Genomic DNA, 72089 nt, shown 5'->3' with positions numbered 1-72089 from the left:
TTGCATCAGCAGATTTTTCTTGGCTACTAAGTGCTTTTCCCATTGAAATAAATACCAATGCCCTTATCTCACTTTCTTTATCTGTTTGCTGAACAACATCCCTCAAACTATTAATAGCCTCCTCGTACTTCCCTAATGCAATCTGCATATTAGCAGCATCAATCTCAGCACGAAGCAAATCGGAACTAAGTCCCCAGTTCTTCAATACTTTTTGTGATAGTTTATTTTGCTCCAACGCCTTCTCATGCTCCTCTAAGCCAGTGTAGATCACCCCAAGAAGCCTCCTGTCATGAGCAACCTCAACAGAATTCTGTCCCAACTCTTTCCTATGTATCTCCAATGCCTTCATACAAAATGGCAATGCTTCCTTAAAACTCAAAACCGAAACATATGCTTCCGCCAGATCCCGGTTTGATTTACCCAATTCCAGACTGTCTTGCCCCAAAGTCGTCTCCTTAATTTTCAAACAATTCATAAGATCTGCAAGAGCCTCCTCTCTCCTTCCCATAGCTGTCTTTACATTTGCCGTTGCTAGAAGGACTGCATGAAGGACTGGTCCAATATCCTCAAAGCCGAAACCCTCTTCCTTTAACTTACCTAGTATCCTATTGGCCCTACTAAGGTATCCTAAACTATCATTAAACCTCTTTAAGCCATAATAAATCGAACCCAATAATTGTAAAGCCATGGCAACTGGCAAAGAAGGTCGACCATCCTTATCCAAAGCATTGAGGGCTCTTTCAGCAAAAGACAAAGCCTTTTCAGGGTCATCACCTTCTTGGTCAAGTTTAAGGCCGATTTTCAAAGAAGCCAACCCAAGCTCTGTTTCACTATAAGCAGACTCCATGTTCTTAAATGCATATAGCATTTCCTCTGGGGTCTTTGCAGACTCAAAAGCTTCTTCAAGGTCAGTCTTTTCCTTGGCTTTTTTCTGTCTTGAGGACATTTGAGGTGATTTCTCAACCGTTGTGTCTATATTCCGAGATGGATTTACTTGAAATTGCTTGTTTTTATAGAATAAGCCGCGACTTTTAGAGCACGGCTTGAAATGATTGGGAGAGACCAGCGAAGATGGAGATGTACAAGAAGCATCAGAAATGTAATCTCTTGACAAAATACCAGTAAGGGATTTGATTCTGTGGCGAGTTAAGTGTGGGAAAAAGGAGAGTGAAGCTTTCCTCATGGTGAATTTAGGGTTCACTCTAACCTGTTTGCTTCCTTGTCAATTAGGATACACTCACAAGATCTAAGCTCACAAGATTTTTTGTTTTTTACAAAGCAATATAAATCACATTAAGAAATACATCACCAAGATATCAGCAATCGGAGCATGGACCTCTTCAAACCAAGATAGTTCAGTTCATTGTCTAGACTAAGAGCATGCTTCGCCAAACCATCGACAGCAGTATAATTGTTGCGACCCAAATGTGACAAAGCTGTCCACGAAAATTAAGAGAATAGAGCTACAATATCAGAATTCATAACACCCAACTCAATAGCATATAAATTTTTATGACAATCATATGAGAATATAATTTAAAAATATAGAAAGTCAACTAAATAAAGAAAATTGTTCTGAAATATAATTAAAACCTTTGTAATTCTTTTGTACACAAAACTTCCACATATAAAATTAAAGATCATATTATATTCTATCATATGGATTAAATACCACATATTATGGCACAAAACATGTCTCAAAAGGCACAAGACAGACCACAATATATGACACAAAACAAGCTACAAAAACTAGCAGCAAAACTAGCTAGAGAAAACATAAGATAAGCTACAAAACACGACACAAAATCAGCCAAAACCGCCAAATACAAAGCCAATGTATATCAAAACCAGACACGACTTAAACATAAATCAGACCTTCAACCAACCTACACAAAGGATATGCCGAAAAAAAAAACAGTACATTCCAACAATGATACAAAAATATTAAATATATCCAGACCCTTATTTATCTATCACTATTTATCATTTTTTTTTTTTTGTTTGTTTGAATAAATGAAATGAGTTGACAAGTTCATATTTATAAACACAGATTTTCAAAATATTAAGTATAATGGATTGCCCCAGTCTGCACTTTCTCCTTCAAATTAGTCCCAAAACTGAAAGCATTAACTCATAAGGTTAAATCATCATTAAAATACAGAAACACAAGCAGATCCTCAGACACACTAAAATGGCTATGACAAATAAACAAAGAAAGAGAAAAACAGATTTTATTTCTGGAACTGTAAAAGAAAAGCCTAATAGACCAAACAAGAGCATCAAACCGCCTTACAATGACCATGACAAACATTCAGCTGTATGACCATGAATATTGGGCAGAACCAATGAATATTAAATAAATTTGATAGACTTTTACCTTGATTAACCATTTGTATAGAAGCAAGAAACTAACATACTACCACTCAACTACAACCTAATAGAGGAAAATACAAGAAAAAAGAGAGCACAAAATTGTAAAAGCAAAATTGAGTAAGAAACTTAAACACACACCAACAAAAAGAAGGTTAGATACACATTGCTATTAAGAAATAAAAATACAACCTTTAAGCCCTAACAAAAAACGAAAGGAAATTGACAGAGTTCATTTGAGATCCCATGGCATGCCCTTCTGGTAAGATCAATCACAAACTCCTCCCATATCATTATTTGTTACCAAAAGCTCTTCTTTTTTTAAATTTCACTTCTCCAATCCAATGGGAAATTCAGTAAAGCTTTTATCTTTCTCCCATAAGAAAATGAATACTCATATAAAAAACAACAACAACAGAAGAGAGAGGCAGAGGTCACTAGATTTGTACAATATCTTCAAATATAAATAAATTAAGGGGTTACATAAGATACCTGATAGCCGAGTAGAGATGGAGCCGCAGCAGGGAGAGATAAAGGGTTCAAGGGTTTTGGAGAATTAAAGGGTTTAAGGGTGTTTGAGTGAGTTTGAGAAACACAGAATAGCTGAGAAAGTGAAGACAATGGCGGCACTTGGCCTTTGGGTGGTTCTCATATGGTGAAAGGCTTAACTAATTAAATAGATTTTTTTTTTATTAAAATTGATGTATAAATAATAAAAAAAAAAATATTGATAAGACTTTTTTTATTATTATTATTGTTAACAAAATGGAGTCATTGGGTGGTTTTAATGGGTTTTGGGTTTTCGAATTTTTATTTTGGAATCTTGGAATCGAACTCGCCTGTATGAAAATCAAGTTTTTTGAATTTCGGATCCGGTTGGTCGAGTTCGGGTGGGATGGGTCGGGTTTCGGGTTAGGCTATACTTTTTTTAAAAAAAAAAATTCATTTTTTAACAAAAAAAAAAATTACAAAATAATATAATTATACAATATCTATTCTATATAAAGTGTGTCTATATAACTGAATTCTTGCGTTTATGAGAAATTCATGGATAATTTTTTTTTAAAATAATTTTTTATTCAAAAATAATATATTTTTTTTTATTAAGATGTATTTTAATATTAATTTTTAAATAAATTAATATTACTTTTAAATTTTAATCGGGTTTATGAGAAATTTATGGGTAACTTTTTTTTAAAATAATTTTCTATTCAAAAATAATAATTTTTTTTTTATGAAGATGTATTTTAATATTAATTTTTAAATACATTAATATTACTTTTAAATTTTAATCGTATAAACCTAACCGGAAACACAATCTCTGAAAATTCTCAATAAAATAACTAACCCCAAAAGGATGAGCAACCAATCGTGATTATTTAGGATAATCATTTATAATTTCTTTTTCTAAATCTCAAACCCTCAAACCCTATATTGCTATTGAATTATTGCCTCATCTTCTATGCTGTGATTCATGGCCTCTCTGCTGCGATTCCTCACTTTTTGTTTATTTGGGTGTAATATTCAGTGTTCTATTAGCGAGTTATCCTTTGTTGCTCAAGTAATTATTAATTTGAGTAAGTCTTCTATTCCCTTGCTATATTGTTTTACTTTTAAACAGCTTTGGGATATGCGAAATATAATGTCATCCGTTAGAGAGTTTGTTGGGCACACCAAAAGTAACAAGATATCCTTTTCAATTTATAATCCTTGAATTTTTGATGATGCTCATTTTGAAAGGCTAGGTGTAATTGTAATGTCGGAGTAGCTAGATTTTTTTCAGAAGATAAAACTCACATCAGCACCGCCATTGCTGGCACCCATTCTAACGAATACTATTCTTCTAAGCTCATATCTAACACACAATCCTATGGGAACAACATAAAATTGGGTTGAACCAAGATGAGATAAACATTTTTAAGTGTATTACCTTTAAATATAATAAAAAATACCTAGCATAAAATTTATTGTACGTGCCTCGCACGTAACTTTTTACTAGTACTATTATATATACATATTACATAAATTAACACATTAATAATTTAACACATACTCACAAATTCACAATTAAAAATACATATGGAACATTTTTTTGGTATTATTTATTTATGGATACTAAATAAATTTAACTATAAATATTAATTTTAAAACTATAAACTATTAAATTTTAGTCCGATAGCAAATAATAATGATAATAAAAAAATTCTATCTTTTTTGTTCTATCTTTTCTATACTTTCTTTCTCCACTATTTTCTCTCTATATATTAAACATATGGGTGTATTTGGTTTGGAATAGAGATGGAAATTTATACCGCGGGGACCCGCCCCTAATGGGGTGGGGATTCCCCGTCTTGGTGGTTAATGGGGGGCGGTGGTGGGGGACAATTTCAATACCCGAAGCGGGGATGGGGCGGGGCGGGGATAATACTATCTGCACCATATCCGACCCCGATATAGATATATATAATTTCTTTTTTATTCTTAACATATATATAGTATATATATGATTGATAATCAAAATTATTTTGATTATCATCCATAATCAAAATTATATATCATATGCTTAAATTATGAAGATCTAATGACGATAATGAACTGATGATCATTGTGGATTACATGTGTAAAGATATTTTCTTCTCGATTCTTAATTTCATCTTCGTTTACTTTTTAATTTGTTGGGAGGCTTGAGAGGTATGAGACTACGATCTTATACTTGTTGGAAATTATTTTACCGGGATCTTAGATCTACTCACAAGTATGTTGATTAACACCCTAAATATGAACTTCTAAAACGATTATGAAATAAACACATATAAAGTATTAGAAATCTTACATTGGGTGCAACGGAATAATATGACTCCTTCCGTTCAGATCTCTAACTCTTGTATCCTTTCTGTCGCAGAGTATTATCAAGATCTGAACCTGGATCTCTTTCTCTCCTTCTTTAGTGCTGAAACTCCTTCTTGTTGAATGTCTTTCTTCACGATCTTCCTCACTATGATTGAGGTATCACTTGTTGTGTGTGGGCACTACTCTAATCACTAAGTGTTTCGAAATCTTAAGGAAAAAGAGAGAGAGAGAAGTGGCGGCTAGGGTATAGAAAGAGAAGGCTCAGGTTTTTCTCTGAATAAAAAGTGTAATTTTCCTGAAGCCTTCACTATCTATTTATAGAATTCCACTAGGGTTAGGTTTGAATTATTTGGCATTAAAATAATAAAAATATCAGATGAAAAAACCTATAAAAGTGGCCGGCCCTAGGCAATATGGATTTGGGCCTCACTTTTTGTAATTTTGCTGTTTTATCATTTCTGCATCTCATTTTCTCAAAAACGTCAATTTTCAAATTTAACCATTTAAATGTCAATTCTAACTATTTAATAACTATAAATAATTATTAAATAATATTATCATTTATCATATTTATTAATTGAACCATACAAAGTATCATAATTAACAAATATGCCCCTAAAACTCTTTCTTTACGATTTCGCCCTTACTTAGTGAAAAATTCACAAATAGACATAGTCTAATTTGAGAATTATAATTGATTAATCAAAACCAATTATATGAGTCTTACAAGCAATATTATCTCAACTAGTGGGGGGACCATGGGTCTATATAACCGAGCTTCCAATAAGCAGATCAAGAATTTATGACCTAAATTCACTGACTTATTAATTCTTCGTTGAATCCACGCATAGAACTTAGAATTGCACTCTCAGTATATAGAATGCTCTATATGTTCTACCATATAGACACATCATTAGTTATCCATTGTTATAATCCTAATTTGATCAATGACCCTCTATATGAATGATCTACACTGTAAAGGGATTAGATTACCGTTACACCCTACTATGTATTTTATCCTTAAAACACTTAACCCCGTATAAATGATATTTCAGCTTATGTGAAATGAGTACTCCACCATTTATTTTTGTTTGGTCAAGCTCGAAGGAGATCATCCTTTACTTACTATTCGCCAGATAGAAGCTATAGATTCCATGTTTATGTTAGCACTCCCACTCAATTGCACTACCGTGTTTCCAAAATGTACGTATCACCCTGACCCAAAAGTAGGCTTAACTAACAAATCAAAGAACACGAGTAGCCTCTTGAGATTGAGCCTAATCATAACAGAATTAAGATCATTTGATCTAGGATCAACTAGGCGATATTGACTTGAATAGATATTACGGTAAGTTTAATAAATCTAAGTCAAAGTTCAATATCGGTCCCTTCCGATGCATACTCCATGCATCCAACCTGAGCTTTACTTTAACCAATGCTCTGGAAATAACATAGCATTTCTCCAAATGCAAGTAAACTCTGTTGTAGATTATCATATCAGTAAAACCCTGTGTCTGATAAATCTAGGAAACTTTATTCACATAGTCATGTTTACTTTCCAAAGTGTTGACAACACAATAAACAGGATCAAGTATGTGAAAAGGGTTTCAGATGAATTCATACATTATGTACACATAATCATGAAATAAATCATGTGAACCATGCAACATTAAATGTTATTTCTGATCTATATTAATAAGTAAATCTGATTATATTGAAATGAGTTTTATTTAGGGCATAAAACCCAACAAACTCCCACTTGCACTAATATAAAACAAAAAGTGCATTTCAAATAATCTCAACACCTTGATATACAAATCAAGTGTAGTAGTAGTAAACTCCTCGTAATAGGATCTGAAAGGTTGAATTAAACACAACCTTTTCTCCACCATTACTCTTCCTTAATCACAAAATCATTGATAATGTGAAATTCCTCTCTATATGTTTACTCTTTTTGGGATACTGGATTCTATACATTTGGCAACTACTTTTGGTTAATCAGGAAATAACTCTAGTAGTTAAGGTACTTTGGAATGGTGCAAAAAATGTATAGAACTTTCCTTAGACTGAATAAGTACCTTTCCTGCAACTTTAACATTCAGTCCCTTTCTGGTAGACCTAGAGACTTCAGATAGGTTTTTACACTTCTCCAAAATCACTATTCCACCCCCAGAGTAATCACCATCTTATCAGAAAGATTTTCTAGCACAAAGGCAAATCTCGAAATCTGATGTGGTGTAGTCTAAGAGTTTTAAATACACCCTTATTGACTAACATATAGTTCCTCTTCTTAATCTTAAGATTTACTTGATTGTCTTCCAATGTTCTTCTCCTGGATTAATCTGATACCTACTCATTACTCCCACTCAACAGCAGGTGTCTGGTCTAAGGCATACAAAAGCATATCTCAGACCTCTCACTGTTGATTTAAGAAATTCTTTTATGGCTTTATCTTTTCTGGAATAGTTGAGACTTTTCCTTAGATAAATAAAATCTATGCCTAGAAGTCGAGAAGCTTCTATAGATTGCCATTAGAAAGAAAATGCTTCAGAATCTTACTAAAGTAAGTTGCTTGCATTAGAGTAAGTAATTACCAGGTATACCACAAGCCATAGGTTTAGATAAACTCAAACCTATAATACTAGGAGCAGGAAGTTTTGTTAAGTCCATTGAATAGACTTATTAACGAATATTTCCTTTTATGTCCTTGTAATAGAAAACTTTAGGTTACTCCATGTGAATGGATTAAACCATAGTTCTATTGGCTTTTCTTCTTAGTTTCTTATCTTGACAATCCATTACTTGTTTAAACTCACAATGGATTTTAATCACTAGTGTCTTCCAAGTCATAAGAAGGTGAGTTCCTAGAAACTCTCCCACTACAACAAGGTACCGTGAATTATGTCTAAGAAAACTAAATGGTATTAACTTCTTTGGTTGTGACAAGACAACAGAAGCAGTGGGATCATCATATGTCAAATAAGATGATAGAACACTTTTGGAATCAAGAAATAAATATCTCCTTTATTTGCTACTTTGTTTTCAGACTTAGTCATTTTCTTAGAAAAGTAGTATTTGTTTAAACAAACACTTTCTAATCTATTGACTATGGGATGGTCCACCCCTAATCACTTAAAATAGCTAACAAACCATGGTTAACAGTTCTAGCTTTTCTTAAGATTTTGATTAGGTCATCAATGAATCTAGTAATGATTTACATTAAGTATACAACCATTACATCATTCTGAAAATGTATTACCATAGAAGGATTTAGGCAACGACTAGTAACTAATCATCAATATGCAAATCGAAATTTCTGGGGAGGTAAGTTTGGATATAATTCAAAAATCAAATTAATGATCTTTGAACTGCATATCTACTAACTATTTCTCCACCCCTATCAGTTCCCAAGATCTTTAACCGCTTACCTTAATGGTTTTAACCATTGCTAGAAATTTATGAAATTTTTTCAAACATTTCAAATTTCTTTGCATAAGGTATAATCTAGAGTGATCGTTTTAAGAATACAACGAAAAACTCATATCCACCCCTGAATGTACATCCATCTACGAATGAGATGAACAACTTTCAGTGGATATAGGCATATTAACTCTTTGTAGAGATTGATCTCGTTAAAACCACTATGAATAAGATACAAATGTCATAGATTAATAAAAAAATGGTTGTGTCTTTTTGATGATTAGATTTAGTATATCAAAGGGGTCTTAGGATATTGCAAGTGGATCCTGGTCACAGAATACTAAACTCATATTCCATACAGTTTGAAACCAATGATAGAAGATGGATATTAAACACTTGTGAAAGTGTAACTGTATTATATTCTGGAATTAGAAATTTAAGAAAATTTCTGTTTGGAATCTAAAATTAAAGTCAAAGACTTAAATTTATACCAAATATAATGAGTAATTCTATCTTGGACCACCACTACTAATTTAAACTCTAAGTCAGATTTGCCCATACAAGTAGGAGATATCTAAGATCGAGGATGTATATCATTTTGGAATAGAATTTCGGGATTATAATCATATGCGTCATTTAATTTCTGAAGAGAAAATAGAATGACATTAAATGATTTATAGAACATTCATCCAATGATATGTTATGGAGCTAATTCGAAATGAATAAGCTAAGAGGAATTAGGATAATTTCGTTGTTTAAATAAGAATCAAACGATGCTCTGATTAGCGAGAGTCAAAGTAATCTTATTTATACAATCTTCTTGTTTCATATTGTAAAAATACTAGTCTAAGGTATCATCAATTGATGAACAGCTAGATGTTGCATATACAATATTTATCTTTCGAGATCTAACGCTATTATGTATGTCTAATGGTGAAAATCCATTAGGGATTTATCTTATTAGATAAACAAACCAAGTTAGACCAACAATGAAGATTCGAAATTAAACTACAACTTAATAACAGAAAATAACATGGTTCAATGTAAATTCATACACAATTCAAAAATTATTAAACATATAGCAAGTAGGAATGACAAGTGAAAATAGTAAAACATACAATCCTAAATAATTTCCAAGGTTTTCAACAAACTGATATCAGTGTCCCGTTTAGGCGAGAGTCAAAGCTACCATCCATTGAATAGAGTTGTCAGCTCATCTAAAATGTTAAACATTCTAGCAACCTTTTATTCGATCAAGATTGGAATCCAGCGTTGTCCCGTTTAGGCGAGAGTCAAGGCTATTCTATCTTATGAGCTTCTACCATTGTTTCATATTTTGCAAGTCAAATATGGTCACTACCATTAGGGTGATCCACACCATATAAAACACTTACAAACTACTTATCTTTCGAGATTAAACGGTGCGAAATTGCTAATGAACGTTCCTCTATTAGGGAGGATTACTCACTAAAACAAACGCTATGTAAAACCAACAATGGAGATCAAATATCTTAATAATAAAGCTCATTCTTTTAAATGTATTTTCATTATTATTTATAATAAAATATATTCATTAAATATCGAATTTAGAATGAAAATTCTAAATTAGAATTTAATTTAATATTTATAAAATTATACTTAGATGGTTATTGAAATAAATTGAATTATTTCCATCTCAGTAGTAATTTTGATATATATAAATATTAAGAAAATTATTTAAGTTGTATTAATTTAAATTAATTTGCAACTCAAAATAAATTTTCATGAGAATATATTTATTGTATTTTGAAAAAGAAAGTATAAAACTTTTATATTTTCGAAATACTTAAATAATAATTACTTAGAAAAATACTTCAAGCAAAAATATCACCTATCTAGATTTTCCTTTGACTAATTAATTCAATTTCTAATAATATACTTTAACTCATTTATTTTAAATTAATCAATAAATGAAAAAAAAATCATTGATTTAAGTTGGTCCAAGAATTAATTAAAATAAATAATTAATTTACAACTTAATCTAATTTTCAAGATAAATTCCAAATCATCTTGCATTATGAAATGCAATTTCGAAAATTGATTAATAAAATAAAGAAAAAATATATTTTGAAAATTATTTAAATTTAAGTTGAAAATAAATTTCAACTAAAAATAATTTTCTATTTAATTAAGTATCATGAAAAAGAAATATTTAAGTATCATGATGAAAATTAACTTAGATATTTAATTTTCAATTTAATTAAATGTATTAAATTCAAGAAATAAATAATTAAGTGTAGAGAAGGCTTAATTATTAATCTCTAGTTTAATACTAGGAAAAAATATACTTAAAATAAATTGTACCAAAATTAATTATTTAAATAATTAATTTCACAATGTATAATATTTTCCTATTTAGTATTAGAAATAATAAGTAGTCTAGAAATAACTATCTAGAAAATATCTTATTTGACTAAGTATCTTTTCCACAAAATTTGAAAAAAAAAACATATCTAATTTAAGTTGTATTAGGAAAAATCTAGAACTTAAATATTTTTCAAATTTAAATTTAATTAAATATCAAAAATTAAGTTGTAACCACTTAATTTGAAAATATTCCATTTTAAGTTAATATTTGAAAAAATATCAACTTAAAAAATATCTAAAGAATCTTAATAACCAATTCATAAAATTCCTCAACTTAATTTTGAAATTTGAAATTCAAAAGATATTCAGATTTAAGTTGATTAGTTAGTGATAACTAATTTTCAACTTAAATAGGAATATTTAATGAAAAATTCAAATTAAGCTTCAGAAAGAATCTAGTTGGTTATAATTCTATATTTAATTAAATACAAGAAAATACATATAGTTTAGCTTAGAATAAAAAATTCTTTAAACTATGGTTTTCTTAAATTAATTTCAAAATAAATGAAATTAATTATGTTGCTAATCAATTTTATTAGGTTAAACTAATTTAATTAACGTAGTACAGTTATTCAAATCAGGCAAATGGGCCTTCACAATTGGGGTGGTTCATGTGAGGAGGTGCTGGGTTCAGTATGTCGTACCCACTTCTATGGCTCCCAACTCTCACACAAGGCCCAAAAGAGAGGAATTTAACCTTAAAATGAACAATTGTTATTAATTGAATAGGCCCAAAACTAAATGGGCCTAAATAAAATCTATCAAGAACTATGATATTTTATTTAGCAACAACAACCTATATGCATCTATAATAAAATTAAACACATAGGCTCACACAGGCACACAATTTGGATGGATCCTATCATGTTGCTAGGTCATACACAGATGAAAGAAGATTGTAAATATACCAGTTACAAATTATTTACTTGACCAAGGGAGCCATGAGTTAAAATCAGATCATTGGATCTGTCAACAAGTTAACCATAGCTATTTGCAATCAAGCAATAACAGGTTTTAAAAAACTTACAAATAAGCTAAAAACACATACTCCTGCAACAAGGTTAGCTGGATAGTTGGATGTAGGATTTATTTAATTTTAAATAAATAATTTCGAAAAATTAATTAAATAAAAAAAAATTATTTTCGAAAAAATAATAAAATAAAATTTAAATATTTTCGAAATTAATAGAATAATATTTAAAATTAAACCAACAATTTTGAAAAATGAGGTTTCAACTAACCTAAATATCATTTCAAAATTTGCTAACTACTTTTAAAATTTAATGTTATTTTATAAATAAAAATTAAATAAAAAAATTAAAAAAGATAAATAAATATCTTTTTCAGATTTTATGATTTAATTTAAATAAATAAAATAATAAAATTTAAAAGTTAGCAAAATATCTTACATCTATTTAAAATTACATGATTATAGTTATCTTATTTTAAATTTAAATAAGGTCAAATTATTTAAAAAAAAAATTAATTTTAAAAAATTTAATATCTGACCTTAAATTTAAAAATAAGATAAGATATAATCAAATTTAAAAATAAGATAGATAATTAAGCAAAAAGATAAATATTTACTATTTTCAAATTCAAATTACACTAATATCATGAATTAAATAAAAAAAAATATTAATTAATTTAATTATGATATTTAGAATTGAAATAGGAATAATAAATGTCTAAATAAAAAACTACACAAAAAAATCGGAAGTTAAATCCATGAAATAGCATGAAAAATCGAAGAAAAACGAAAAATTTGCGAGCTGTATGGACCAAATGCCAAGCATACTGCCCGCGCGCGCATTAGGGAGTGCATGGGCGAGGGACGCCGGCGCAGGAGGCTGCATGCAGCCTATCCCGCGCGCTGACAACCCTCGTGCGCGCGCTTGTGTGTAGTTACACGACTCCGATATTTTTCGAAAGTTCAAAAAATCATAACTAATTCAAATTAAATCGAAATTGAGTTCTGTAAAAAAGTAAATTGCTTAATTTTTTCCATACTATCCAATAAAAATAATTCCAGAAACAGATATTCAATTATTTTTCACGAAAATTCACAAACATCCATCAATCATCAAACAACACTCAAAACAACATGATACCATCCAAAACATCAAACAATCGTTTTAAGTCCAAATTTCTTGCAAGCAAATCAATTACCATGGCTTCGAGGCCAGTTGTTGGAAATTATTTTACCAGGATCTTAGATCTACTCACAAGTATGTTGATTAACACCCTAAATATGAACTTCTAAAACGATTATGAAATAAACACATATAAAGTATTAGAAACCTTACATTGGGTGCAGCGGAATAATATGACTCCTTCCGTTCAGATCTCTAACTCTTGTATCCTTTCTGTCGCAGAGTATTATCAAGATCTGAACCTGGATCTCTTTCTCTCCTTCTTTAGTGCTAAAACTCCTTCTTGTTGAATGTCTTTCTTCACGATCTTCCTCACTATGATTGAGGTATCACTTGCTGTGTGTGGGCACTACTCTAATCACTAAGTGTTTTAAAATCTTAAGGAAAAAGAGAGAGAGAGAAGTGGCGGCTAGGGTATAGAAAGAGAAGGCTCAGGTTTTTCTCTTAATAAAAAGTGTAATTTTCCTGAAGCCTTCACTATCTATTTATAGCATTCCACTAGGGTTAGGTTTGAATTATTTGGCATTAAAATAATAAAAATATCAGATGAAAAAACCTATGAAAGTGGCCGGCCCTAGGCAATATGGATTTGGGCCTCACTTTTTGTAATTTTGCTGTTTTATCATTTCTGCATCTCATTTTCTCAAAAACGTCAATTTTCAAATTTAACCATTTAAATGTCAATTCTAACTATTTAATAACTATAAATAATTATTAAATAATATTGTCATTTATGATATTTATTAATTGAACCATACAAAGTATCATAATTAACAAATATGCCCCTAAAACTCTTTCTTTACGATTTCGCCCTTACTTAGTGAAAAATTCACAAATAGACATAGTCTAATTTGAGAATTATAATTGATTAATCAAAACCAATTATATGATTCTTACAAGCAATATTATCTCAACTAGTGGGGGGACCATGGGTCTATATAACCGAGCTTCCAATAAGCAGATCAAGAATTTATGACCTAAATTCACTGACTTATTAAATCTTCGTTGAATCCACGCATAGAACTTAGAATTGCACTCTCAGTATATAGAATGCTCTATATGTTCCACCATATAGACACATCATTAGTTATCCATTGTTATAATCCTAATTTGATCAATGATCCTCTATATGAATGATCTACACTATAAAGGGATTAGATTACCGTTACACCCTACTATGTATTTTATCCTTAAAACACTTAGCCCCGTATAAATGATATTTCAGCTTATGTGAAATGAGTACTCCACCATTTATTTTCGTTTGGTCAAGCTCGAAGGAGATCATCCTTTACTTACTATTCGCCAGATAGAAGCTATAGATTCCATGTTTATGTTAGCGCTCCCACTCAATTGCACTACCGTGTTTCCAAAATGTACGTATCACCCTGACCGAAAAGTAGGCTTAACTAACAAATCAAAGAACACGAATAGCCTCTTGAGATTGAGCCTAATCATAACAGGATTAAGATCATTTGATCTAGGATCAACTAGGCGATATTGACTTGAATAGATATTACGGTAAGTTTAATAAATCTAAGTCAAAGTTTAATATCGGTCCCTTCCGATGCATACTCCATGCATCCAACCTGAGCTTTACTTTAACCAATGCTCTGGAAAGAACATAGCGTTTCTCCAAATGCAAGTAAACTCTGTTGTAGATTATCATATCAGTAAAACCCTGTGTCTGATAAATCTAGGAAACTTTATTCACATAGTCATGTCTACTTTCCAAAGTGTTGACAACACAATAAACATGATCAAGTATGTGAAAAGGATTTCAGATGAATTCATACATTATGTACACATAATCATGAAATAAATCATGTGAACCATGCAACATTAAATGTTATTTCTGATCTATATTAATAAGTAAATCTGATTATATTGAAATGAGTTTTATTTAGGGCATAAAACCCAACAATACTTGGGTTATGATTATTTTTGTTTTTTTTTTTCAAACTTTCAGACATATTTAGTTTTTATTTTCTACTAGATTATGCTTTTTTTAGGTAGATTTATCATTTATCTTCTATGAATTATGAATGCATAATAAATATTTGTGAGAATATTAGTTTAACTTATTTTTTGAATTATTTTAAATTAATTTTTATTTTCATTTTACCTTAATGGATACCCGATGGGTTCCCCATAACCGATGGGTATTCCCCTACCCCGAATCCGTTGGTTATTAGATGGGGATGGGGCGGGGATGGGGGTATAAATAGGTAGCGGGGATGGGAGCGGGGATTGCATTCCCCGTACATTAACCGCTCAATTTCCATCTCTAGCTTGGAACTACTATTTTGTAATTACTAGTGTAACTATCCTACTTTTATTTAACAAAATAGTTAGTAATTGCATTAAAATAAAATATAGCCTAATTAGTAATTTTTCCACCGAACTTTGACATGTATTAAATCGTGCCCCCTGACCTTTTTTGGCCGTTAAAAATTCCCCTGAACTATTGAGATTGTTAAATTTAAGGACTTTTGTTTAATTTTAGTAAAAAAATTCTAACATGGATAAAAGTTCAAGGGGCATGATTTAATACATATCAAAGTTTGAGGGGCGTGATTTGATAGATATCAAAGTCCGGAGAGCATGGTTTAGTACATAAACAATCACTGAAACAGTAAAATTGAATGAAATTAGACAAAAGTCCTTAAATTTAACAATCTCAATAGTTCGGGAAGAATTTCTAACGGCCAAAAAAGTTTAGGGGGCACGATTTAATACATGTCAAAGTTCGGGGAGAAAAATTACTAATTAACCTAAAATATATTTTACAAATGATATTTTAAATAAAGAAAAATAGTAATTACACTCTCATTTTTCATTACCACAATTCTTATGACCAGGAGAATAAATTGAAACCTCTTACACAAATATTTTTTTTTCGAAAAATAAAATTATATTCTGTAATTATATAGTTAGATAAATATATTAGATTATGCAATTTCCTTCCATTACATTCAAATTTAATTACATAAATATTTATTATTTTTAATTTACATAAGATATTATGTAATTTATACTTATTTTTTTTCTTCATTTGCAAATTTTTTTTTTAAAAAAAATGCTAATGATATTTGCACTCACAAATTACATGTAAATTTTACACACAGTACACAGTATTAGCTTTCTCTAAATCAATCACATTTATATAAACTAGAACTCATTACTGTAATATGAGTACCAATTACTTAGAAATTAAATACATGCATAATCATTTAATTAATTACATATCTTTACTTATTTTAACATTATTTAGTAACTGGTTTCTTTTTTTTTACTGTAATATAGGTAACTACCTAATTAAAAACATAAGTTTATCTCATAAGGTTAGTATAAAAATGCATTTTCATAACAAATCTAGCAGAATTTCTAACCTGTTTTTCTTGTCAGTCAGAAACATATTGTAAACATTATATACACCATTTCAAATGTTTCTTTTCTCACATAGTTACATTACATGTTTGGCCCCCACAAAATTACAAATTTACAAATTTTCCTTTTCATACTGCCTAAAAAAGATTGACAAGAGAAAATGCAGTCAAAACTAGATCAATCTCTTTCCAACCATGCTTCCATAATTTTGTCACTAATAAAAAGGGGAGCCTAAACCTTTTTGTTAGTCATAGCCTACTTTCTAGTGTATCATAAAAGCTTGAACCGAGTAAGAACTGTGTCGGAAGATGATCTTCCGGTCAGTTTCCTGGTAACACTTTCAATAGTGATGGATCTTTCCAAGGGGCTACAATGTCATCGGCCACATTCTGAAAACATTTACACCAACAATAATAATCAGAAAATTGAAAAATATTGAACTACATTAATCAGGAATCACAGGGGTATGATATTATAAGTAACATGTATTCAACATTTTGTTCAAGAAAAACAAAACAATGATTTTTATCTTGAAAGCCAAACTTTTCCAAACAGTTTGACTGGTATAGTCAATACAGATTCGGCACCTTGTACTAAAATTTGATCAATAATATCTTATAATTATGAACAAACTGCAGTTAGTTATGTGAGTGTCAAATTCAAATTAAATTACTAAATTACATATCAGTGAAGACAAATTAGTCTTAGGAATCGAGTACCAAATATGTATAATTTCACAATACAGAGTGCAAAAGAGCATCATTGAAAACATAGTGTATCACAATTTCAATAAAACACGAGTATTTGCACTTTAGAAAATTATTCTAATTTGAAGCATAAATCATTATGATCTCACAGAAATTTCAATCTTCAATGTGAGAATTCTGTAAATGGTACCAAGTTAAACAGCATAAAATCATGCTGACATGCCCAGTATCCTTTCAATAGTTGGTTTTTCGTAGTCAAATCGTAATAAATAAAGAACATAGCCTTTCATAAGACTAATACAAGACATGAAATGGAAAACTCACCTTCAACCAGTGAAAGAATCCTCTTAATAGATTTAGACTTTTAAGATCATCATCTTTGGCTAGCTTCATCTGCTCTGCAAAATCTGCAAACATATAAGACTAGTTCGTGAGCTTTCTTTTCTCTAATTTTTTTTAACAAAAGATGATCAAGATATGCCAACAAGAAATGTCACAAGAAAGCAACTTATGACATATTGTATGAAACCTTAAGCATGAGCAAACATAGGAATTTAGATGAAGCAAATGCGGAAATTCTAACAATGGATCAACTCCAACGGACCTTTATGTATTTCAAGATACGATTTTCCAAAGCTGTCTTCCAAAGGACATGATTTTGTTTTGCCCCGCAAATTTATGTTTTTACTTTTGGGCCTGTGACAAGATACTTCTTCCTTAAGCTCTGTATGTTGTTGTTGGTCATAAGGACTTTTCAATATATCCAAGAGCTCCTTCCTAAACCGGGATTGGGATTGACTTCTGATGCCATCTTTAGCTAAACTAGAGTTGTCTACATCTATCTAATAATTTGTAAAATATCATTAGAATAAAAAAAATCAGAGGCCATCTACACAGATATTTATGCATAAAAACTAATCAAATTAAGCACAACTGTATAAAAGAATAATTAAAAGAAAACTAATGAAATCAAGTTGAGGTACGAGAACGTACGACAACACAAGGGTTCTTATCTGTTGTAAGTATTTGCAAATCATCATCCTCATCCTCATCCTCCTCAAGTCTCTTTGTACTACCATTGACGTCAAACATAGTTTCTTCACCTTCTTTTTCCAGGAAATCCAAATAAGCATGATAGTCTTCGCATATACCATCACCTTCATCTTCCTGGTTGGATTCACCCCCTTGAATCTCCTCAACTTTGTCAGATTTTTTTGGCATTGTATTCTCATAATCATCAATAGTATCCAGATATTTGAGATACTCAATTTCTTCATCTTCCTGTTCAGAATCAGCATCTAAACCATGTTTCAAATTAGAATTACCACTTGTTCCACCATGTTCTAGATTAGAATGTACACTTGGTTCACAAGGTTTCCACTTAATGCAATAATCTGTTTTATCTTCTTTGTCCCTTGAAACAGGTGTTATATAAGAATCCTCATTATTTGAAGAAGTTAAAAGGTATTCTTCATCAACATCTTTTGAATCATCTTCATCAACAGCTTCTAAATGATCTTCATCAACATCTTCTAAATGATCTTCATCAACATCTTCACCAAAAGCCATAAGTTGATTTTCAGAGCCAAATCTCATACTAGGACGCATGTCCTCTTCTACGTCATAGTCGATCAGCTTAGTCACACCATTCTCATCAACAAACTCAGCTGAATATGAGTTTCCATTTCGCCTCAAACTTTCCAAGAACTTGATATGCACAGGATCATACACGTCCTCTTCATCAGACGGAGCAGCAACATCATTATCATTATCAATATGATCATAATCACCATGCTTACTTCTAATGTTTGAAAAACTAGGAGGTTTCAAAAGCTCTGATTTTTCTCCAGCTATGTTATTTTTGATTGCCTTTGAAGCTTTGCTGCGAGATTTTGGGTTGTAACATTGGTTACTCATTCTTTCTCTCCTCAAACGCCTCTCCGACCTCAAGTCAGAGTCATTATCACCAGATCCTAAGCTCCCTAACCGGGCACTTGTTGCGTTGCTGTTAGAGTTTTGGTTGAAACTTTGGTGATCAGTGCATCTTCTCTTTAGTCGCCTCTGCAGCCTAACATCAGTGTTTTCATGACTACACTCCTGACTAGTTGTACTCCCAATTTGGACACTCCTTCCCTTGGCTGCCTTTCCATTCCCTGCCTTTCTCTTCGCTGCCTTTCCATTCCCTGCCTTTCTCTTTGCTGCCATTCCATTCCCTGCCTTTCTCTTCGCTGAAGTATGACCCATTCAGCTCAAACAATCTAATAACCGTTTCTGAAATTTTTCCAATCAAAACAAAGAGAAACTGTAAGAGAAAACCAAAACAGGAACACAAGATCAGTTGAAAACCCATAAGAAAAGGTCTAAACATGCAGAATGATCTAAACAAAGCTCTAAGCTCACTAGATTTTCTTTTTTTTACAAAGCATAATACACCAAACAAGAACATCAAACCGTCTTACAACAATGACCATGCCAAACACGCTTATTGGGCAAAGCCAATGAATAATTTGATAGACTTTTACCTTGATTAACCATTTGTATAGAAGAAAGACACTGACATACTACCACTCAACATCTTATTTACAGCCTAATAGAGGAAATTACAAGAAAAAGGAGAGCACAAAATTGAGAATGAAACTTAAACACACAACAACACAAAGAAGCTTGAATACACATTGCTATTCAGAAATAAAAAAGACAACCTTGTAGCCCTAACAATAAACCAAAGGAAATTAACAGAGTTCAGTTGAAATTTCTTGTAAAAGCATACCAAAATGAGATAGCCTCTAGGTAAGATCAATCACAAACACCTCCCATATCATTATTTGGTACCAAAAGCTCTTAATTTTTAAAATTTCACTTCTCAGATGGGAAATTCAGTAAAGCTTTTATCTTTCTCCCATAAGAAAATGAATATTCACATAAAAAACAACAACAACAACAACAACAACAGAAGAAAGAGGCAGAACCGCAGAGGTCATTAGATTTGTACAATATCTTCAAATATAAATAAACTAACGGGTTACATAAGATACCTGATAGCCGTGTAGAGATGGAGCCGCAGCAGAGAGAGAGAGAAAGAGGGGTTTAAGGGTTTTTGAGTGAGTTTGAGAAAGAAAGAAGAGAAATTGCAGCAGAAAGTGAAAAGACAAAACAGTGTATAAAATTGCCTTTGCCTCTCGAAGTCTGAGGGAGTGATAGTTTGAACAAGTGACTGGAAAGAAAGACAATGTCAAGACTTGGCTTTGACTGCTCTTATATAATGAAGGCCTTAATTAATTAAATAATAATTTTTATTAAGGGCGCCTCATTCGGTCTGAAATTAAAAGGGAAATTTGAATTTCCATGCTTAAATAATCTAAAAATTTGTCTCCTAAATGCAAAGTTATTAAAATTGGTAATATATGACCATTTTATCAATTTTCCTAAACTACCCCTCTCATTTGTAATCAGCTCTCTTCCTCTCTCTTCGTCTCTCTTCCCCACCAGCCGATCCCTTTCCCATTCCAACACCAAACCCACACTTCCCACACCAAACCCACACTTCCCACACCAAACCCACACAGTCGGACCCTCTCTCTTCCTCTCTCTTCGCTGCTCGCCGGACCCGTGACACCCTTCGACGAACTGCCAACATCGACAATGTCAAAGGTATGTTTTTTTTTTGTTTTTTTAGAAAGGATTTAAAGATTACTTATGTTTGAGATTGTTTGTGAGATATTATTGGTTAGATTTAGGTTTTTTTGTGAAAATGGGATTCGGATTCCGACTGTGAAGATGGGGTTCGGATTCCGGCTGAAAAATGGGCTTCGGATCTGGGGAAGAAGACCGGCCCGATGGTGTGACATCGGTCCGATGGTCCGATTGGGGTGGGTCCGATGGTCCGATTGGGGTGTGGGTCCGATGGTCCGATTGGGGTGTGGGTCGGGTCCGATTGGGGTGTCCGTGTATGGGTCCGATGTCGGGCCTGGATCGTTATGCTGTATGGGCAGGGAGATTGGACCGATGGGTCCGATGGGTACCCAATCGGGCCAATCGGACCAATCGGACCCGATATTAATTTTTTTTTTTTTTTAATATTAATGATTTAGTAATTGTTTTAGGTATTAATTTATTATTATATTATTTAGTGATTGTTTTAGGTATTAATTTATTTTTAATGACTTAATAAGTATTTTTTAATTAATTATTGGTAAGTAATAATTTTTAATTTATTATTAATTATTAATTATTGTTTTAATTTTTATTGTTTTATTAATTATTGTTTTAGTATTAATTAGTAATTATTGTTTTAGTATTATTTATTAATTATTGTTTTATTATTAATTATTAATTTTTGTATTATTTTTTATTGTTTTATTAATTATTGTATTTTTATTAATTATTAATTAATGTTTTAGTATTAATTATTGTATTTTTTATTTATTATTTTTTACTAATTATTAGTTATTAATTATTAATTTTTATTAATTATTAATTAACATTTTATTATTAATTATTAATTATTGTTTTAATTGGTATTGTGTTATTATTTATTAATATTTTACTAATTATTAATTATTAATTATGAATTTGTATTATTTATTAATTATTGTTTTATTATTAATTATTAACTTTTGTATTAATTTTTATTGTCTTATAAATTTGTATTATTTATTAATTATTGTTTTATTATTAATTATTAACTTTTGTATTAATTTTTATTGTCTTATTAATTTTATTATTTATTGATTATTGTTTTATTATTAATGATTAATTATTGTATTAATTTTTATTGTTTTATTAATTTTTAATTATTGTTTTATTTTTTATTGTTTTCGTAATAATTACATATTGTTTTATTAATTATTAATTATTGTTTTATCTTTTATTATTTTATTACTTATGTATTATTTTTTTAGTATAAATTATTGATTATTTTTTTTAATTTTTATTGTTTTATTGATTATTGTTTAATTATTAATTATGAATTATTGTTTTATTTTTTATTGTTTTATTCATTATTGGTTATGTTTTATTATTAATTATTTATCGTTGTTGGTTATTAATTATGTAAGTATATTACCAATTGTATTTTTGTATTATTAATTATTAATTATCGTTGTTGGTTTTTTTTTTCAGGGAAGTGCACATCTTATAATTCCAGTGTCGGACCATTACACTGGCCGTGTCACATGGCGCGGGGGTAGTTACTACTACTCGAAGATTAAGGATAAATTTGAAGAATTTAACCTATTGGACAGGGTGAGGGAATCCCCTTTCAAGCAGTTTTTCGAGAGAGCGCCCATACAATTTTCTCGGAGCATTTTTTCATCGCTGATGCTTCACAAAATAAAATCGACAAGCCGACGAGGTCCATTTCTATGTGGGAAGGAAGAGATGTAGATTTGGGAGGGTGGAGTTCGGCTTGGTCACCGGGTTAAACTTATTGCCCGGCCCTACTGAGGAAGACATCAAACAAAATGGAAGCTCTGACCGGTTGATTCAAGAATATTTCAACGGTAGTGCTTCGATCACCTTCGGCCAACTGCGCAGAGTTTTTGAGAGCTGCACAGAAGCTGATGATGTTTACAAGTTGGGGATGGCCTTGTTTGTTATGGGCGTCCTCACTGGTAAGGAGGAGAAGACTGCCGTTCCTCCTTTTGTGATAAGAATGGTTGATAACCTTCCATTCTTCTACAAGTATCCCTGGGGAAAGATTTCTTACACCAAGCTGATGGAAAGTTGTAACAAGGATTACTTGGATGTGAAGAATAAGATGTTGAAAAAGATTGAGAAGGGAGTCACTCAGAAGGAGGCAAAATACTCAGCCTACGGCTATGCCGCGTTGCGGATTGGGCATACGAGGCCATATTACAGCTGGGCAACGAGTATGCGGTGAGGAGGTCGCATGGCTTTCCGAGAATGGTCAACTGGGAAAGTAAGCCGAAAACTACACTCGGAAAGGATGAAGTCACCAGATTATTTGCTAAAAATGTAAGTTTGTTACGCTTTATTTTGAATTCATGTTAATTTGCATATATTATATTAATATATTTGTTATATTTTTCAGTTGACAGTGTACTCCGTGTTATGTCCTCGGCCGAACGAGATTGAGTTTGTGAGTTACATAACCGGGGTCACTTCCGTTATTTGTTGACTTGGAGGAACTTGTGTTGGGTGAGGATGGGCAACCAACACAGGATGCTTTGCGAAGCCAGGCCGAAAAGCTTGCCTCCACATTGGAAGAGCGAGCGGAGGCAGCCCGAATATTTAAAGACTCTACACCACCTCCACCGTCTCCTCCACGTGCACCGCCCGCAGCCTGCATGGGTCCGGTGTTGACCCATCTCCGGCCTTCTGATGGGTCCGGTGTTGACCCATCCGCGCCTTCGGCCCGATGGGTCCGGTGTTGACCCACTTGCGCGTCACGGTCCTCCCCGTTCCCCGTCGGCTTCCATTCCTAGACACCTGAGGCTCGCGATCCGGTATACCCTGCCATTTTGGCAAGGTTGGAGACTGTGGAGAGGGGGCAGGCCGCTCTGCTAAGAGGACAAACAGCGATTATGGATCAGTTGAAGACCATAATGACGCTCCTGCAAGATCCTGGAAGGCCGGCAGCGGATTCACAGCCACAGCCACAGCCACAGCCACAACCGGAAGAGGAGGCTCGGACACCGGAAGATGACTTCATTCTCCCAAATGATTACCAACCGGATGATGATGACATGTTCTGTACACCTGAGAAGACGAATATCACCAGCATCGGGGATACTCAGGATTCTGAGGTGCAGGTGTTAGAGACAGCTCCAGAAGTCATGGAGAACCGGAGGAAGAGAAGGCGGCCTAGGTGGTTCGCTGAGTACACTGAAATGAAGAAGAAGGATAGGGCTACTTCGACACTCGTGAATGCGGACCCACTTAGAGTGGTTGATCGGAAGCTGCTCAAGACTTTTCACAATTGGGTACTCGGCCAGATTGGGAACAATTACCCGAGAGAGTGCTTCACCGTCAACTATAGCAAAAGCTATCGGAAAGATATGACTCCCTGCATCCAAAGCCACTGCACACAACATTTGCCCACCATACCTAGTCTTCAAGAAAGACCCATCAACGCATATAACAGGTCGACAAAACTTAAAACCCCGAATAGAAGGACCCAGAGAGAAGAAACAATACTTGAAGCGACCATCTTCTACCACAAAATCCGTGATGGTACCTGGATTCCGCAACTGTAGCATGTGCAAGTAACTAGGTAATAAAGAGTACGAATCTTCAGGTGTACCTCGAGTCAGGTGTATTGCCTTCTCTCTGCACCTCCATGCCTTTTCGTAACTCATTTGGATCCCGTAATCCTTGTGCATACTTTTTCTTATATCAGAGGGCAACTGATCCGAGCCGTCAGTTGTGAACTTATCCTTAATTAGATGGGCAACTATTACAGGTGATGCTTGACGGTTATCTTTTCCTCGAAGATCAAGGGAACATGTATGTACATTATGAAATGTACTCACCTCAAACATGTTAGAAAGTACGTTCTTCTTCGCTCTTAATCTCCACCCACAATTTGTATCCTTACATGTGACGTACCAAATATCAGTACCGGACTTCCTAACGTAGTAGTCAAACCCTTTCTTCATTGCATACAGGCCAACAACCATCTTTAAATGCTCTTTGTCTCTAAAAAACTTTCCCACATGTAACTCGCCGCCTGGTGTGCCACCCGTAGATATATAATGACTATGATCCTCGATGTCTTCTCTTGTATACATTTTCTCCTTGAATTTACCGTAACTTGTCGAAGAAGAAAATGGATCGCTCCATCCAAATACATTTGTACCTCGAGCATCGTTAGGACCACTAATATCATTGGTCTCTCTACCATTATTAGGACTCCGTACCGTCGCAGTTCCTCTAGCATGACCGGTTTCGCCCGGACGACTACTACTAGTACCGTGTGTTTGACAATTTTCTCTACAGGGCATTCTTTTCCGTGTCGGTGGCCTCGGTGGTATTTGGTACGATAGTGGAGTCAAGTTCAAAGGTACAGGAGCAGGGGCCTCTGCACCTTGGTCGTCTCTTACGCCATCATTGCCCTCAACATAACATTCAGGGTCTGGACCATTAAAAAAACCATCGATGAACGGCATTTGTGCTACAATATCGGCACTCGCATCATATTGTTTAATTCAGGTAATACATCTGCAACCAACACCTCTGGATTTGTTTCTGGACCAACAAAACTCCCAACCTCGCTACGATTATCCTTAACAAAACTTGGTGTGGGACTAGGATCGACGCAAACATTCTTCTTTAACAAAGTCACAAACAAAGGAATAAATTCATCTGGCTTCTTCGCAAGTGTAGATAAAAAGTACCTTGCACGCTTATCATTTCGAATAACTTCAGGAGGATACTCATAGCCTTTCCTGTACTTGTAATTTACTTCCAATTTCAAGTCATACTCCGCTTTGTCAACATCCAGCTTCGTACAAAACATCAACCAAACTCGAGTAGCTTAGGTTCGATCAATGTCAATTGTCAAAGCGCACTCCCTTTATAAATCCAATCTCTACCATCAAGCTCTCAAACACCATTATACATAACATACGCATTAACGCTGAATCATCACAAACATTTAAAAAAACACGCTATAATTTACAACAAAAATCTCACCGAAAAAAATCTTAATTAATCATTAATAACAAAACAAGAATACTTAATTGATAATAAAATAATAATTCATAATAATTCATAATTCATAATAAAACAATAATTAATAATTCATAATAAAAAAAATTTAATAATTAAAAAATAATTATTAATTGATAATAAAATATAATTAATAATTATTACTCAAACCATAAAAAATAAACAATAATTAACAATAATTCATAATTTATAGTTAATAAAATAACTAAAAAAAAAATAATTCTTAAATTATTAACTAAAATAATAATTAATAACTAATAATGATTAATAAAAAAAATAACTAATAACACAAATAATAAATCAATATAAAATAAATTAATAATAATAAATAAAAAATAATAATAAATTACAAAAATAAACAATAATTAATAATAATTCATAATATATTAAAAAAATAATAATTAATAATAATAAATAATAATAAATAAAAAATAATAATAGATTAAAAAAATAAACAATAATTAATAATAATTCATAATTTATAGTTAATAAAATAACTAAAAAAAATAATTCTTAAAACATTAACTAAAATAATAATTAATAACTAATAATGATTAATAAAATAATAACTAATAACACAAATAATAAATCAATATAAAATAAATTAATAATAATAAATAAAAAATAATAATAGATTACAAAAATAAAAAAAATCCCGATTGGTCCGATTGGTCCGACCATCGGACCCCACAAGGATCGGACCTTGTTTTATTCAAAAATTAAAAAAAAATAATAATAAATTGGGCCGATGGGTCCGATGGTCCGACCATCGGACCCACAAGGATGGATCGGACCTTATATTAAAAAATTAAAAAAAAATAAAAAATTTTAAAAAAAAAATATTTGGGCCGATGGGTCCGATGGTCCGACCATCGGACCCTTGTTCCACAAAATAAAAAAAAAATAAGAAAAACACATCGGACCCGAGGAGGGTCCGACTATCGGACCCAGTGGTGGACCATCGGACCCATCGGGTCTTCGCCCCTGTCAACAAATTTTCTCCCACGTCGGGCCACCCATCGGCCAAGACGGCCCCATCGGGCCCGACGAAAAAAATGCAAAAACAAAGAAAATCCCAGTTTTCACATGCAGCAAAAATTATAACAGAAAAAATAACAAAATAACAGCAACAATCCACAGATCAATCATCAAACACAACATTCTTAATTAAATATGACAACAACAAACAAGATTTAGAAAAAAAAAAAAAAATTAATTACTTACCCATTGATGGAGCTTGTATGTGTTCTTGCTTCTAATGTGGTGGATTAGTGTGATAGCTTGTAGTGTGGAAGGTTGTAGCTTTTAGTGATGAGTGAAGAGAAGAAAAATTTTTTGGTGGTTGTGGAAGCTTTCGGGTGAAATGTTTGTTGAATTGATGAGAAAAAGGTTGGAGTGGGTAGATGTAGGTGGGGAGGGTATTATGGGAAAAATACAAAAAGTGTCGTATAAAATTAATTATATATAGTTTTAGTTTAGGGGAATAATATATGGGTTATTTAAGCATGGAAATTCAAATTTTCCAATTAAAATTGGGTGTAATTTTGAATGATTATGAGATTGGCATAAAATAGAGTGTTTTTTTTTTTTTTTGTAGGGGCATAAAATAGAGTTTAATTACTCATATATGCGTAATTATTATTCTAATAATAATTACACAACTGCTTTTAAAGGCACTTTAAAATTAATGTAGAACAATAAAATATCACTTTTTAGCAAGGACATTTTAATTTTCCTTTCATATATAACTTTAGCAAATTTAAATTGTTCATTACCAACATAAACTATATCTTTATATATTAAAAGTGCCTATTTAACAGAATTTCTTGGTTTAACATTCTTGGTTTAACAGAATATACTTAAAAATAAAAGAATATTCTGTTAAATTTAACGATTAGGTTTGATCTCCCGTTAAAAAATAAACCAATAATTAAACCCAAAAAATTAAACAATCTTTTAAATAAACAATTTAGAAAAGATAATATAAAAGAAGATTGATTGTGTTGGCTTAGAGATTTTTGGGCTTGGGCTTAAAAAAATAATAATAATAAAAAAATATAAAATGGGTTGTAATTAGTATTTACCTTATATGTTTGTGCTTATTTTTAGTTTTATTTTTAATTTTACCACCAAGAGGAGAAGGTTGAAAAATATTAGAATATGAAAATATTATTGGTGCTTATTAGTAATTTGCAAAATGTGAAAGTCTATAAATATATAGTTGTGTAGCTATTATTAGATATGAAATGAGATAATAGAACTTTTTTCAATTAGAAGATTAATGTACATTTCACTATTAATAACATACATTATTATAACACAACTATATTTTACTTACTAAATATACTGACACATATTTTATTTTTATAAAACAAATCGTTCAAATAATTATACTATTTTAATTATTAATTCAAATAAAAAACTAAAATATTAAATAAAACTAACACTACGTGCCTTGGCACGTAACAATCACCTAGTATATATATATATATGTATTCTTATGCCTTTATATTATGTGTATTATATTAATACACATAATAATATCATTTCAAAATTAATTTAAAAAATAAACAAAATTTAATGTTATAAAATTATTAAAATAAAAAAATATTTTTCCCTTTTTTTCATTCTCCATAATAATAAATAAAATTTTAAAAATCATAAATTAGAAAAAAATAATCTTTTATTATTATTATTTTTCTTCTTTCTCACTCTCTTGAGCCTCTCTCTTTCTTCGACGACATTGTCCAGCTCTAATGAAATAATTCTGGCTGCCGATGGTCTAAACTAATCTCGTCGCCCCTAAAATACTAAAATCCCCGGAGACTGAGAGGTGAGTCAAGGGTTTATTATTTTAATTTTTTAATAAATTATTGTTGTAATCATACAACACAAACTCATATCAGACTAATGGTTAGATAATCAACAATAATTAAATGACAAAACCAAGATTATAAACAATATAATTTGAACAAGAAAAACAGAGAGAAAACACAAGCAATTATCCTGGTTCGGATCTCAAATCTTGAGTCCTACTCCAGCTCTCCCCCAAGGAGATTTCTCCACTATAAACTTGCAATTACAAACACCAATTTCAGTACAAGATCATCATGAACACTCTTAGTCTTTCTAGGCTCTTGAACACTCAAAACCAGAGCAATTTAGCCAAACTAGACTTAAGTTTCATCTGCACAATCTCTCTGATCTCTCTCTCTCTGTATCTTGTCTTCTCTACCTCTTTTCTGCTGCCTTTCATCAAATGAATTGAGCCTATATATAACCTGTTAGATGCTGACATGTCCAGCTCTTAACAGTTCAACCGAAGTTAGTTAATAACTAACACAATAACTAACAACTAACTGATACAAGATGAAAGAGTTAAAACTGAAAGTAACTAACTTTCAAATAATAGTGGAGGTAAAAACTGGTTTAGTTTTGAGTGGATTATTTACCACAATTATTAAGAACATTAAATGATATATTATATTTTGTGTCAAAATCTATAATTATGCAATAGAGCACACTAATAAAAATTGGGTTAAGTAGTGGCATAAGTAACAAAGTTTTGAGTTTGTAAGCGGCATAAACCCAATGATTTTTTTTAGTGGCATAATTGCCCAATATTTGTAAAATTGTAATTTTTCTCTATTTTCGTCAGTACAGGCTCCGTTTTAAATTTATTAAAAAAAGATTTGAAAGTAATTGATACTACATATTTTTCGTCTAGACCAAATAATCTAAAATTTTGGTCTTATATGTGTCATGTTTAAGACAATAACAAAGTCTGTACTGATAAAACTAAAAGAAAATTATAGTTTTATAAACATTGGGTACTTATGCCACTAAAAAAAATCATTAAATTTATGTTGCTTACAAACCTAAAACTTTGGTACTTATGCCACTATTTACCCTAAAAATTGATATAAAATGTCACAAAACTTTAGTGTCAAATGTAGCTCACTCAACTATTAAGATGAGGAAATTACACTCTATACCCTTTTCATATTGTCCTCTTTCATTTTTACCCTCTTTTTTAAAGTCTATCATTTTTACCTCTTTTTTTAAACATTGTACCAATTTTGCCCTTGTCACTTCAAGATACTCTCCATGTGACTCTCTTATGTCAGGGTATTTTGGGTACAATACATATAAAAAGAGGTATGTTTCAAATAAATATAAAATTAGAGGCAAATTTAGTTAATTGATTAATAAAAGAGGCATTTTTCAACTTACCCCTATTAAGATGGTCTAAGTGTAGTAGATTAGATTTGGGCCTCTCTTTCTTACTTGGCCACCTCTGTCTGTGAGACTTGAAAATGGTTGGTTCCAGCCCACTTCACAAGTAGGCCCAATTTGATAGCCCAAACCCACTCACTGAAAAGATTCGGGACTCAGTTGTCTGAAAATCCAACAAACAACTCTTTTTTCCGATTTGACGATCGACTGAACATTTCATTTCTTCATTCTATTTGGTTCTTTACATCCCATTCGAGGTAATCTTCTCATCATCCCTAAAGCATTTTGTTGTTGAAATTGTGTCTATTTCTTTGTGGAGAAGTTGCAGAGATCCAAAACACACTCTCTCTCTCATCTCAATGATAATTTTGAATTGAAGTTCCGAAATTATCACTTTGTAGAGCTTGTAAACAATACATTTGGAGATTCTTGATCTATTTTTACAGAATTTATCTTGGCATTCCAATTTCCAATTGAAGATTCTTAGCTCCAAAAATGGCTTTAGTTGATGTCACCAAAACTTGCGTCGACTCCATTCGTCAGGTATTTATATATATACTTTTAGTTCATTTATATGTGAATGTTTGGAGTGAATTAAATTTTCGTTGTTTTTAGTAGGATAATTTTGTCATCATCATCATCATCGTTATCATCTGCTTTTCAATGTATGATGATGTTTGTGAATGGATAAGATTGTTGTTTATTGGTAGAAGCCTTTGAATACAGTTAACACAGTTACTATACAAACAATGATTGTCGGATTTTCAAATTCAAATGCAATTTAGGGTAAAATTAAACTGAAAACCATAAAAGTAGGTGACATCCTGTGTCCTCTGCATTTTTTTTAATGAGAAATGCTAAGTGCACTCTTTCTAGTTTCTTACACTCATTTAAACTCTTCTACTTCAGTGTTTGACATGTAGACGTTACTAATAATTATATGTACTTTTAAAATATATATTTAGTTAACATTCACATATTGTGCACTATCACAGTAAAGTGCGAAAAAAGAGATTGCAAAAGTGAGTTTCCTAAGCATTTCTCATTCAAATTTTATCGTCCCATTAAAGGTTTATGGTCCTAGTGTGATTCTCTTTTGTTTTCTTTGCATTATTTTTTATCTTTACAATTGAATACCACATAATAGTTCGAGCACAACTGCTTCGTTGGTTAACATCTCTACTTCTGGGAACCAATAGAGATTATGTCTCACATAAATTCATATAAAAAAAAATGCTAGGCTATTTATACTCCTTTGTTTTTTCAAATATAGATAGCAGAGCACGTAGATGGTTCGATTGTTTATTTAGATGCTGGCTCTACAGAGAGTTTTCAATTAATGGGAGCATTTCCAGTGTTACTGGACCTTGGAGCACGTGCTGTGTGTAGTCTGGAAAACATGTGTTCTTCTGACCAAGTAAGTAATCTTTTCCTTAAGTACACCATAGTTTCTGTTTTTCCGTTTTAGATTTTTTTTTTTTAACTATTGACAAGCATATTCAAACTTTGAACACTGTGCAATTAGGAATTTAGGTTGTCGATTCTTTCATTATAAATCAATACTGTAAATCAATACTCCTAATTTGAACTCACTTGCCTTTAATTTAGTCCTGTTAATGCAAAGTCATATAGTAGCAGAGTAATATTGATTTAATTTTAAGGTTCCTTGTTCCTCTACGTTGCATAACTACTATTACATCATGAACTTTAACTTTTTCATTAATGTCTGAACCCTATGCTTATTTTTATCTTATATCTTTTCTTTTATAGGTGGTTGATTGGAACTCCAGTTCTGATCCTGCAAGAAAAGTTGTGGTTATCACATCTCGTCTACTAAGTGATGCACATCGATACATTTTGCGTTGTCTAAGCACACATCAAGGTGTTTGTTGTTGTACTATATTCACATCAATCTCCGAGGTGCATCCTTGCTCTATATAGTTTTCCATTCACGAAAGTATCTTTTGATCGCATATTTCAACCATCATTTTTGTATTTTGACTTCAACAAAAGTAGTGGAGGAATTCATACAATACTTCCGAAAAAAAAGTCGAGTTAGGTGTGAAATAGGGAAATAAAGCTGCTATTTTTTAGTTCACAAATTTTAAGACTCATTAAGACTGACTTCCCCGGCACATGTACTCCTCTATTTCCCAAAGTACTGTAGTGTGCTTTTCCCCCTTAAATGATTGGGCAAGAAAGTACTGTTGGTTATTAACTTTTATGATTGTCAAGCATGCATCCAATGTTTAGATTGATTCTTACATATTCAAATCTGGAATTATAATACCCCTTTATAATCAGGATTACATTAATTCAGCAAGACCAACAGTTCAGTGTGGCTTATCATGTGTGATCTGTTCTTTATGTTGCTTATAGTGTTCTTTTTTTCTTTTTCCAAATGTTTGCTAATGCAGTTAGCTCATTCAGCATACCCTGATTCACCTTTAGGACCAGATGCATTTCGTGAATATGAATCCTTGCTTGTCCAAGATTACGAAGAATTTGCCAAGAAATGTGTCACAAAGACCAAGCAACAAGAATATAGCAACTTAAAGGAGGATATGAATTTGAACTCTGAAGAAGGATGGTCGCAACTCACATTCATTGAAGGGGATAACCCTCATCTTGATGCCAGTCCCACTGGAAGAGATTTTTACAAAGATAATATAGTAGAAGGCACAGAAGATGTAGGACAAAAGTTGCTTGTTTCTGTTCATCACTTCCCAATGATTTTGTGTCCTCTTTCACCAAGAGTCTTTGTTTTACCTTCAGAGGGATCGATGGCCGAAGCATGCTTATCAGTTGAACATGCTGATGCCTTTAGTCCAGGTTTGCCTCCCTTAAGTACTGGATCAAGTTTTGATGGTGATGATACTCCTCCTGGAGCAACTCTTACTGCAAATTTTCTTTACCATCTTGCTGCAAAGGTAATAACTCCAATGTGATGTGATAATGTATACATGTTTTTGCTTTTCTTATTTTAGTTGTCTTACTATTTTTTTTTTACTGTTTTAACAGAATTATTTCTTTATAAGCTAGATTTAGCCTTGTTAAGTTTGGTATAAATATTAAGTTGCCACTAGAAGTTGAACAAACATTAGTAAAATGCATTTAAATTAACAACAGTAGTGGAAAATCAGAACAGTTTGGTAAAGTGCTTTTAAATTATAGCTCAAGGACTTAACCTTTAAATTCCCTTCCCACATTGTAATTTGTTAGGCTTTCTTTGGTTGTAGCTCTGTACTCTATCTTGACCTCCTATTATCTTTTCTTAATTTGTAGATGGATTTAAAGATGGAAATATATTCTCTTGGCGATCTCTCAAATACAGTAGGAAAGATGTTGACAGACATGTCAAGTCTCTATGATGTTGGTCGACGCAGACGATCAGCAGGCCTTTTACTCATTGACCGCACACTTGATCTTCTTACTCCATGCTGTCATGGAGATTCACTTGTTGATCGTATGTTTTCATCTTTGCCCAGACGAGAGAAAACCAAGTACTACACTCATATAAGAGGCTCAGAAAGCAAACCGAACAATGGCCCTTCTAGCCTGCAACGTGCTTCTCTTGATGTTCATATACCACTTGTTAAAATTTTAAATGATGAGGACTACCAAACGTATAACTTCCAGCTCTCTGAAAGCGTTGAAGCTTTTCTATGTGGGTGGGACTCCAGCAACTCGGATTCTCAAATTGTAGATTTGATTAATCTCAGAAACAAAATTCATAATAGTGAACCTCTTTACTCTAAGTTGGAGCATCTAAATGGGTCCTTTGTCTCCACTGATAACTTCCGTGGAACTCCATACTTGGAAGCCATATTAGATAGAAGAACAAAAGATGGATCCATTTTGGTAAAGAAGTGGCTTCAAGAAGCCATTCGCAGGGAAAACCTAACTGTGAATGTTAAATCTCGTCCTGGTTTTGTGACAAAACAAGAGTTGCAAGCTATGATTAAAGCACTGGCTAAAAGTCAATCTTCTTTATTGAGAAACAAAGGAATTATTCAATTGGCGGCAGCTACACTGGTTGCCCTTGATGAATCAAATTCTTCGAGGTGGGATGCATTCATGAGTGCTGAGAAAATATTGAGTGTAAGTGCTGGTGGAGACACAAGCCAGAATCTTGCTTCTCAAATTGAAGATCTCATTAATAAAAGTGCTTTTGTAAAATCGCTTGGCCAGAAGAAAGGAAAAACTGAAGCCTCAAAAGCTTTACTCTCATTTCAAGATGCATTACTCCTTATGGTGACTGGATATATACTGGCTGGTGAGAATTTCCCCACATCTGGACCTGATGGCCCATTCTCATGGCAAGAGGAGCAATTATTGAAAGATTCTGTAGTTGATGCGATTCTTGAAAACCCAGGGGTAACCAAACTGAAATTTCTAGATGGACTTGTGGAAGAGCTTGAGAGCAACGTTAACAGGATTAACTCAGAGGAAAACAAAGAAGTATCTCCCAATCAACCTGATAAAGATGATTTTGATGATGATCAATGGGGTGAGTGGGGTGATGAAGATGCTAACGATGATGAGGATAGTGGTAAGAAAGATTCTTATGGTAACATGCAGCTGAAGTTGGAATTACGTGACAGGGTCGAGAACCTTTTCAAATTCCTACATCAGTTATCCAGTTTGAAGAGGAAAAACAAACCCTTGCGAGATGGAACATTTGCTTCTGAAAGTAATTTTAGTGGAGACCCTTACGCAAGTAAAGGCCTACTTTACAAACTTTTAATGAAAGTTATGAATAAAACCGATGTTCCTGCATTGGAGTACCATTCCTCTACGGTGGGGCGACTTTTCAAGAGTGGATTCGGAAGATTTGGCCTCGGGCAGGTAAGATTAATTTGCTTCCAAATCTAATGTATTATATTATCTTGCTTGCTAAAGATCGTAGCTAAACACTTTTCAGGCAAAACCAAATCTAGGGGACCAAAATGTCATTATGGTTTTCATTGTTGGAGGCATTAACGGCCTTGAGGTCTGATTTTCTTCAACTATTTTGAGTTTTCTTTTCTTCTTTACTCACTGCGAAAATGCTACATTCATATGAAATCGAAACCTGACTTCATTTTAATGTGGCGTGCAAAGGTACGAGAAGCTCAAGAGGCATTATCTGATAGTGGAAGACCCGACGTAGAATTGATATTGGGTGGAACAACACTCGTAACTCCTGATGACATGCTTGATTTACTAATGGGAAATTCTAGTTATATCCGATGAAATAAAAAGTACAGAGAAAATCTATCAGCTCATATTGCAAGTGATGCTTTTCTGTAGTTGGAAAAGGTAACAAAATTTGTGTGTTACCCACTAGCAGTGTGATGACCAAGCGGAGACACAACGTTCATGTAATCATTTGAAGAAGCTATTTTGATACGGTATATTCATTTTGGTATAAGAATATATGTAACTAACTTCTTTTATTTGAGGGAATATATGTAACTAACTTAACTGTATGTGTTTATTGTAAAAAGGAAAAAAAAAATACCTTTACTGCATGGTGCAATTTTCATGCCCACAATTACACATCAAATTGCCCTTACTCTCTCTCTCTCTCTATATATATATATATTGGGGAGGGGAGAATCGAACTTAGGACCACTTATTTATTGTGAAGAAAAGTGTGGAATTACTAAATTATGTTTATGACCATAATTGCTCTTACTCTTTTAATATATGGTTTTAGTTTGTTTTCTTTATATTTTTTTTGTTCTTGCAAAACTTGTCTTTGAAAGTCGGAAATAACATAACAAGTGATTAGTGATCTATATAGATGCTATACAATCAATATTGTTAAGAAAAAAGATTATGATTTTTTTACGGATTTGAAATGTTCCAAGTGTAAGAGTAGAAATCTCTGCTGAAAGTCTTTTTTAGGTTCAAGGGAAGTCATTACGGGATTTGGGTTATTAGAATGTAAACCTAAAGTTTACGTTTAGTGTGATTTTTAATAAACATAACAAAGTGATTAGTGTTGATGTTGTTTTTCGTTAACTTTATCTAATAAGATTGTAAACGAACAAAATGAATGTAAGGAAAAATAGATGACAATAAACCGATTTGTAGAAAGAAAATTAATGACTCCTTTCCCAAATGCAATTTTATGTGAAATTGGGTATTGATACAAAGAGACTCTTATATCGCAAAAGACAAATTTCTAATCAAGTTCCATTTTTCCATATATTGTATAAACTATTGTGCTCTTTAGCTGTGAACTGGCCTCATAGTTGGGGCATTTATCACGTTACAATAATCTTTCTATAGGGTTGTCAAATTTGGCCTGAAATAAATGAGTTGTTAATACTTAATAATCTTCATAATCATGTTTTCTTTTTTTTATCATATGGTTTTATACACCTACACATAGCTTGTTTGATTTGAGGGGTCTCATGGTAGTGGGAAGGTATTACTTAAAAATCTTGAAGAATCATTTGTTGTAACATTTGTTAGCCACTTTGGTTGCAACTGATTACCTTAAAATTTTCAAATTGCAGGTTGTAAGGGTTGCCTGTTTTTGCTGAAGGAGAACTTGCAGATGAAGCTGGAGCAGCAGGAGCTGATATATAGTGGTTTGGATCCAAAACCTGAGCTTGAATCTAATGCTGTTTCTTGCAGTCAAAATTTTCTTGTCAGAAACAGTGTAAACATTATATATATATTCCAGCTACATAGGATTTTACCTCCACAGAATTACAAATTTACAATTTTCTTTTTCATATTGCCCAAAAAAGATTGACAAGAGGAAACTAGCCAAATTTAGATCAATCTGTTCTAAGCCATGCTATTATATGAAACTAGCATAATTTTGTCACTAAAAAAAGCTATATGTTAATCACAGCCTACTTCTACTGCATTAATTAAAGCTTGAACCGAGTAAGAACTGTGTTGGAAGATCTTCCGGTCAGTTTCGTGGTATCACTTCCAATAATGATGGATCTTTCCAAGGGGGTAACACTCCATGCGACAAATTCTGAAAGCATTTACACGAACACGATACCCGTGAGAAAATTGAATGATATTGAATTACATTAATCACGAATCGCAATTATTTATATTGGAACTTTATTTATCAAAACGAAATGATGACTTTTATCATGAAACAAAAATTTTGCAAATTGTTTTGACTTAGCATTCATTGGGGCAAATGACTGGTATAGTGTCTAAGATCAAGCAAATGCTCATTTAGTACTCTGGGTTTTATCAAAATACTGACTTAATACCCTATATTTTTAAGTTTGATCACAAATACAAACTTAGTACTTTGTACCCAAATTTAATCAAAAATTTATAAATATGAGTGAACTTTACTATTTATGTGAGTGTCAAATTAAAGTTTAATAACTAAATTACATATAAATTAAGGCAGATTAGTCATATTAATAAAATCTGTTTACCAAATTTGGACTCAGGGTACCAAGTATGTATAAATAAGGAACACAACCTTTCATAAAATTAATAAAGTAAATGGAAAACTTGCCTTCAACCAGTAAAAGAATCCCCTTAGTAGATTTAGTGTTTTAAGATCATCATACTTGGCTAGCTCCATCTGCTCTGCAAAATCTGCATAAATATAAAATTAATTCATAAATTTCTTTTCTTTTTTGGAAAGAAAAGTGGTGAGTATTTGACCAGGCAGGAGCTTTGCAACATTAAAGAAATGCACAAGAAAGCAACACTTATGACATATTGTATAAAACCTTAAGCATGAGCAAACATAAGAATTTAGACGAAGCAAATGCGGAAATTCTAACAATGGATCAACTGACCTTTGTATCGATCAAGCAATGATTCTCCCAAGCTGTCTTCCAAATTAGATGATTTTGTTCCGCCCCACAACATTATGTCTTTAACTTTGCGTTTGCGATGAGATACTTCGGCCCAAAGCTCTATATGCTGTTGTGGGTCATAAGGACTTCTCAATATTTCCAAGAGCTCCTTCCTAAACCGGGATTGGGATTGACTTCTGTCTCCATCTTTAGCCAAAGTAGGGTTGTCTATATCTATCTAATCATTTGTAAAATATTTTTTAGATTAATAAAAAAATCAGAGGCCATCTACACAGATATTTATGCATAAAAACTAATCACATTAAGCACAATTGTATGAAAGAATAAATTAAATGAAAACTAATGAGATCAAGTTGAGGTACGAGAACATACTACGTCACGAGGGTTCTCATTCATTGTAAGTATTTGCACATCATCATCATCATCATCATCAAACATGATTTCTTCACCTTCTTTTTCCAGGCAATCCAGAAAAGCGTGATAGTCTTCGCATATACCATCACCTTCATCTTCTTGATCGTATTCGTCCTCAAGTTCAATCTCCTCAACTTTGTCAGATTTCTTTGGCAATGTATTCTCATAATCTTCAATAGTATCCAGATATGTGAGATACTCAATTTCACCATCTTCCTGTTCGCAATCAGCAGCTAACCCACGTTTCAAATTAGGATTACCAATTGTTCTACCGTGTTTCAAATTAGAATGCCCACTTGGTTGACTAGGTTTCAACTTAATGAATCTGCAATGATCTGCATCATCTTCTTTGTCCCTTGAAACAGGTGTTTTATAAGAATACTCATTTCTGTTATTAAGAAAAGTTAAGAAGTATTCTTCATCAACATCTTCTAAATCTTCAACGTCAACATCTTCTAGATCATCTTCATCAACATGTTTTGAATCATCTTCATCAACATCTTCAGCAAAAGCCGGAAGTTGATTTTCAAAGCCAAATCTTATACTAGGACGTAAGTCCTCTTCTACGTCATAGTCGATTAGCTTAGTCACACCATTCTCATCAACAAACTCAGCTGAATATGAGTTTCCATTTCGCCTCAAACTTTCCAAGAACTTGATATGCACTGGATCATACACGTCCTCTTCATCAGAAGGAGCAGCAACATCATTATCATTATCAATATGATCATAATCACCATCCTTTAGTCTAATGTTTGAAAAGCTCGCAGGTTTCAAAACCCCTGATTTTTCTCCAGCTATGTTCTTTTTTATTGCCTTTGAAGCCTTGCTGCGAGATTTGGGGTTGTAACATTGGTTACTCATTCTTTCTCTCCTCAATCGTCTCTCTGACCTCAAGTCAGAGTCATTATAACCAGATCCTAAGCTCCCTAACTGGACACTCGTTGCACTGCTGTGAGAGTTTGGGTTGAAACTTTGGTGATCGGTGCATCTTCTCTTTAGTCGCCTCTGCAGCCTAACATCAGTGTTTTCATGACTACATTCCTGACTAGTTGCACTCCCATAATGGACGCTCTTTCCCTTCCCTGCCTTTCTCTTTGCTGAAGTACGACCCATTCAGCTCAAACAATGTAATGCCGTTTCTGAAATTTTTCCCATCAAAACCCAGAGAAACTGTAAAAGAAAACCAGAACTAGAACACAAGATCAGTCGAAAACCCTTAAGCAAAGGTCTAAACATGCAGAATGGTCTAAACAAAGGTCTAAGCTCACTAGATTTTTTTTTTCCACAAAGCAATATGAATCACATTAAGAAAAGCATCACAAAGATATCAGTAATCAGAGCATGGAGCTGTTCAAACCCAACTCACTCTCTAGCCTAAGAGTATGCTTGGTCAGATCATGGGCATAGTGTAATTGTTGTGACCCAAATGCGACAAAGCTGTCCATGATAATTTAGACCGCATACAATTAAAACCTTTGTAATTCTTTTGTACACAAAACTTCCGCATATAAAATTAAAGATCATATCATATTATGGCACAAAACATGTCTCAAAAAGCACAAGACAGACCACATTATATGACACAAAACAAGCAGCAAAAACTAGCTAGAGAAAAAATAAGATAAGCTACAAAATACGACACAAAATCAGCCTAAGAATGCTCAATACCAATGCCAAAAAAACACAGTACATTCCAACAATGGCTCCATACAATCCCACTCTGCACTTTCTCCTTCAAATTAGTCCCAAAATTGAAAACATTAAGTCATAAGGTTAAATCATCATGAAAATAACCGACATTATATCATTTAACAATATAATACAGAAACACAAGCAGATATACTAAAATGGCTTAAGTCTGGAATTGTAAAAGAAAAGCATAACACACCAAACAAGAGCATCAAATCGTCTTTACAACAATATTTATGCCAAACACGCTTATTGGACAGAGCCAATGAATAAATTTGATAGATTTTTAGCTTGATTAACTATTTGTATAGAAGAAAGACACTGACATACTACCAATGAATATTGAATAAATTTGATAAGACTTTTACCTTGAATAACCATTTCTATAGAAGTAAGAAACTAACATACTACCACTAATTATTCAAAAAAAAAATAAATAAATAAATACTACCACTCAACAACAACAATAGAGAAAAATACAAGAAAAAGAGAGCACAAAATTGAAAAACCAAGAGTAAGAAATTTAAACACACACCAACAAAAAGATACACACATTGCTATTAAGAAATAAAAATACAACCTTTAAGCCCTAACATAAAACGAAAGGAAATTGACAGAGTTCACTTGAGATCCCATGGCATGGCCTTTTGGTAAGATCAATCACAAACTCTTCCCATAGTTTTTTCGGCTGCAGGTATGTCTTTCTAACACGAACAGGCAGAGAAAAAAGCAAAGAACTATGGAAAAAGGGAAGGGCAAGGAATGGATACTGAAGAAGAAGGAACAGATGAGAAGAAGAGGGAATGTTGTACCTGCTGACACAAAATACACTGCTAGGAAAAGAAGGCCTCAATTTTGATAAAATAAATAATATTATCTTAGGTAAATAGTAAGATAAGTACCAAAAGTTTTATGTTTGTAAGCGACATAAACCTAATGTTTATTTTTCTTTAATTTTGTCAGTACAAACTTTGATATTGTCTTAAACATGACACATATAAGGCTTAATTTTTTGCTCATCGAGTCTAAATAAAAATATATTGTATCAATTACTTCTAAATGTTTTTTTAATAAATTTAAAACAGAGTCTGTACTGACAAAACTAGAAGAAAATTACAGTTTTAAAAATATTGGATACTTATGCCGCTAAAAATAAACATTGAATTTATTCCACTATTTACCCTATTATTTTTTATATTTTATATTTATTAGATATTTCATATTTTTTTGTCAACAAATCACATGTCTCTTGTAGGGAAATTTGCAACATAAATCTTTTAGAAATTTTTACATGAAAAATCCTTTTTGCACAATTTATTACAATAATACTCCTACACGCCTATATCAACTTTTTTACTTACAATATTAGTTTTATTACACAAATATCAGTTAGTCATTATTTCATGCACATACACGTGTGCTTTCCCCATCCATCATCAATCAAATCCTATTCTCTTCCCTCTCTTTTTTCATTTTCTTTTCATTTCATTTTCAATTTTTCATTTCTGTTTCTAACTTCATTTGAATTCAAGTAACCTCCCTTCATAAGATTAACCACCCATTATTGATCACGTTTTTCCCTCTTCTTTTTTGTTCATCCATGAAATTTCAACTCCCTCTAAGCCCACGATTTATCAACTGTTTTTCCCTCTCTGTTTCAATTTTTTTCAATTTTATTTATAAGATGGCAATCACTCGTTCATCATCATCCCCTTCTCCAGTTCTCAAACAAAAATAAAAAATGGGCAAGAAATCTTTGGCCAACAAATCCAAGGGTAAACGCCCGATCATTGAAGATTATGATTCTGATTTTGAAGCTCCAATGCCCAAGCGTGGGAGACCCCATTCTTCGAAGAAAACGAAGCTAAACTTGGAGGAGCACACGGTTCCAGAAATTTCTGGGAAAAAAACTCTTGCATCTGCTGAAGATCGAACTCAGGTTGGTTTTTAGTTTCATTATCGTTTCCCCCTTTTCCTTCATTTACACTTTACCCAGATTTTGGCGTTTTTTTGTTCATTCTGCTTTGTGTAATTTTAGGGTTTCATTTGCACATTTCGTTTCATGTTTTTAAATTTTTTAGTTATTTATTGTTGGTTTTGAACATTTCATTTGGTTCTTCTTTGGGTGTTGTTCTTTAATTTGGTTTTGTTTTCTTTATTTTCAGTGTTTTTTTGTGCTTACAGGTTCTGTGTTTTGTTTTCGTTTTTAGTGTTTTCAATCAGTCGTTTGTAGTTTCTTATAAGTTTTTTAATAGTTTGATAATGGTATGTTTGATGTGTTTTCGATTTTCATTAGGTTTAGTTGTTTGCTGTTATATTTTAGGTTTCAAAACGATTTTCAAATCTTTGCTCTATATTTTTCTATAGTTGTATCTGTTTTGTAGTTTTTTTGTTGTTTGTATATAGTTTTATTGTTCTTTTCATACTGTATTTTCACTGTTAAAAATTTATTGTGTTGTTATGTTTGATGTGTTTTTCGATTTCCTTTAGGGTTAGTTGTTTACTTTTTTTTTTACGTTTCAAAACGATTTCAGGTCTTTACTGTTTTTTTCTGTGTAGTTGTATGTTATTGGTAGTTTGTTTGTAGTTTGTTTATAGTTGTATTACAGTTTTTATACTGTTTTATTCACAATTTATAATTTATTGTGGCCATTTTCGTTATGTTGCAGGTTTGGGACTACAAATTTAGTCCTTCTGATTTTTATAGATCTAAGTGTGTATGCACCAGTGTTTATTCCGTGATAGATAATATTAAGAACACTTTATCTGTTAATTTGCTTTCTTTGTTTCGTCAAACTCAGTTTGGGCATTTTCTGGATATGCCTGAGTTTGTTTTTCATCCGCAAGTCGTACATAGTTTATTACTAAAGGGAAGTTTTCCAGCCCAATCCTAAAGAGTTTTGGGCTAAGGTTGCTGGCCGTTGCATACGGTTTAGTGCCGAAGAATTTTACTTGATTTCTGGATTAGATTGTTTCGGTGATTGCAACAAGTTGTTGTTTTCACAGGAAACAAATCAATTGGTAGAAACATGTTTCCGTGGTGTAAAAACTATTGACCACAAAGCCATCGAGGATGCTTTTTTGGGTAGTCGGTGGGGTTTGGATGAGTCTCTTGGTTTGAAAATGGTTGTTTTGTATTTCATTCAGTGTTTTCTTCTTAGCAATACTCCTGACAAAGAAGTGTTTAGGTTTGATCTAGATGTAGTGGATAGCGGTCGGTGGGACGAGTATTGTTGGGGTAGGGAATCATTTGAATTGACAATTGACTCATTCAAAGGTAGGATCCAGCATGGGATTATTATGAAAAATAGGAAGGCAGAGAAGGGGGGCCAATATGATGGCTGGTATAGGGCATTGGGATGTCCTTGGGTTTTCACGGTTTGGTTTTATGAATGATGTCCTGCAATGGTGAACTCTTTCTGTAAGAGAGTTTCATCTTCTATTCCAAGGATTATGAACTGGAGCAACACCATCGTCACCAAAAATCCAACTCTTCGAGACTTGAAGGGCAAGATTTTTGATTTACCTTTGGACAAGGTAATTTACAGTTTCTTTACTGTTTCTTTTCAGTTTTATTTATGTTGTTAATTTTTAGTTTTTCCAATTGTTTTAATTTTTTTTCATATTATGTTTGATTATGTTGTTCAGTTGAAGATAAAAAACATGCGTCCTACTGATGAAGAGAGGCAACAGCTTCAACTTGACGGTTTATTTCTCGATGAATCTATTGATGACCGTGGTGTAGCGAAGCAATCCTTTGAGGGTGGGTCATCTTCAAAGAAGTCTGATTCAGCAGATATTGATTGGATGAAATCTAAGTTGGAGATGGTCATTTCGAATCAAGCATCATTGGCCGAGGACTTCATTTCATTGAGGTGTTTTGTTGATTTTAATTTCAAGTTCGTAATGACTGTAATTAAGGATATCCAGGAGAAGGTTAATGCCATTCATCGTCGTCCTTCTGATGAGGTATTTATTCATATTTTATTGTTTAGGTTTTTTCATATTTTTTTTAAAAGTTTCTTTACTGTTTCATTTAAGTTTCATTTATGTTGGTTGATACAGGGAAAGTCATCGGATGAATTAATAACTCAAGATTCTAATGATGATGATGCTGATGATGATGAGAAGCAATTGCCTGATCCAGAAAATATTGATTCCGACTCCGACGATGGTGGTGAGTTGGTTAAAGTTGGTGGGGATGCTGATGATGCTGACAAGGTTGTTACTGTTGTTCCCGCTGCTGATGTGAATCCATCTGAGGCTGTTGGAGGGAGTGATAAAAATGTTAAAGATGTTGAGAAGACAAAGGGCGATGAGTCTCGATTGAAGGGGGACGATTTCTTTGATGGGTTAAGCCAGCTTGAAATAGATGATGATCAAGTTGTGTTGGCTGGCTTGGAGGCTGTTGGTAAAATCCATGTAAGTTTATTTTTAATTGTTTTCAAGAAAACTAGGTTTCTTTTTGGTTGCTCAATAGTTTCTAGTCTGTTATGCAACTGTTTGAATGCATTCTTTCTTTTTAAGGTCCCCGCACCCAATCCAGATGTTGTTGGTCAAAAGTCAGATGCCCTTCATACTGATGAAGAAACTGAGGACACTGTCTCTGATACACCTCTGTTGGATAAGAGGAAGCGTGCTCCGGCCTTGAAATCTCCATTTGTTGATTTCGGGTCCGTCGATGTCCGGAGCACTCCAATGGAGCTTATGTCCTCGTGTTCTCAATCACTCGAGGATGATAGGGATTTCAAAATGGTGACTTATGTGAAGGGCCTTTATGCTCTTAATGATGCGTTTGCTGATCCCGTATCTACCGAGATTGAGGCAAAATTTGACGCTTGGATTGGTGAAGGATTGCTTAAACATCCTAGGTGACTGTTTTTATTAAATTTGTTTTTGTATTATGTTTTATTTTTCAGTTTTATTCCTGTTTTAATGCTATTTTTTTGCTATTTTTTTGTTGTTGTAGGCATTATAATTGTTATGAAGATGGCGCAAAGAAATTTACCCCAGGTTTTAGGCTAGGTGTTGATTATGTTGAGGATAAAACTTGGTTTTATCATTTGGCTACATGCGACATGTTTATGAACGACTCGGTAAAGTTTCCAATTTATATTGTAGTTATGATAGTTTGTTTTCAGTTGCTTTATAAATGTTTTTAATTTTTGATACTGTATTACAGTTTTTTTACAGTTGTTCAACCTTTTCATTTGTGTTTCTGTGTTGTTTTTTTTTCTCAGCATATGAACACCATATTCTATTACCTTCGGAAAAAAGGTAAATATTCTTCCGCTGTGACGTTGAATTTCGCAACTACTGATTGTCTCTTTGATGATTCCATCCAAGCTTTGTACCACAAATATAACAAGGCCAAGTCAATGAAGACTAAGATGTCATACATTCACGCTGCCCACCCAATAGCGCATTACATCCGAGGTATGCGCATTCCCTGTTCCAAGCCTTGGTATGAAGCCGATCATGTGTTATTCATCATCAATTTAAGAAGGGAAAATCATTGGGTGTTTGGGCGTCTTGACTTGAACGAAGGGATGTTGTTTCTGTACAATTCTTTGAGGACCGCGAAGATGAATGCTGCAGTTAGGAATGCCATGAAGGCTTATTCTGTGTTGCTGCCTTTGTTATTCGATTTACTTTGTTTCTGGAAGAATAGGGCACAAGCTCCTGCCTCAGGTTCTGACCCTACAGCTCCCTTCAGAATCGTGGAGCTTAGTGGTCTTCCGTCTCAGCAGAAAAAGTGAGTGTTTCTTTTAAGTTTCTTTTATGTTGTTTTTTAGTTTCTAAACTGTTTACTTTTTCTTCTGTTTTTATAGTGATTGCGGAGCATATGTTGCTGCCTTTGCTGAATTCTTTATCCACGGAAAGGATGTCCCTGCGGACTTTGACATCGAAGTTTATCGTACCCGACTTGCTTCACTTTTCTTCTCGTACGGCCAAAGGAAAATTGATGAAAGCATTGATAGCGAGGATGAGAAGCAAAGCAAGTCTTCTAAGGCATCTAAATTGAAAAAATAGGATCTTTTAATTTGGTGACTCTTTTCTGTTATTTGTTGAATCTATTACCAGACAATATTTAGTGTTATTGGTTGAATGTATGTATTATATTTGATTTTATACTATGTACCTGGTTTAAAACTTTTAGGATATTTGACATTTACTCCTTATAATATGTTTATTGTATAGGTTTGTATTTCCCAAAGTTGTTTGTTTTTTTAATTGTTCAAGTTCTTATATACGGTCGCACAACTATGGAGAAACTATTAACCAGCTGAATACAAACAATGTTTTTATTTTATCTAAATTGTGCTATGAATGTATTTTTATTCTTCGTATTCCATTAATCCTTTTCCCTTTATTTTAGTTATGTTTTATCAATTCTTGACTGACTGCCTTTAAAACTGTAAAGAAGAAGTCATTCCGGTACTTAATATTTACAAAGGGTCACAACTGTAACAAAACGATTTTGAAACTATTAAAAAACTGTTTCAAATTTCATAAAAATGAAATCCCATGTATTTAGAACATCACAGATCAACCTGTTTGAATTTGCATACAAAATTAAACAATTCAAATATTTCATATGTATCTATTTTAGTGCTTGATTGTTTCATGTCTTTCGATTGTGTCCGTGTTGTCCACATTTGCTGCACCTGTTATGTTTTTTTGTATCCCATTCAGATAAAAACCTTCGTTTCCTTGGTCTTCCAGATCTTATTTTTTGGTTTGGTGGCAGAACAATGATATCTTTTATGTTTTGTGGCACATCCCAAGTTGTGTGATTGTGTACCGGATATGTTGAGCCGCTGTATGTTTCAAGCCATGTTCGCGTGGTGTAATAACCTGAACAGTAGTTGTAAACATTCAAGTTCATCTCTTTTATAACAAAGAAGCGCATGAGCACACGGTAACTCATCAAGTTGGAATCTGTTGCAACTGCATGTTTTCTCCTTGAGGTTGATGACCCATGATCTGGTTAGTTCAACGACTTCGAACATGGTCTCGTTTATTGGTTTTACCTGCGGATTAAGTGTAAAACTGTTAATATGTATAACAACGACAAACAAACTATTAAGAAACTATAATGCAACTAAAATATTAAACATTTCATTACATTTTTTGTCAATGAGTCCACAAAGTTGTCGACTAATTTCTTCTCTGCTGTAGGTGTTAAAAATGTTGTTGTTTTTTGTGCTTTTTTCCTGTTTGTGTATGTCCATTGTTGTATCAATGCTCTCAATGACTCCATCAGTGTTGTGATTGGTAGCTCTCTAGCTGCCAAGTTTGCTGCATTTAGAGATTCAGCAATGTTTGAAGTCATAGTTGAATACCTGTTGTTTTTGCAGTGGTATCTTGACCATTTGTGGTATCCAACTTGTTGTAAATATGGTCTTACACGGATGTCCAAGCTGTCCAACTCGCTCATATGGTATTGAAATTTCCTCTCTGAGTATGCTCTGGCTGCAGCGAAGAATGGTTTATCCAGCTTGCTTGCATTCTTCTTGAAGGTTGCTTTTAGGTTGCTTAACAGGTGGTATACACAATAGCAATGTGTGATTCCTGGAAATACTTGACAAGCTGCCTTAATTATGCTCTCATGTCTATCTGAGATCAAGCACTGTTCCTCTCTAATCCCATATGTTTCTCTCACTTTTGTGAAAAACTATTGCCATGAGTTGTTGTTTTCTGAATCCACAACAGAAAAAGCTAGTGGAAAAATGTGTCCATTTGCATCCTGTGTACAAGCAGAGAGCAATGTACCTCCATATGTTGATTTAAGGAAAGTTCCGTCAACAACTATTATAGGTTTGCATTTCTTCCATCCTTTTATTGATGCATCCAAAGGCGACAAACAAGTACTTGAAGCCGTTGTCATCCTCTCGTTTCCATGTGCACTATTGTTCCGGATTAGTTTTTTGCAACATGTGCAAAAAACCGGCAAAGAACTCCGTATGATTCGTTGGCTTTTCCTCGTAATTCTTCTTGCACGTGCTCTTTGCTTCTCCATGCTTTCATGTAGTTCATTCTCACCCCATATTTGTGTTTCATTTCTCCTCTGATGTCTTGTGGCATTTGAGTTGTTTTTATGTTGGTGAACCGTTGCTTGATGTAGTTTCCAATCAATTTCGTTGTAGCTTGTCTCTTGTCGGCAAATCTGATGTTTAGATCACAAGTGTGTATCACCTTTCTGTCGTACTTTCGAATGATGAATGACTTTGTTGGCCCGTTTCTGGATGCTGTTAGTGCCCACTTGCATTTTGGATCCAAACAACAAATCTTGTATGTTCTTGCACATGATTTTTTAACTCTGAATTGGAAGTTGTTCCTAATTGCGTAGAAACCAAGCACACTCTGCAGTGTTTCTTTGTCTTTGTATATTTGTGCTTCTTCTATTTCAGGATGTTGCGGATCTGTGATTAGTAGTTCGTCATAATCTGTGATTTACGGTTCCTTTTTCTCTTGTTTTCCAGTTGCTCAACCATCTCCTCTGCCACAAGTTTTGCATAGTCCATGAAGTCAAAACTTTCTCCCCCAAATTCTGGTACTGTAGCTTCAATTATATGTTGTTGATTTGTTGAGTCTTCTGTTGTTGCTGCATTGTATTCGATTGGTTGGAAGGCGCTTGTATGTGTAATTAATGAATTGTCATTTCCCAAGAATGATGCATCGATGGTTGTTGTTGGGTTGTTGATGACATTCACACACATTGGGTATGTTGTGAAGTCGGGGTCTTTCAGTTTGAGTTGTATGTAGAAATGCAGGCTTTGATCATCCTTTATCCTCAATGGTTGGTATCCTTCCTTCACTTGATATTTCAGTTGCAAAACAGTGTTTTCCTTGTTGCACTCCAGGTTATCTTTGAGTTTCTGTTGCAAATCTTCATAGTTACAATTGGCTGAAATGTAATGTCCACTGGCTTCATAATTTTCATAATTCATTCGATCATCGAATTGTCCATTGTAGAAGACTAGGAATGGAATGTCTTTCCTTTCCTGTGTTTTTGCAATGGTTATTAGTCCGAGGCAACGAATTTTAAAACTGGTTTGATTCTGTTATGAAATAGAGTATAAACTTACTTCTATCTCTGTCCCTTTGTTCAAGCATTGTATTTCCTGTCCTGATTCCTGATTTTGCCATTTTTTTGTTGTTAATAAACTACAAAGAAACGAGAATAAAACTATTAAGAAACTTCATTTAAATTTTGGGAAACTAACCATTTCTCAAACTGTTCTGTCCTCTATCTTTTCCAAAATAAATTCCTGCAAAAAAACGTAATGAAACTATTATTAAGTGATTATGCAACTGTAAACCAACTTAAAAACCACAATTCTATCCCCAAAATTACATAGTTCTTACTCATTGTCATTTTTCATCATGTTTATTCGAATCAGATCGATTTTCAACTATTATAAAACTAATTTGCTACCATTAACATAAATCTTACCTTGTATATATGCTAGCTCTTGGTACTTGTCATTTGACACTTCTTCATGATTTCTAAACCATTTTAAAACAATAATGCAACTGTAAGCCAACGCAAAAAAATAAAAATACCTTATTAGTATCACGTGGTTCCTTAATCAGAATCAGTTCTTGTTTATTGTTTTTACCATCTGAATTTCATGTTGTACACCAGTGAATCAACCAGAATGCAACTGCAAATGACGTGTATCATTGTTGAAAAAAAAATTCAGTTCATACCTTTTTTTTTGGATTTGAGGGGGAGCTCCAGATCTGTTCAATACAGATTTACATTGCTTGAATCTGAATTTTCGACGCTCGTTTGAGTGATATTGCACTATAAAAACCGAAATCAAATGTTGAATTTCAGTTTCTCCACGTTTTTCCTGGTCTTTTTTTTTTTTTAAATTTCTGTTTAGATCCTTGAATTTGTTCGTTTCCTATTGAAATTCGACGGAATTTATGGTTGTTTTACGTTCGATATGGTTTCATTCTGGTTGCGTAGCCGACTGCATCGATGGAGATTCATTCATCCTCTCCGTTTGTGACGTGCGGCTGAAGGTAATGTCAAGTAGTATTTTTGTAATATTTTCAATTTAAGCTGTACAAATGTTGATTGGGCCGGCCCACAGTATTGTTGTAATATTTTACCCTTTTTAAAATATTCCTATTTTTTTCCCAATCTTTTATACACTTAAATACTATATTTTTTTTTTCGAATTAAATACTACATGTTAGTTTTCATCTATTTCCATTACTACTATTCCGTTAAATGTTTATTGTATTTATTAAAGTCACATGTGTCAAATCTAATTTTTTGCAACAGAACTATAAATCTAATCTAAAATAAAAAAAGTATATATATATATATATAATTAAAATATATTTTAATCTATTTCCAAAACAATATTAAATAAATAAGTAATTACAAAAAAAAAAAAAAAACCCTAAATCCTTCCGCACCTTCGGCCTCCACTCTCTTTTGCCATCCTTGGTCTCTTTCTCCTTGCCGGTTTCCTCTGCAAAATCCGGTGCTATTTCCGGCCAACGATCCCAGCCACTTGCTCAGAAGTGATTGATGATCGTCCTAGCCCTAGCCCAGGACCCCTCTCTCTCGTCCCAACCGCAGCCCAACGTAACTTTGACAACACAAAACCCCAAACACTGAACTAAGGTGGCGTTTGGTTGGAGGTAATGAAATGGAATAGAATGGAATGGAAACAATTTTCATTCCATTCATTTGTTTGGTTGCATTTTAAAGTATTGGAATGACATTCCAATGGAATGCTCTTTCCACTATTTTGGTGGAATGGTTATTCCATTTTAAAAAGGAAGGAATGACCATTCCAATGTAACAAGAAAAAAAAATTAATTATTTTTTTATCAATTTTTTTTATGCATTTTAAATTTTATTCCATTCCATTCCTATTCATATTCCCATTCCCATTTCTATTCCTATATTTTCATTCCTCCCAACCAAACGCCTCTAGATGAATATATTTGAATAAGTAAAATGTTGCACCAATGAATTACAAGTGTAATAAAAATAAGAAATCCTTCAAATCCTATCACAGGCTTCACAGCACTAAGCTTCTTTACGCTTCATGTAGACTAATGATAAGCGCCTTTCCATATTCACTTTGCTACTTTCTTCTCATTCCCTACTTTTTAATACATTAATCAAAGTAAAAACTCTCTTTCTAAGAGTTCTCACCTTGGTACCCTGCCGCTCTCCCACTCCTACCAACAACATAAGGTTCCGGCAACGCATTCTCGTTGTGTATCTCTAAACCTTGATATGATCGACTTGCCAGAAACTCTGCACCAGATTTAGCTGTTCGCTTGGCTAGAGAATTTGGATTATCACGCAATTGTAGAGCCTGCTCTGTCAAATGTGCTAAAGCAAGACCTTCGTCTTCATCATTATTCTCTGTTTATGTAACAATTCAAACGAAGGGTGGTACTGTTTTAAATTTAGTTCGTAATGTTAAAACAAGAAATATGGGTGAGCATTTTTTTTTCAAAATTCTTGCACCTTCAAGATAGACAATCACTTTAAATTTGTGTTATATATTCAGATAAATTATGAGGACAAGAACCCCTTTGCCACACACTCATCACAGGCTTTAAAAGCAAATAGGAGGGTTGGTACCTTGTGAATCAAAATCTTCTACATAACCACCTCGCAGAAAGGAAAAGCGTGCCTCTTTTGAGTGGTTCTGTGACTCTGTATGTGATGAATTGATCAAATCCTGGAATTGCATTACATATTCTCCTGTCCATTGTCCCCTAGGAGAGTAACGGTGCACTTTAATCGATTGGGATTGAACTCTTTTGACATTATTACGGCTACTACACATAATTTGCACTAAATTAATACCTGTTGAAAGCTAACATCGCTTCAAATGGAGTAATAACTGGAGCTAAATACTCTTTGCTATCCAAAAGAGCCGTTTGGGCACAAGACACATAAATAAAGACATCGCACTACAACAGTCATGTATGGAGATATGTTATTAACAGAATTATAAACTTCTCCCAAAACAAAAGACAACAGTTTACCAATTTGCATGTACAAAACTTACCTCTGGAAAGTTGGCAAGTTTTGCAGGGTTCGGTTTTCCCATAACAAGCGTATAAGCTTTTTTCCCTGCTGCCGCAATCAAATCTTTCATTTGGTTAATCATGTGCAAGTAACCAGCTGCGTCAACAGTTGCATTGTTTAAAAGAAATCAGTACTTATTACAAAGTCAAATCAAACCATCATATTTTCCACCTTATCTGTATAAGATTTACCAAAAACCATAGGATTTAAACATAAAACTGCTATCAATAAACCAGTGAACAAAGCAAGATCCCCCCTCCCTCTTTGAAGCATTAAATTTCCAAAACCATCCACAATATTTATCAAGCAAGCTCATCAAGATAGAAAAAAAAAACAAATGAGAGCAATAACCCCACTCATAAATGCGAAGAAGAGAAAATAAAAGGAGAACAAATTGAGAGAGCATACCAACACCAAGTGTGCCTACCAGAATACCAACAATGTTAGCATCCTTTGCTTTCTCCACAAGGTAATATCTGCTTCAGATTAACAATATCCGTACATCATGCCACAAGCAGGTTAGAAAAATATAGATAGGAGGATATGCAAGAGAAGCCAGATGATCATATGGGTGATGATACCTGCGCTTAAGAATTCTTTTCTGTTGAGATAAGTCTGTCACCATGCAATTTTCGGTTGCATCATATCTGACTACCAACATTACAAAATAAAAAGAAATCAACTTAGAGAAGGTTTATATAAGGAGACACACACACACACTCCTAATGCAAGGAGTTTCATTTGGAATACAAAAATATTACAAAGATAAATCTATAATAAAATACATGAAAGACAAAGTAACTTATGTACTTATTTCACAGCCATTATATGTAAGCACAACATTTGCAAATGCTGAATTGTCAGAGCCAATCCAAAACAGCAAGTAGTCCTCCATTTTTTGCTCTGCACGTAATCCCCAGTGCAAACCTCCGATCACGTATCTGTTACTAGCGACCACCCCAAAACTTTTATTATCAGTCAATTCCTCAGTTGGTAGCACTCCATGATTGCATAGGTTTAGATTATCAGATGGTAAGATTTCTGAACACATAATGTCTGCAAATTGGATTTCTAACTGGGATCTAGACTCACAAGCTTCCATCACTTCCTCTTTGATGTTCTGTATCAAATGTGCATATTCCAGCCCAAATAGGACCTACACTTGCAAGGAAAAAATGGTGAACACAATTCTTTCCAAAACAAAAACACTACAGTACCTCTCGATAACACTAAGCTGTTGTTTCAGCTAGTATATCTAGCATATATAGAATTCACATTACACATTAAAGAAAATAAATCCCAATTTAAAGTCATCAATCAAAAACATACCAAAACACGCTTGTTATTGGTTGTAGCTTGATCTATGAGATTCTTAACGCAATCTGACACATTCATGGGAGCTTTGCCAAAGACGAAAAAGGCTGGAAGCTTAGTGGTCCTGCCAAAAACATTTACGAAGACAAAGTGTGACCATGCTTTTTAATTTTTTTTTTTAAATTGATACCTTTCCAGAAACAAAAAATGTAAAACGATAATGTAGATGAAAATAGTTTCAATTATACTAATGCTATAGAATATTCTTCCCATACGTAATAAAAATCTTAAGCATTAATATTTGAAACCCATAATTTGCATGAAAATAAAAGCTTTAGAGAAGATCTTGTTAAGTACTTACGGGCTGAGACACGCATGGCCATAATGCACGACGCAATCAGCTCCGATGTGGGAAGCTCCAACCTCGTCAACACAGCAGCTACCGTACGCCGTGTCCGCCATGACAAACATAGAAACTTCTTTAAAGTCGTTATTTTGTTCGGTTTCCAATTCACTTAGCCACCGAAGCTTGTCCTTGAGAGACTTCACAACTCTTACTGAGTCCTTCAAGAGCTCGTCTGGAAACTGAGAATAATCAATATTTAGAATGAATTAATTCATTATTCTCTTCATGAACCAGATTAAACCCTCGAAAAAGAGCAAAATAAAACATTATTGCTCATTAAACACCAAAAGAGAGAGAGAGAGAGAGAGTAATCACTTGCAAAGCCGCCTTAGTGAAGTTTCCACTGCGTATGAAGTCGACCGTACGGGAAATTTCGTATGTTGATTCGAACTCCATGGCGGAAGCTTACAAGGTCTCTGAAATATCAGCAGTTCGACTCGGGAACAGGAGTAGATCAAAAATTTTGGGCCAAGAAAGTATTTGCTATATAAGAGCAAGAAACCAGCCTAGGTTGGCGTGGACAAAGGCCCAGAAAGGGGAATCCTTAGTGAAATTTACACTTATATCTAAGGGATACAAAAAAAAAATTACAAAATTACAATTATGGCACAAGATAGACTGTAATATATGACACAAAACAAGCAACAAAAACTAGTAGCAAAACTAGGTAGAGAAAACATAACACAAGATACAGAAAACGACACAAAATCAGCCTAAGAATGCTCAATACCAATGCCAAAAAAACACAGCACATTCCAACAATGGATTCGTTCAATCCAGCTCTGCACTTTCTCCATCAAATTAGTCCCAAATTGAAATTATTAAGGTGGCGTTTGGTTAGACGTAATGAAATGGAATGGAAAGGAAATAATTTTCATTCTATTTATAATGACTATTCCATTTTGAAATAAAAAGAAAGACCATTTCAATGTAACATGAAAAAAATTTAATGATTTTTTTATCAATTTTTTTTTATATATATTTTAAATTTTATTTCATTCATATTCATATTCCTATTTCCATTCTCATTCTTATATTTTCATTCTTCCCAACCAAGGCTAAATCATCGTGAAAATACACACCGACATTATATCATTTAACAATATAATACAGAAACACAAGCAGATATACTAAAATGGCTTAAGTCTGGAATTGTAAAAGAAAAGCATAACACACCAAACAAGAGCATCAAATCGTCTTTACAACAATATTTATGCCAAACACGCTTATTGGACAGAGCCAATGAATAAACTTGATAGATTTTTAGCTTGATTAACTATTTGTATAGAAGAAAGACACTGACATACTACCAATGAATATTGAATAAATTTGATAAGACTTTTACCTTGAATAACCATTTCTATAGAAGTAAGAAACTACCATACTACCACTCAACTACAACAAAGGAAAAAAAGAGCACAAAATTGAAAAAGCAAAATTGAGTAAGAAACTTAAACACAGACCAACAAAGAGAAGCTTAGATACACATATTGCCATTAAGAAATCAAAATACAACCTTTACGCCCTAACAAAAGCCCAAAGGAAATTGACAGAGTTCATTTAAGATCCCATGGCATGCCCTTTTGGTAAGATCAATCACAAACTCCTCCCATATCATTATTTGGTATCAAAAGCTCTTCTTTTTTAAAATTTCACTTCTCCAATGGGAAATTCAGTAAAACTTTTATCTCAAATATAAATAAATTAAGAGGTTACAACAACAACAGAAGAGGAGAGAGGCAGAGGTCACTGGATTTGTACAATATCTTCAAATATAAATAAATTAAGGGGTTACATAAGATACCTGATAGCCGTGCAGAGATGGAGCCGCAGAAGAAGAGAGAGAGAAAGAGGGGTTTAAGGGTTTTTGAGTGAGTTTGAGAAAGAAAGAAGAGAAAATTGCAGTAGAAAGTGAAATATTTTATCATATTTTTTTATTTAATAAATAATTAATGGAAATTCTATAATGCACCCCTTAAAATAGATATATTGATGCACCTTTATCTATTTTAGCACCCGAAATAATATTTTAGTCAAATTTTTTCTTATAGTTTTTTTTTTCTTTTCATTTTATTATATATATCTAAAATATAATAATAAAGAAAAAAGAGAAAGAATCGTTCATATGAAGAAAAAAGAAAAAAAAAATATTATTAATTAATAATATATCTCCCACTTTTTTCTCCACTAACTTATAACTGCCCAGTGCCCACCACTCACCTTTCCACTCTCATATCAATATATCGTAAAAATTAGCTTATAAAAAAAAATCAGACAAAAGGGGGGAAAAAGAAAGAAAAAAAAACTCTGCCAAAATTTACAGAGAGGTATTACTACGTATCTTCATCTTCAAGAACTTTGTACAGGGGGTTATCCCTATTTTCTTTTCATCAATTTAAACATCTTTTCTTCTCCCAATAAATTTTCTTATTTTGTCTTTGGTCCACTTTGATCTAGGCTTTCTAAGCCACAAAAGATCTTCAAAAGTGAGATATAGCCAAAGGAAAAATAAGAGAATTTAATGTCTCCATACCGTTATGCTGCCCATTTTTTTAATAGATTTTTATGTTTCTCTTTGATTCCCTATACTTCAGAAAATAAGTCAATATGAGAGTGTATAATCAAAGAGGAAGATAGAAATCTTAACCAAAAAAAAAAAAATTAATTGTTATGCTGCCAAATTTCTCATAAATTTTTATATTTTTTTTTTATTTCCTAGACTTCAGAAAATAAGTCAATATGGAATGTAAATTAAAGATGAAAATAAAAATCTTAAATAATGAAAAATGTTTTGCTGTCAAAATCTTTAATCAATTTAATAAGAGTAAGATTAATTGATTTTGACTAAATCGTATTTTGTTGTGGTTCAAAGATATTGAGCTTGAAGAGAGACATGATCAATCTGAAAATTTAAAATGAGTATATGCATATATATGTATATTCAATCGAAGTAAATCAATATAGCACAAAATGCTATTTGGGTTTATGAATTTTAAGCATCCAAATTGAAGAAAAAACTAATCTCACAATTTTATGCATATATTAATACACATATGATTCATCTGAGTCAAGTTTTTCATTAATATATATGCATAGCAAAGAAAAATGTGGCCGTACTTCATGTAAGCCCACTCACTAATATATATACATATATAGATATTTGTATAAATATGTGTGAAAATTATGATACAATTTGAGACTAACCTACACATATTATATATATACTTATTTGTATATATATATTAGTATTGCACTATTTACTGTGGCTAAGAAAAATTAAGGTAATTTAATGAAGATTAGGTACAATCACAAATCCTTTAAATTCTAAATGAGGTCATTAACCTCTTCAAATCCCAAATGAGGTCATTCACCTCAAAATTCTCAAATGAGGTCTTTTACCTCAAAAAATCTCAAGTGACGTTCTCTTATCTCAAAATGCTAAATGAGGTCATTCACCTCAAAATGGCAAAGTGAATTAACTTTCACAAAGATTGTATGAACTACTTCGATTTGATTCCTTTCAAAATGATACGTAGGCAATCTAATTGCTAAAATTTGGTACAATCTCAATTTCTAAAATTCTCAAAGAGGTCATTCACCTCAGCAAAATTCAAATGAGGTCATCTACCTCAAAAATCCCAAATGAGGTCATTTACCTCAAAATATGAAAGTGAGTTAATTCTCCACAAAGTTATCAAAGATACAAAATCTTTTAACACTCTATGAACTATGTTGAACGATAAAAAAAAAAAAGAAGAGGAATAAATAAATTTATTATTATTTCATTATTGGATCTTAAAATAATAATAATAATAATAATAAAAAAAATATCAGTCAAATAGAGAGAAAATAGGATCTCAACTCCCCACTCCCCTATTTTTACTCATCCTTTACGTTACAGGATAAAAAAAAATAATTTTATTGGAAAAAATAGGGTCTATAAATAGGAGAAGTTGAGAACAAAAAAAGGATCGACACTTTGAAAAAAAAAAAGTCTGAGAAATAGAGAAAGAGAGAAAAGAATACAGAGAAAAAAAATATAAACGATACTTTTTTTTGGCAACAATCAAGAAAGCTTCAAGGGTAAGTATTCATGGAATGAACTCATTCCTATTTCTTTTTTTCTTTTGATGTTTATCTTGCTCCTCTCCTGTTCTTTTTTTATTTCTTTCTTCATTTATGGAATGCCCTCATTCCATAAATGAAATTGGATGCCCTCATCCATGGAATGTCCTCATTCCACAAAAAATTGGATGCTCTCATCCATGGAATACTCTTATTCCACTAAATTTAAATTTATGGAATGCCCTCATTCCATTAAATTTATGGATGCCCTCATTCCACAAAAAAAATGAATGCCCTCATTCACAGATTTATTATCAAAATTATTTTTTTTAAAAAAATAATATAATAAATACACTGATTACATTCATACCTCACTGCTGCCACAAGTTGCTGAAAAAAAGGGTTGGCGATTAACCCCGTTGATTCAAAATCACCTAAGCAAAAAAAGGCTTGATATATCTACTATGAAAAAAATATTAATTCATGATGTGCAAAGTGGTCCAAAGAGATAAATTATCTTTCCGAAAAGGTCAAAACGCATATATATATTTATATATATAGATGCCTACCAAATTTAATTGATGAGAATACAAATAGATATATATGTTGGAATATATTTTACCAAGATCTTAGATCTACTCACAAGTATGTTGTTTAAACACCCTAAATATGAACTTTCTAAAACGATAAATTAAACACATATAAAGTTAAGAAAACCTTACATTGATGCAGCGGAATTAATGTCTCCTTCCACTCAGATCTCTAACCCTTGTATCCTTTCTGTAGCAGAGTATAATCAAGATCTGAGCCCAAATGTCCTTCTTCTTCAAGTTTGATCCTTCACAGTCTTCCAATCTATGATTGAGTTACTGCTTGCTGTGTGTGGGCACTTACTCTTTCATTAGGGTCGAAAAAGATGAAGGAGAAAAGAGGAGAGAGGGTTTCGGCCAGGTATAGAAAGTAGGGAAGGCTCAGTTTTTCTGAAGAGAGAAATTTCTGTCAGAAAAGGTTTGTGAAAACTTGTTATTTGACTGAGCCATCACTTTCTATTTATAGGCAACTACTAGGTTTAGGTTAGGAATTATTTGGCATTAAAATAATGAAAATATTAATTTGAAAAACCAACTTAAGTGGCCGGCCATGGTGTAGTATTGGGCCTCACTTAATTTTGCAGTTTTATCAAATTTTATCTCTATTTTCTCAAAAATGCAAATTTTCCAATTCTAACCTTTTAAATGCCAAAACTAATTATTTAATAACTAAAATAGATTATTAAATAATATTGTCATTTAATTTAATTATTAATTAGACATATAATGTAAAGCCCGCTTAGTTAATTTGGAAATTAGCAGTTATTTATGTTAATCAGGAAATTATTTATAGCCATTTAAATAATTTATTATGGAATTCAGATATGCATGAGTATGTTATCAGCAGTTTTTATATTTCGCATTTCCGGTGTCCGGTATTTTGGAACGCGGCGGTTGGCTCAGTAGAAATCACAACTTAGTATGTTAGTATTTTGGGGACGGGTTTTAGACATTGGGAATGTCGGGAATGGCCGGGAATTTAGAATGTCCCAAAAATACCCCTTTAGTATGTTTTGCATGATTTTATGGTGGAGGGGCAAATCGGTCTTTTTGCCCCATTAGTATTTTGTCTTATATGACTTTATGAAATGGAAATTATATGTTGATTTTATTTATTCTTTTCTTGGCTGAAATTAAATGAATAATATGTTAATAAATCCCTTTTTCCCTCATTTCAAACACTTAGTCAATTTAAAGGAAATTTCAAAAACTCACACACACACAACTCTCTTTCTCTCTTCCTCATTTCGGCTGAACCTTGGCTGTGCAAAGGCTGGTTTTTCTTTGATGATTCAAGCCCTAGATTGCAACTTTAGTGATCCCTTGTTGTGGTATGTGCTTCCTTGTTCATTTCTCTTTAAAATTCTTGAAGAAAATGTGTGAAAATGTGATTTGCATGTTGGATTTTTATGTTGTTGTTGCTGCTGTAATCTAGTGATTATTTTGTGTTTAAGCATGTTAGTTTAGGGTTGTTTTGATGCTTGATTACTAGGGTGAGCATGCTAGAAGTTTATATGTGAAAATATGTGATTTTGAGAGAAAATGCCATGTTTTGTTGCTGTGAAGTTGCTGGGTGTTTCTGTATGTTTTCAGAGGTGATTATATGCTTAGTTAAGTAGAATTAACTAGGCTAGGGTGCATGATAGTGGATTTAACCAAGTTTGAGTTCTTGAACTCAAAGCTTGGTCTTTAATGGTGAATTTTGCATGTGGGATTTCGGTAGGTTTGATGCTCTAGAATTGTTATTTGGGACCTATAGAGGAGGTCCGGAAAGTTTGGGATCAATTGGGTTCGAATTGGTCAAGATATGGGAATTTTTGGTTGCTGCTGCGAGGAACCGGAATTCGGTTGAGCATCCGGAATTCGGATGGGGGTTCGCATTTTCCCGAACCGAATTCCGGTTGGGCAACCGGACTTCCGGATGGGGGATTTTTCGTAACCCTAGTTTTCCTCGTTTTTGGGTTTTTAGGGGTATTGCCATGCTTTTTATCGATAGGGAAACTTTTAGTTTCGAGTTTTAGTCCGGGAAGTGATTTAGCGTGTCACTTATAGCGTTGTGGTTTTTATGGTTTAGGAGCCGTAATGTCCGCCGTTCGGCCTTTTCCGATCGGGTTGAGCACACCCGAAATCGGAATCCGGTAAGATTAGTATAACAAGTATGCATATGTAGATTACATGTTTAGCGAGCATGTAGGAAGCCTATTAGATTACATTAGTTGTATGTTGGCTTCGAACCATCCAACCCCGTCACGTCGGTAGCCGGAGTATGACCAAGAATGAGTATGACCGGCTTGACCGATCAGCCGACACCGGTTGGTGGTTCCGTGCTATTGACGTATCCCGTCGGTACAGCCGGAGTATGACCAAGAATGGAGTATGACCGGCTCGACCGATCGTGAGGATATAGTAACACGTCGGTACAGTGGAGTATGACCAAGAATGAGTATGACCGGTTTGACCGATCAGGTTGTTACGTGTCAATAGTACCGTCCCTATGAACGTTCAGAACTCAGTACCATGTTGGACATGGCAGTAGTGGCTCAGTACCATGTTGGACATGGCCGTAGCGGGACTCAGTGGCTCAGTACCATGTTGGACATGGCAGTAGCGGGACTCAGTATCGTGTTGGACACGGCAGTTAGTATCATGTATGAGTATTATTATGCTTTTCTTACTGAGTCTGTCGACTCACAGTTTACGTTGCATGTGTAGGTAAAGGCAAGGCGATTCTTGATGGACCGTGAGCGAGCTTATGAGATTGTACATGTCGGGGCGGTTAGGCCTGGAGCGTACGATCCTCGGGACAGCACGGCTGAGATTTTGTAATTGTCGTTAGACGACTTTATTTTGATGTAAAAGTTAAACAGTAAAAACGTTTGTAAATATTTTTATAAATCGGGATCCCGAGACTTTTTATAATATGGTTTATAAGTTTAATTAAAAAGCAAAATTTTAATTAATCACGTTTTTCCATAAACCTCGTTGATTAGCAACGAGCTGCACAGTACGTTTAAAAATCACGTAATACGCCTAAGATAGTTAGGGTGTTACAATTTGGTATCGTAGCCGCTGTGTTGTCTTCCGAAGATCGTCACGACATGTACAATCATCATCAGCAGTTAGCTCGGTTCACGGTTCAGTAAGCCTTTATTGCTTTAGTAGTTTATTTTATTCAGTTATGAAAAAAAGAAAAGCCTGTTAGGAAGCATGTTAGTAGCCTGATAGTAGAATAGGCGCATGTTTCATTTCTAATTTCCGAATTGAGCGGCATTAGTAAAGCTCTCGATGATCGTGACCTGAAATGCCAACTCGGAATTTTGAGGCAGTTCAGACTAGATGGACGCCAGGCGAATATTAGGAGACAGGGCATCTCAGTCGGGTCAGATCAAGGTCGAGGAGCTCAGTTTCCCCCCAAGTGTTTTGGGCCGAGGTAGAGGTCCCAGGGGCAGGGTTCGCGGTTGGAGTGATGTTAACTCACCGCAGGCTGCCCAAGTGAATCAGGAAGCCCGGAATTGGGAAGTTACAGTTTGCGGAAATGCAAACCCGGATAGAAGAGCAAGATCTCGAGATTCAGAGGTTGAGACAGCAGGGTGCTCTTGCAGTTCCAGTGCCGTAGTTCCGGTGGCACCTCGCCCTGCCGCCTGTGCCGAGATAGTGGTAGCGGCCATTAGATTGGAACCTTAGTCTGAGCGGTTCCGGAAGCAGGCACCTCCGGTTTTCCCCGGGAGGTCGGACGTGTTGAAAGCCGAGTAGTGGCTGACGGTGGTCACCAAGATTCAAAACTTTATGGGTGTCACCGGGAACGTCAGAGTGGTGAGTGCCACTTTTCAGTTTAAAGAAGACGCTCTGGTCTGGTGGGACATGGTGTCTCAGATCCATGACGTCATCTCTATGACCTGGGAAAGGTTTTAGGAACTCTTCAGCGTTAAAGGTTGTAACGAGGCGGTCAGAAGCGCCAAGAGGAAAGAGTTCGCCTACCTGACCCAGCGAGAGAATATGAGCATGACGGAATATATTGCTCAGTTTAGCCGGTTGGCGAGGATAGCCTCGGGATTTGCGCCAACCGATTTCAGTAAGAAAGAAAATTTCTCGATGGACTTAATGTGAAGATCAAGTATGACCTTATGATCACTACCGACGATAAGGCCATCTAGGTTGAGGTGGCGAAGAAAGCATGGTGAGCTGAGGGCGCAGCTAGATGTATGTGGAATTAGTTAGAACTCCGGAATGTGGCGGGGCTCCTACCCCTTCTGCGTCAGGTTTCAGCAGGGGAGGTAGCGGTTCGGCCATGGACTGGAGGAGGAATCACCCACTGCATCTGGTGGCTCAAGGCAGAACAAGAGGTTCCGAGGGAACCAGAATCAAGACGATCGTCAGGGTAGTGTTAAGACCCGTTACTCCTACTGGAGTGTCTTACTAGTAAGAGGCATTCTCCGGGTGAGTGCTTGGTTCGGGGTTGTTTTGTGTGGCTGCTAGAATCTCTAGTAGCTTGGGTAGACCATATGATAGATATGAATCAGGGTTTGGAACCCTGTTACCTGGCGGAGAATTGGTTATCTCCAATAGGTGGATTAGGTCTATGCCGATCAGGATAGATGGTAGAGAGTTAAGCGCTGATCTGATAGAGATGAGCTTAGTCGAATTTGATATTATTTTAGGAATGGATTTCCTATCTAAATATTCGGCGAGCATTGACTGTAAGAGGAAGATGGTGGTCTTCCAACCAGAAAGTGAAGAACCGTTCGTATTTGTGGGTTCGGTTCAGGGATCTCGGATCCCGGTGATCTCGGCTATGTCAGCGAGAGAATTATTGCACGGTGGGTGCTTAGGGTTTCTGACCGTGGTGGTGGACACCACTCGGCCAGACACCATTCGGCCAGAGGACATCAGTGTGGTTCGGGAATTTCTGGACGTTTTTCCCGAAGAACTTCCAGGGTTACCACCTCAGAGGGAGATTGACTTCGTGATTGACTTGGCACCAGGGGTGGATCCGGTTTCTAAAGCCCCGTATAGGATGGCTCCAACTAAACTTAAGGAATTGAAGATTCAGCTCCAGGGGTTGCTTGACATAGGGTTCATCCGACCCAGTGTGTCACCCCGGGGAGCCCCGGTTTTGTTCGTGAAGAAGAAGGATGGATCTATGAGGATGTGTATCGACTACAGAGAGTTGAACAAGCTGACGGTGAAGAATAAATATCCATTACCTAGGATCGATGACTTGTTCGATCAGCTTCAAGGGAAGACAGTCTATTCTAAGATTGACCTCCGTTCGGGTTATCATCAGTTGAGAATCCGAGAGGAGGACATTCCAAAGACGGCTTTCCGCACTAGGTATGGACACTGCGAGTTCCTGGTTATGTCATTCGGACTAACCAATGCTCCTGCAGCATTCATGGACCTGATGAATAGAGTATTCAAGGATTTCCTCGATATCTGTGTGATTGTGTTTATCGACGACATCCTCGTGTACTCTCAGTCAGAAGAGGAGCATGAGTTACATCTTCAGATGGTACTGCAACAACTTCGAGAACATAGACTCTACGCCAAGTTCAAGAAATGTGAGTTCTGGTTGTCTCGGGTGTCCTTCCTGGGGCACATAGTGAGTAAAGATGGGATCAAGGTGGATCCCGGGAAGATTGAATCCGTCAGGGATTGGCCGAAACCGAAGACAGTAACAGAGATCAGAAGCTTTTTGGGATTAGCTGGGTATTACCGTAGGTTCGTGGAGGGGTTCTCCAAAATTTCAATGCCCCTAACCGAACTTACAAAGAAGAATCAGCGATTTATCTGGTCAGATAAATGCGAAGCTAGTTTTCAGGAGTTGAAACAGAGATTGATTACTGCTCCGGTGCTAGCTTTGCCTTCGGACAGGAGAAGTTCGTGGTCTATTGTGACGCATCCAAACAGGGTTTGGGGTGCGTATTGATGCAAGCCGATCGGGTTATCGCTTACGCCTCCCGTCAGTTAAAGGATTATGAACAGCGATACCCGACTCATGATTTAGAATTGGCCGCAGTGGTATTTGCACTGAAGATTTGGCGGCGTTACTTGTATGGTGAGAAGTGCGAGATCTACACCGACCATAAGAGTCTCAAGTATTTCTTTACTCAGAAAGATTTGAACATGAGACAAAGGCGTTGGTTGAAATTAGTGAAGGACTACGATTGTGAGATCCTTTACCATCCCGGGAAAGCCAATGTAGTGGCCGATGCCCTGAGCAGAAAGGGTCCCGGGCAAGTGGCTAGCATGGTTCAGATCTCACCTCAGCTAGCAGAGGATATGGTTAGATCCAGCATTGAGTTTGTGGTAGGTCAGCTTCACAACTTAACGCTGCAATCTGATCTGTTGGAAAGAATAAAGGTTGCTCAGACGTCAGATCCGGAGTTAGTGAAGATCCGAGATGAGGTATTGGCCGGTCGTGCCAAAGACTTTTCGGTGTCGGACAAAGGAATGCTTTTGTATAAAGCCGGGGTTTGTGTCCCGAACAAGGTGGACTTGAGGAACGAGATCTTTGAGGAGGCTCATTCTACCCCGTATTCTCTCGCATCCCGCACCACCAAGATGTACCAAGATTTGAAACCGTACTTCTGGTGGAGCGGTATGAAGAAGAAGTTGGTAGAATTCGTATCGAGATGCCTCACTTGTCAGCAGATCAAGGCTGAACATCAGAGACCAGCGGGGTTGTTGCGGCCTCTAACCCTACCGTAATGGAAATGGGAGGATATTACTATGGATTTTGTGGTCGGGTTACCTAGGACCACGGGTATGTATGATTCCATCCGGGTAGTGGTGGACCGATTTACGAAATGCGCTCATTTTTGCGGTCGAACAGCGTTTACAGTGGATCAATTGGCAGAATTATATGTCAGGGAGATAGTGAGACTTCACGGGGTACCGAAGTCTATAGTTTCGGACAGGGATCCAAAATTCACCTCCAAATTTTGGCAGAGTTTGCAACGGGCAATGGGTACGAAGCTAAAATTCAGTACAGCATTCCATCCTCAGACAGATGGTCAGTCCGAAAGGACAATTCAGATATTGGAGGAGATGCTGAGAGCCTGTGTTATGGACTTTGAGGGTTCATGGAGTGAATACCTACCGTTAGTGGAGTTCTCGTATAACAACAGTTACCAGAGTACGATAGGGATGGCACCCTACGAACTGTTGTACGGTAGGAAATGTTGATCCCCTATCCACTGGGATGAGACAGGGGAGAGGAAATATCTAGGTCCAGAGTCAGTTCAGCGGACCAATGAGGCAATAGAGAAGATTAAAGCTAGAATGCTTGCCTCCCAGAGCAGACAAAAGAGTTACGCAGATCCGAAACGTCGAGATGTTGAGTTCCGAGTAGGGGACCATGTGTTTTTGCGGGTATCTCCGATGAAGGGGATTAAACGTTTCGGAAAAAGAGGCAAGTTATGCCCTAGGTTTACAGGACCTTTCGAGATTCTCGAGAAGATAGGTCAAGTGGCATATCGGTTAGCATTGCCTCCAGCGTTATCAGCAGTGCACAACGTATTTCATGTCTCAATGTTGAGAAAATACGTTTCAGACCCCTCTCATATAATCAGTTATGAGAGCCTTCAGCTTCAGTCAGATATGTCCTATGAGGAACAGCCAGTGCAGATCCTGGATAGAAAGGATAAAGTCCTTCGGAATAAGACCATAGCATTGGTCAAGGTTCTCTGGAAAAACAGTAAGGTGGAAGAAGCCACCTGGGAGCTAGAATCAGATATGCGAGCTCAATATCCGTAGTTATTCGAGTTAGATTTCGGGGACGAAATCCTTTTAAGGGGGGGATAGTTGTAAAGCCCGCTTAGTTAATTTGGAAATTAGCAGTTATTTATGTTAATCAGGAAATTATTTATAGCCATTTAAATAATTTATTATGGAATTCAGATATGCATGAGTATGTTATCAGCAGTTTTTATATTTCGCATTTCCGGTGTCCGGTATTTTGGAACGCGGCGGTTGGCTCAGTAGAAATCACAACTTAGTATGTTAGTATTTTGGGGACGGGTTTTAGACATTGGGAATGTCGGGAATGGCCGGGAATTTAGAATGTCCCAAAAATACCCCTTTAGTATGTTTTGCATGATTTTATGGTGGAGGGGCAAATCGGTCTTTTTGCCCCATTAGTATTTTGTCTTATATGACTTTATGAAATGGAAATTATATGTTGATTTTATTTATTCTTTTCTTGGCTGAAATTAAATGAATAATATGTTAATAAATCCCTTTTTCCCTCATTTCAAACACTTAGTCAATTTAAAGGAAATTTCAAAAACTCACACACACACAACTCTCTTTCTCTCTTCCTCATTTCTACGAACCTTGGCTGTGCAAAGGCTGGTTTTTCTTTGATGATTCAAGCCCTAGATTGCAACTTTAGTGATCCCTTGTTGTGGTATGTGCTTCCTTGTTCATTTCTCTTTAAAATTCTTGAAGAAAATGTGTGAAAATGTGATTTGCATGTTGGATTTTTATGTTGTTGTTCTTTGTAATCTAGTGATTATTTTGTGTTTAAGCATGTTAGTTTAGGGTTGTTTTGATGCTTGATTACTAGGGTGAGCATGCTAGAAGTTTATATGTGAAAATATGTGATTTTGAGAGAAAATGCCATGTTTTGTTGCTGTGAAGTTGCTGGGTGTTTCTGTATGTTTTCAGAGGTGATTATATGCTTAGTTAAGTAGAATTAACTAGGCTAGGGTGCATGATAGTGGATTTAACCAAGTTTGAGTTCTTGAACTCAAAGCTTGGTCTTTAATGGTGAATTTTGCATGTGGGATTTCTGGGTAGGTTTGATGCTCTAGAATTGTTATTTGGGACCTATAGAGGAGGTACGGGAAAGTTTGGGATCAATTGGGTTCGAATTGGTCAAGATATGGGAATTTTTGGTTGTCGCTCGCGAGGAACCGGGTCGATTGAGCATCCGGAATTCGGATGGGGGTTCGAATTTTCCAGAACCGGAATTCGGTTGGGCAACCGGACTTCGGATGGGGGATTTTTCGAACCCTAGTTTTCCTCGTTTTTGGGTTTTTAGGGGTATTGCCATGCTTTTTATCGATAGGGAAACTTATAGTTTCGAGTTTTAGTCCCCGGGAAGTGATTTAGCGTGTCACTTATAGCGTTGTGGTTTTTATGGTTTAGGAGCCGATGTCCGCCGTTCGGCTTCGGTTCCGGTCGGGTTGACCGCACACCCGAAATCGGAATCCGGGTAAGATTAGTATAACGGTATGCATATGTAGATTACATGTTTAGCGAGCATGTAGGAAGCCTATTAGATTACATTAGTTGTATGTTGGCTTCGAACCATCCAACCCCGTCACGTCGGTACGAGCCGGAGTATGACCAAGAATGGAGTATGACCGGTTTGACCGATCAGGCTGACACTGGTTGGTGGTTCCGTGCTATTGACGTATCCCGTCGGTACAAGCTGGAGTATGACCAGCAGCCGGAGTATGACCGGTTCGACCGATCAGGAGGATATAGTAACACGTCGGTACAGGCTGGAGTATGACCAGAATGAGTATGACCGGTTTGACCGATCAGGTTGTTACGTGTCAATAGTACCGTCCCTATGAACGTTCAGAACTCAGTACCATGTTGGACATGGCAGTAGTGGCTCAGTACCATGTTGGACATGGCCGTAGCGGGACTCAGTGGCTCAGTACCATGTTGGACATGGCAGTAGCGGGACTCAGTATCGTGTTGGACACGGCAGTTAGTATCATGTATGAGTATTATTATGCTTTTCTTACTGAGTCTGTCGACTCACAGTTTACGTTGCATGTGTAGGTAAAGGCAAGGCAGTTGCTGATGGACCGTGAGCGAGCTTATGAGATTGTACATGTCGGGGCGGTTAGGCCTGGAGCGTACGATCCTCGGGACAGCACGGCTGAGATTTTGTAATTGTCGTTAGACGACTTTATTTTGATGTAAAAGTTAAACAGTAAAAACGTTTGTAAATATTTTTATAAATCGGGATCCCGAGACTTTTTATAATATGGTTTATAAGTTTAATTAAAAAGCAAAATTTTAATTAATCACGTTTTTCCATAAACCTCGTTGATTAGCAACGAGCTGCACAGTACGTTTAAAAATCACGTAATACGCCTAAGATAGTTAGGGTGTTACATATAAAGTCCATTAATAAATAAATAAACCTAGAAACTCTTTTCTTTACAATTTCACCCCTGCTTAGTGAAAATTCATAAAATTAGACATAGTCTAACTTTAGAATTATAATTGATTAATCACGAATCAATTAATGAGTCTTACAAGCAGAATATTCTCAACTAGAATGGGGACCATGGATCTATATGCTGAGCTTCCAATAAGTGAACCAAATTTACCAAGTAAATTCCTACTTATTAATTCTTCGTTGAATCCACTCTTAGAACTTAGAATTGCACTCTCAGACTTATATAGAGCATATTGTATGTTCCGCGATATCAATATACTATCTTTAACCATTGTTATAATCTTATTGTGATTTAAAGATCCTCTATATAGATGATCTACATCGAGATGGGATTTTTTTTACCGTTCTCACCCCTCAATGTATTTTGCCCCTTAAAACACTTAGCTACCTGTAAATGGTGTTTAGTGATCTAATAATTAGTCAGTTAAACAAGAGCTCATCCATTTACTTCTATTTGCTAAGCTCGAAGGGAATCATCACTTGACTTCTATACACCAGTAGAAGCTATAGATTCCATATTTATGTTCAGCACTCCCACTCAATCATACTATCATGTTCCCAAAATATACGTATCACCCTGACCCAAAAGTAGGCTTAACTAATAAATTAAAGAACTTGAATAGCACTCCTGAGTTGAGCCTAAGCATATCAGGATTTAGATTCTTTTAATCTTAAGATCAACTACTGATATTGACTTGGAAAGATATGTGTAACGGTAAGTTTGTAATATCTTAACTTAGTTGCAATATCGGTCCAGTCCAATGTATACTCCATACATTCGAAACTAGTATACTTTACTAATGTCCTGGAAAGAACATAACACTTACTCCAAGTGTAAGTACACATCATCGCTGATTATCACATCAGTGTAAATCCAATAACACTGATGAAACAGGGACCAAAACTTTTGATTCATATGATCACAATCACATTCCACTGTGTTGACGATACTGTAATTGTGAATAAACATATGATCTTGATTTAACTGATTTTGTGTGTATGAATGTAATAAACATATTAAACATATTAAACCATTAGCATGTAGAATTCATGCAAACATCAATCACTTCAAAGTTCTTATATTGATAACTAATCAGATTGTAAAGAGTTTTATTTAGGGCATAAAACCCAACAATATATATATATATATATATTCAAATATATATATTGGACTGTTTGTATATATACTAACGTGTCAAATTGAGGTTTAAAATATTGTATGATATGTATATCTATGCACACTACACACCTCGTGTAAATGCCTTTAATTAAAGGATATGTGAGATGCATACAGTGAGATATATTGACCAATGAACTTTGGCTATTCTGACTAATATGATAAATATATGTGCTTCGATATATGTATTTCATGCATGTACACAAACCTTACTTCTTGTTGGAGTCGGCAATTTTGTGGAAAATTGATGATTAGTAAAGAGTTGTATTTATAAACGTGAGCATCTTAGTATGCTATAAAAAAAACATACAGAGATAATATATAAATTATATAATTCAACTAGTGATTGAATTATAAAGATAAATATCCTAGATACTATCTGAATAATTTAAATTAAATTTTAGATAGTATGTAATAAAAGATAAATTATTATTCCTTAAATTTTGGAATAAATAATTAAATATCAGTCAAATTATCTTTTTATTTCTAAAATAATAAAAAGATTGCAGAACTGAATTTCATCACAAAAAAAAGTGGTAAAATTCTAAAATTTATAAAAGATAATAAAAAGATCCCCAAACTCAAATTTATCACCAAAAAGTGGTAAATTTCTAAATCCATACAAAATGGCACAAAATTCCAAATGAGCTCACTAAAATTAATCTTGGAATATTAAAGAGGTCATTCACCTCACCAAAATTTAAAGAGGTCTTAACCTCACAAAAATCTCAAAAATGGTAATTTTACCTAAAAATTAAAAAGTGCACTAAAATTCAAAGCCATAACAAATTAAATGGCATTCCAAAGAAAAAGAGGTCATTCACCTCATAAAAAATTAAAGATTGGAACTACGTTTGACTTGATTCCTATAAAGGATACGTAGGCAACTTAGTTGCTAAGACTAAGTGCAGTCACCGATACCGCAAAATGGTATAAAACGCAACTCTCAAAATTCCATAAAAGGTCATACACCTAGGAATTTTTCCAAATTTTCAAAATAGCAAAGGATTCCTGAAAGTGGTCATCTACCGAAATTCTTATATCCAAATTTCAAAATACCGTATTCTGAACTACAAGTGGCTTGATCCTTCACAAAGAAGGTATGTAGGCAGTTCAGGTAATTAAATGGACTGAGTTCAGCTGCAATTCCAAATTTACCCCAAATTTCTTAAATTTATTTTAATTATTTAATGTCATTGTAATTGGAATCAAAGGGTATTTCCTTTATTTAAAAGGATTGTAATTAAGAGGTTATTCTTATAATCTTGGATGGGTCGAACTTAAATTAATAAACTCTTATGCTATAAATTCAGCATAGGTGAAATTGTGTTTTGCATTTATTTTTTAATATTCTAAATGTGAAATTTTTGCTTAACATAATTTTTGGCACGCCCGGTGGGACCCATTCTCCTTTTCATCTCCAAATATGATGACTATTATTCAACTTTAACTTTATGGTGCTAATCATGTTTACTGTTTTCAGGAAAAAATGGCACCACAAGTCACGGTTTACTTCCACAAGTTACCAACAACATCTTCTGCCCAGGAGGGAAAAAGAACCGCTTTTTGGCAGCATTCTCTATTGATCGAGCACCCATTTCATGCAGGGTGCCCGAACCAATAAAGAATGTGAAGACACCTACACCAGCTAAAAAGGCTGGAAGAGGGAAAGGTGTGAAAAACATCACTAAGACTGCACAGGCCTTAAGAGGCAAGGCAGCAAAGGGCTTTAAAAAGAGGCAAGCCCGGGCAATGAAAAGGTCTGCAGCAAAGGTTGCCAAGACAGAAGGGGGGCCAACGAAGATTGGCTCCCCCGTAATGATCCAGGAATGGGAGCGTATCTTGATTGGTTCTGTTCCTATTTTCTTGCCCACTATCGCCTCAGTGATGGTTACCTCTGCGGAGGAAACTGAGGCCACACCGACTTCTCAACCTCGGAGAGGTAGGAAGGCAACAAAAGGGAGGAGGGGGACAAACACTTCCCCTTCACCAAACCCTTTTGAAATGAGGGAATTAGTAGGAGGCACCCCGATTAGGTCTTCGATCGTAATCTCTGTCAACCGCCAAGGTCAACAGGGGCATCTGCTGAGATCAATGAACACCCTTTATTAGATGAGGGGTGT

At 34.3% G+C, this 72089-nt stretch overlaps 5 protein-coding genes across 14 annotated transcripts in view; 1 reads left to right on the top strand and 4 right to left on the bottom strand.

Annotated features, from left to right (window-relative positions):
- The window catches only part of LOC115722702 (protein KINESIN LIGHT CHAIN-RELATED 2), a 5037-nt gene extending 2007 nt beyond the window's left edge, over positions 1 to 3030 (bottom strand). The window contains exons 1-3 of one of the 3 annotated variants that reach the window (XM_030651981.2): positions 2863 to 3030; positions 2563 to 2629; positions 1 to 1436 (exon numbers count right to left, since the gene is read on the bottom strand). The exon at positions 1 to 1436 is cut by the window's left edge and continues 487 nt beyond it. In XM_030651981.2, the coding sequence (XP_030507841.1) occupies positions 1 to 1183 (1183 nt within the window). In that variant the 5' untranslated portion in view covers positions 1184 to 1436; positions 2563 to 2629; positions 2863 to 3030. Of the gene's footprint in view, positions 1437 to 2562 lie in introns of all 3 variants that reach the window. The other 2 variants (XM_061104225.1, XM_030651980.2) reach the window with 2 other exon arrangements.
- Positions 3031 to 16591: 13561 nt separating this feature from the next.
- On the bottom strand, positions 16592 to 55948 carry LOC115722129 (uncharacterized). 7 transcript variants are annotated; one of them, XM_061104219.1, is made up of 11 exons: positions 55735 to 55945; positions 54246 to 54496; positions 53886 to 54109; positions 53540 to 53648; positions 53021 to 53366; positions 52792 to 52861; positions 52619 to 52686; positions 52191 to 52306; positions 51986 to 52092; positions 51758 to 51894; positions 51093 to 51535 (listed from the first exon to the last, which is right to left on the bottom strand). In XM_061104219.1, the coding sequence occupies exons 2-11, from the start codon at positions 54324 to 54326 to the stop codon at positions 51306 to 51308; spliced, it is 1488 nt and encodes a 495-aa protein (XP_060960202.1). In that variant the 5' UTR covers positions 54327 to 54496; positions 55735 to 55945; the 3' UTR covers positions 51093 to 51305. The 7 variants fall into 7 exon arrangements, with proteins under 7 accessions (XP_060960201.1, XP_060960200.1, XP_030507115.2 ...); XM_061104221.1 differs by having other exon boundaries at positions 53886 to 54102; XM_061104220.1 differs by having other exon boundaries at positions 54246 to 54436.
- Positions 30356 to 35908, top strand: LOC115722128 (sec1 family domain-containing protein MIP3). Its single transcript, XM_061104216.1, has 8 exons — positions 30356 to 30477; positions 30667 to 30763; positions 31494 to 31637; positions 31991 to 32140; positions 32638 to 33150; positions 33506 to 35068; positions 35145 to 35213; positions 35324 to 35908. The coding sequence occupies exons 2-8, from the start codon at positions 30716 to 30718 to the stop codon at positions 35453 to 35455; spliced, it is 2619 nt and encodes an 872-aa protein (XP_060960199.1). The 5' UTR covers positions 30356 to 30477; positions 30667 to 30715; the 3' UTR covers positions 35456 to 35908.
- LOC115722130 (uncharacterized) lies at positions 36826 to 40993 on the bottom strand. Of its 2 annotated transcripts, none has more exons than XM_030651259.2 (5): positions 40709 to 40993; positions 38395 to 39628; positions 38002 to 38239; positions 37713 to 37795; positions 36826 to 37205 (listed from the first exon to the last, which is right to left on the bottom strand). In XM_030651259.2, exons 2-5 carry the CDS (start codon positions 39550 to 39552, stop codon positions 37137 to 37139), a joined length of 1548 nt encoding a protein of 515 aa, XP_030507119.2. In that variant the 5' UTR covers positions 39553 to 39628; positions 40709 to 40993; the 3' UTR covers positions 36826 to 37136. The 2 variants fall into 2 exon arrangements, with proteins under 2 accessions (XP_030507119.2, XP_030507117.2); XM_030651257.2 differs by having other exon boundaries at positions 38395 to 39609.
- On the bottom strand, positions 48190 to 49536 carry LOC133030795 (uncharacterized). Its single transcript, XM_061103681.1, has 3 exons — positions 49359 to 49536; positions 49221 to 49268; positions 48190 to 49136 (listed from the first exon to the last, which is right to left on the bottom strand). Exons 1-3 carry the CDS (start codon positions 49359 to 49361, stop codon positions 48561 to 48563), a joined length of 627 nt encoding a protein of 208 aa, XP_060959664.1. The 5' UTR covers positions 49362 to 49536; the 3' UTR covers positions 48190 to 48560.
- Positions 55949 to 72089: the final 16141 nt, after the last annotated feature.

This window comes from Cannabis sativa, chromosome 9 (genome assembly GCF_029168945.1).
Source record: "Cannabis sativa cultivar Pink pepper isolate KNU-18-1 chromosome 9, ASM2916894v1, whole genome shotgun sequence".
NCBI lineage: Eukaryota > Viridiplantae > Streptophyta > Magnoliopsida > Rosales > Cannabaceae > Cannabis > Cannabis sativa.
The sequence above is the reverse complement of the archived record's forward strand: the minus strand, read 5'-3'. Positions and strand labels throughout refer to the sequence as shown.

Coding starts and splice junctions, on each gene's coding strand:
- LOC115722129 (XM_061104218.1), bottom strand. CDS start 19,537: ATGGGTCATACTTCAGCGAAGAGAAAGGCAGGGAATGGAATGGCAGCA. Junction 18,136..18,286: donor ATAAGAACCCTTGTGTTGTC/GTACGTTCTCGT, acceptor ACAAATTATTAG/ATAGATGTAGACAACTCTAG. Junction 17,701..17,897: donor GTATCTTGAAATACATAAAG/GTCCGTTGGAGT, acceptor ATATGTTTGCAG/ATTTTGCAGAGCAGATGAAG.
- LOC115722128 (XM_061104216.1), top strand. CDS start 30,716: ATGGCTTTAGTTGATGTCACCAAAACTTGCGTCGACTCCATTCGTCAG. Junction 33,151..33,505: donor TTTACCATCTTGCTGCAAAG/GTAATAACTCCA, acceptor CTTAATTTGTAG/ATGGATTTAAAGATGGAAAT. Junction 35,069..35,144: donor GAAGATTTGGCCTCGGGCAG/GTAAGATTAATT, acceptor AACACTTTTCAG/GCAAAACCAAATCTAGGGGA.
- LOC115722130 (XM_030651259.2), bottom strand. CDS start 39,552: ATGGGTCGTACTTCAGCAAAGAGAAAGGCAGGGAAGGGAAAGAGCGTC. Junction 38,240..38,394: donor ATGAGAACCCTCGTGACGTA/GTATGTTCTCGT, acceptor ACAAATGATTAG/ATAGATATAGACAACCCTAC. Junction 37,796..38,001: donor ATTGCTTGATCGATACAAAG/GTCAGTTGATCC, acceptor ATATTTATGCAG/ATTTTGCAGAGCAGATGGAG.
- LOC133030795 (XM_061103681.1), bottom strand. Junction 49,137..49,220: donor ACAAAGGGACAGAGATAGAA/GTAAGTTTATAC, acceptor GCAAAAACACAG/GAAAGGAAAGACATTCCATT.